The following is a 72,089-nucleotide window of genomic DNA, read 5'->3' as shown; positions in this document are numbered from 1 at the left end:
TGCCTTTGAATATGACTCCTGCTTCAACTGCGAGCTCATCTCTGAATGACCAGTACTCACGTAGTTGTCTTGGTAGAGCTTTGATGTTGTCTGGCCATCCCTGGTGGATCAGCTCTTTCAGTGCATTGAGTCTGGGGTCGCTGGTGGTTTCCGTGCGGAGTGCGTCCTGTTTCTCGGGAGAGAAGTTTATCATTGCAACAGTGAGCATCTCTGGATCCTCGACTTCTGCCTCTATTCCGTCAATGCGCTCGTCCAGCTCGATGTTGCTGGTGTTCTCAGGGTTGGGTAGTCGGCTGAGTGTGTCTGCCAGGACCATCTGGTTTCCTGGTCGATACGTGACCTCGTAGTTGTATCCTTGTGTTTTTATCAGCATTCGCTGAAGCCGTGGCGGGGCGGCATGCAGTGGCTTTGTGCATATGGTAACGAGGGGTTTGTGGTCTGTAACTACAATGAATGACTTCCCATACAGGTAGGTATGGTATCGCTGCATTCCATAGACTATGGCCAACATTTCTCGCTCTATGTTGCTGTACCTGGATTGGCAGTCGTCCAGTGTCTTTGAGCCAAAAGCTATGGGTCTTTTGTTCTGCACTAATGCCACGCCCAGTCCTTTCTGTGATGCATCGACCTCAAGTGTCAGAGGTGTGCTTGGATCATAGTACTTCAGGCAGTCATGTTCGTTGATAACTGATTTCAGGTCCTCAAAGCTCTTTTGGTGGTCAGTGTCCCATGTCCGAGGCACGTCACTTTTCAGCAGCACCCTCAGTGTGTGTGCTTTGTCTGCGAACTTTGGGATGTAGGGTGACAGGTAGGTCAGCATCCCCAAGAATCTGCTCAGTTCATCTTTGTTCTGGGGTGTCGGCATTTTCTGGATGTCCCTGATTTTGGTTGGGTCAGGTTTGATACCTTTGTCTGTGTACAGGTTGCCAAAGAATGAGATGCTTGTCTGTTTGATTGTGCACTTGTCACTGTTGAACACAATACCTGTCTTGGCTGCTCTCTCCATCAGGTTGGTCAGGTTCCTGTCATGCTCCTCTTCACTTGCTCCGTAGACTGCGATATCATCGGCTATGCTGACGACACCGTCGAGCCCCTCCAGGATTTGGTCCATCTTTGCCTGGAAGAGATCTTGAGAGACACTGAGACCAAATGGCAAACGTTTCCAGCAGTATCTACCAAATGGAGTTCGGAATGTGGTTAGCAGTTGTGACTCTTCCTCTAGGTGTATTGACCAATATCCAGCTTTTGCGTCAAGTTTGCTGAATATTTTTGCATTTGCAAACTTCGGGTTCAGTTCCTCCACAGTAGGAATCTTGTGTGGGCATCTCCTAAGGCTGGCATTAAGCTTTTGGGGGTCTAAGCATATGCGAAGGGAACCGTCTTTCTTTGTGCTGTATGCCAGACTCGAGCACCAGTCTGTGTGCTGTTCTACTTTTCTTAACACATCTTGTTCGACTAGGTTATTCAGTTCATCTTTCAGTTTGTCTTTGATGTGAATTGCTGCACTTACGTGGTGGGTCTATGAATGGTTCAGCATCCTTTTTCAGGAAGAGCTTGGCCTTTCCACTGAAGTTGCCAATTTTGTCAAACTGGTCTGGGTATGCTCTCTTTAGGTCTGCACTGTTAGATATGGTCATTTTGGGTTTTGTCTGTCTTGTGTTGACTTTTTTCTGGTTTGCATGTCCTTTCTCGGTCACTGCATCTACATTGACAGTCACTAGGTTTAACAGTTCACATGTTGGCAGCCCAACTATGGCTGGCCCTGGTACTTCTACAACATAGAACTTTGCATTGATCCATTTGGATTCTTTGTACTGGCATGGAATGTCAATGGTGCCTAGGCAGGGGATGGCGTGACCACTGTATGCAGATAGCCTCCTGTTGGTTTTTTTCAGTCGTTTCTGGGTGCATGCATTTTCACCGTACATCTGCTTGAAGGTACGCAATGGGAGTGTGTTGCCTGACGCACCTGTGTCTATCTTCAGACGTAGTGTGTATCCACGACCAGGTAGGTCAGGTGGTGTCACCTTCAGGACTGTGTACGCCTCCTCTCTGGCCGGCTTGCTGTCTATGCTATGCATGCACTTTTCACTGATAGTTATGGAGTGGAACTGTTTCTGGTAAGTACTTTCGTTCTCACTGTCTGTTTCACTGCTACTCTCTACAGCATGTATGTGAGTCCTGCTCTGTTGCTTTTTTGTCTATATAGGTTTTGCGCTTGTGCTGTTTGTCTTGTGGTGTGTGGGACTTACTTCCCCCGCTCCTGCTCTGGCTGGAGTGTTCCTGGCGCTCTCGTTTGGCCTTCCTGCAGCACCGCTCCCAGTGACCTTTTGCACCACACGCATTGCATTCATCATCATATGCAGGACATCGACGTAGTTTGTGGCTTCTCCCACAGTTACGGCATATGCGGTCCCTGTCCACAGCGTGGATTCTCTCATTGTGTGACAGGCTAAGTTTGTCTAACTGTTCATTGCCTGCTGTCAGGGCTTCATATTTTCGTCCCTCGGCCAGAACCTCTGCTAAGGAATATCCTTTTGGTTTGCTGTATAGATCATTCCTCAGGGCATCATGGGGAGTGCTCGCAATAATAAGCTCAATCATACGCTCGTTAAGCTCTTGGTCTGAAAACTGACATTTCTGTGCTAGTGTTCTGGCTCTGGTCACAAAATCATCAATATTCTCATCTGGTTTCTGTCTGTGTTGCATCAGTTGCAGTCTATGGATTCTGAAATTTACGTTCAACTTTAGCTGTTTTTCAAAGAAGTCCCATAGTTTGGCAGGCTTTTTCTTTTCATCATCGGTGAGACCACTGGCGTTCAGTCTTTTTAATCCTTCATCTCCGATTCCACGACATATTTTCCTAGCTTGTTTAGCTGCGCCATTTATTTCTTCATCTTCTAAATACAGAGTCATTTTCTTTTTATACAGTGAAATTGCCTCACCCAGGTCCGGGTCTGACCAATTCATCGTCGGTAGATGCGATGCCATGACGTCTCCTGTTACTAGCTAGCTAGTTAGCTTTGCAGCTAGCTCAGCTCCGGCGCACTCTTGCTTGAATGATGACAGAAATTATCCACGGACAATTTTATCAGTCTATCTTCATTCTTCATAGAGAGTACTTTATCGCTGCCACCATGAAGTAATACTTGGGGTAGTATTGGTCGAGGATAAATGACCACACCGGGTTATAGAACTCAGGTTTAATCGTGGCTCAGTAGGCAGACGTAATAACCATACATGGTAGTGGTGTAACCATAATAACAGTCCGGGTAGTACATAACACCTAGTGTTGTTCCAGTGGATATACATGGCATTATATCACTACAATACTTACCCATCATTATTTGAAACTGGAAGGAAGTTCTCTATTAATAGAGCTATAGTTTATTGTTACATAGGAAAAGTTTGTTATGTTGAAATTTGGATTGTACTTACCCTTGTGAATGTTGATCCTGGTGAGGGTACTTGTAAAAGAAACATGTTAATTGAGGTCACAATTGTTTAATATTCTTATTTTAATGTGTTCACATTGTGGTTTGTGTGTTTCAGTTTTACAAAATTGCAACGAGTGATTAAACTACTCCAGTGGAAAGCTTTGTCCCTCGTTCGTGTTAGCTATCTGTCTAGGCACTGCGCAGAACTCATGTGCCGAGGACAGAACAGTAAAATGATAACCACCCAGCGGGAGAAGACTGCAAAATAACTGCAATCAGCACTCTGCATTCCATCACGTAATGCTGTGAAGATGAGCCACCTTGAGCAGCAACAGTGAACGCCAGTCTCAACTGCAGACGGAGCCCCTGAACCCCAACAACGACGACGTCCTGTCTCACCCGCACACGGAATCTGGGGCCCTCAGCAACAAAAACGACGAACGCCAGGCTCACCTACAGATGGACTCCTGGGCCCGCAGCAACAACAAGGAACGCCTCTCTCAACCACAGCTGGCGTCTCAGGTTCCGGGCAACGCTAGTGAACTTCCACCAGACCTGCAGGCAGGGTTTCCTCCCTCAGAAGCAACTCGTAGGTCAACTCAAGCCTCAACTACTGATGAACGTCCATCTCAGATGAGCCTGCATACAAGGTCTCGAGCGTCGGTCTCGAGCGTCAGTCTCCAGCTCTCGCAAATCCTCTTCAACGTCACGGTCATACCACAGTGCTGCTGCCACAAAGGCTAAAGCCAAAGCAGAGGCAGCTAAGATAAAGGTATTCTATGCAGAGAAGGAGGCAGCAATGATGACGCAAAAGGCAAAGATCGAAGCAGATCTTCATGTTTTAAGGCAGCAGAAGGAAGCCACAGCAGCATTAAAAGAGGCAGCTGTTAATGAAGAGGCAGCCGCAGCTGAGTTTTGGGTAAAAGACTCTCATGGTGAGTTACAAGACTTAACACAAGATGACCCATTCCAACGCACCAGAGACTATATAAACACTCAGTCGTTTGAACAAAATGCTCAACAGGAGCTTTACAATGTTATGTCGTTGCAGCCAGTCGTGCAGGGTAAAATATTAAAAGCCCCGCCCCCACCACTTATTGACAGTGTTGTTAATACAATGCAAAACATTTGTGAAGGCATAATCGATCATAATCCCACAGAAGATGAGCGCAACCTAGCTCTTGCTGCCTCAAATGTACTTGTATCAAAGCAGGAATATATAGATTCAGCTCAGCCCACCTCTGTACAGGTTCGGTATAAAGAATACTTACCTGCAGCTCAGCCTCTTCCTGATAGAAGCCAGTACAATAAATATGTACCCTCAGCTCAGCCCGAGATTACCTCTGTACAGGCGCAGCATCAAAAATACTTACCTGCGGTTCAGTGCGCCCCTGTTCAGGTCCAATGTGGCGAGCACCTGCCTGCCTCTCAGCTTCCTCCTGATCAGGGCCAGCATAGCAAGTTCTTACTCACATCTCAGTACCCCCCTGTCCAGGCCCACTATGGTGAACACTCACCTGCAGCTCAGCATAGGTCTGTTCAGACCCTGGATAAATACTCACCTGTGCCCCAAACTCCTGACCTTGCCCAGTATTTTGTAAGGAAAGAGATGGTGAGCTCTGGGCTCCTCACCTTTGATGATCGTCCAGAGAATTTCTGGGCATGGAAATCATCTTTCCTGTCAGCCGCAAGGCACCTGAATCTGAATGACCAGGAAGAGCTCAATCTCCTCGTCAAGTGGCTCGGACCCGAGTCATCAGCTCAAGCCAAGAGAATAAGGTCAGTGCATGTAACAAACCCAAGAGCAGGAGTTTTAATGATATGGGAGCGATTAGAAGAGGCTTATGGGAGCCCAGAGGTAATAGAAGATGCTCTACTAAAGAGATTAGACAAAGACACTCTCCAGCTCAGAGAACTAGGAGACTTGTTAAGAGAGCTAGATGCAGCCAAAGCAGGGGGACTTCTACCAGGGCTCGCCTATCTCGACACATCAAGGGGTGTCATTCCAGTAGTCGAAAAGCTCCCTGTCTTTTTAAGGGAACGCTGGATCAGTCAAGGATCTAAGTATAAGGAAGACAATCATGTTCCCTTCCCACCATTTAGCTTTTTTGTGGACTTCGTATGCTCGCAGGCTAAAGCTAGAAACGACCCCAGTTTTGCATTAAGTCTTTCTACTACTGCAAACTATGCTCAGAGAGAAAGAGCATCGAAATGGGCCAGCAAAACAGCTGTATCAGTTGGGAAAACAGAGGTCACAGCCTCTGCTACAGGCTCACAAAATAGCAAGGTTTCAGTCAGGGATGAGCCAAACAAGCAATGCCCGTTACATAAAAAACCACATCCGCTGTCAAAATGCCGTGGTTTCCGATGGAAACACATCGATGAAAGGAAAACATACTTAAAAGAGAACTCTATCTGCTTTCGCTGTTGTGACAGCACCAAACACATAGCAAAAGATTGCCAGGCAACGCTTCAATGTAAAGAATGTGAAAGCGACAAACACATTTCAGCAATGCATCCTGGTCTGGCCCCTTGGTCAGTTAGTAAGCAGACCGAACAGACATCTGAGGATGAGCATAGTGGGGAGGGTGAAGAAGCTGCATCCTCTGTAGTCACTTCCATTTGCACTGAAATACTATGTGGTGGAGACACTAAACCCAGTTCTTGTTCTAAAATCTGCTTAGTCAAAGTATACCATGCCGATCATCCGAACAAATCCCGCAGAGTTTATGCACTGATTGATGACCAAAGCAACCGGTCCCTGGTGAAATCGGAATTCTTTGATCTCCTAGACATTAAAGGTAATGCATCCCCTTACACCCTGAAAACGTGCTCAGGTACAGTTGAGACAGCAGGGAGGAAGGCTAGCAATGTTGTTATACAATCACTCGACGGGGAAACCAAGGTTACCCTCCCTATGCTGTTAGAATGCAACAACTTACCTCATGACAGATCAGAGATACCAACACCTGAGTTTGCTCACTATTTCCCTCACCTCGGCCCTGTAGCTGATAAGATCCCTCCTCTTGACACCAGCGCTCCTATCGTCCTCCTGCTAGGTAGAGACATTTTGAGCTTGCATAAGGTACGTGAACAGCTAAATGGGCCGCACAACGCTCCCTTTGCCCAACGCCTTGACCTTGGCTGGGTCATAGTTGGGGAGCTGTGTTTAGACGGTGCACACAAGACTGAGAGAGTCAACGTCTACAAAACACATGTCCTTCAAAATGGACGCTCTTCCTTTCTTAAGCCATGCACCAACATTATCCACGTCAAGGAGAGACTTGATACTCCAGCCAAGCAAAGCCTTCTAACTCATCCTCACACTCAGGAGGTTTTTCCAGAGCCAAGACTGGATGATCTAGGTGAACATGTATTCCAGAAAACGCCTGATGATGACAAACCAGCCCTGTCAGTAGATGATAACAACTTTCTCAGAATCATGGAAAACGAAGTGTACCCGGACAATGAAAACCATTGGGTAGCACCGCTGCCTTTTCGTTCACCTCGCAAGCCTCTTCCGAATAAGACAACAGGCATCCCAGCAGCTTACCTCTCTCCAACGCTCGTTTAGAAGGAGACCTTAAATGAAAGGCCATTTCTTTGACTTTATGCAGAAGGTCATTGACAACCACCAGGCAGAGCCAGCTCCTTCCCTGCAGCCAGAGCAAGAGTGTTGGTACTTACCTACCTTTGGTGTTTACCACCCCCAGAAACCAGGTAAAATAAGAGTGGTTTTCGATTCCAGCGCTGAATATAAGCGAACGTCCTTGAACAACATGCTTCTCAGCGGACCCAACCTCAACAACACTCTTGCGGGAGTCCTACTGAGGTTCAGAAGAGAACAGATTGCCGTCACCGCCGATGTAGAACAGATGTTCTATGGCTTTAAAGTCAGGGAGGACCATCGCAATTTCCTCCGTTTCCTGTGGCACCGAGACAATGATCCAGAGAAAGAAATCATTGACTATTGGATGACCGTGCACGTCTTTGGGAATAGCCCATCACCAGCTGTAGCAACGTATGGCCTGGGGAGGTCTGCAGAACATGGCCAAGAGGAACATGGAACAGATGCAAAGGAGTTCGTCTTCAGGAATTTTTATGTTGATGATGGATTGATCTCTGTGTCAAGGGAAGATGAAGCTATCGATCTCTTGCAGCGCACGAAGGCGCTCCTGGCTGAATCCAACTTGAGACTTCATAAGATCGCTTCAAATAGCACAAAGGTCATGGAAGCCTTTCCTGAGGAAGAACGAGCAAATGACTTTAAGGATCTTGACTTGGGAGCAGACCCCTTGCCCCTCCAACGGAGTCTGGGTTTAAGCTGGGAACTCCAGAGAGACAGTTTCACCTTCAGAGTGTCACAAGATGTTAAACCATTCACTCGTAGAGGCACACTGTCCACCGTAAATAGTCTGTATGGTCCCCTTGGGTTTGCCTCACCCATAACAGTGCAAGGCAAGGCCTTAGTAAGAGACCTTTCCTCAGAGCAGTATGAGTGGGATGCTTCACTCCCACCAGAGAAAGAGTCCCAGTGGAAGGCATGGACTGCCTCTTTAACTGACTTGGAAGAGATCCACATGCAGAGAGCATACACACCAGTCTCTGTGTCAGGATGCAAATGGATAGAGCTGTGCGTTTTTTCTGATGCATCTACTGTGGCTATAGCTGCTGTAGCATACCTGCGTGTCTTGGACTCTGAAGAAAAATGGCACGTAGGTTTTGTCATGGCAAAATCAAAGCTGGCCCCTCAACCCATGCACACTGTGCCGCGTTTGGAACTGTGTGCAGCTGTTTTGGCAGTTGAATTGGCAGACCTGATTCAATCTGAAATAGACTTAGAGCTGCAAGCAGTCAGGTTCTTTACAGACAGTCGCATTGTTCTTGGCTACATCCACAACAGCTCCAGGAGGTTCTACACCTATGTAGCTAATAGAGTGGCTCACATACGGAGCTCCACCAAACCTAATCAGTGGCAGCATGTCGCAACTAGCGAGAACCCAGCAGACTATGGAACCAGGCCAATCCCTGCTTCTTGCCTCCCCTCATCCAGTTGGTTTTCTGGCCCCGCATTTCTCAGTCAGCCAAACAAGGTTCAATTTGAGGAGCCAGAGTCCTTTGACCTTGTGCAGCCGGATATGGATAAGGAGATCCTACCCCAAGTCTCTTCTCACGCAACCAAGGTCACAGAACAGCCTCTTAGTCCTCAAAGATTCGAACGGTTCTCTACTTGGAAGAGTCTAGTAAGAGGCATGGCAAGTCTCATTCATGTGGCCCGCTCATTCTCCAACAAGACTCAAACTGACATGTGTAAAGGATGGCATAAATGCAGTCAGCCACTCAACTCGGAGCGCTGTCAAGCCAAGTCAACCATCATCAAGGTAGCGCAGGAAGAGATGTATAAAGAAGAGCTCAAATGCATAAATGAGGGCATCAGCATTCGGTGTCAAAGTCCTCTCGTGCAACTGGATCCCTTCCTTGACAAGGATGGGTTGCTCAGAGTGGGAGGTCGGATGCACAAGGCCGATCTGGAAGACGAAGAGAAACATCCACTCATCTTACTTGCCGGTCATCATGTAAGCACTCTCCTAGTCCGGCACTATCACGAGAAAGTAGCTCACCAGGGACGCCACTTTACCGAAGGCGCCCTGCGCTCTACTGGTGTATGGATTGTAGGAGGGAAACGACTCGTCTCAAGCATCATCTTCAAATGTGTCGTCTGTAAGAAGTTAAGAGGGAAATCTGAAGTTCAAAAGATGTCAGGTCTGCCAGCTGACAGATTGGCTGTGGACCCTCCTTTCACTCATGTGGGGATCGATATTTTTGGTCCATGGAGTATCATGACCAGTCGGACGCGAGGCGGAGCAGCAGAGAGCAAAAGGTGGGCCGTCATATTTGCTTGTCTAAGTACGAGAGCCGTCCACTTGGAAGTTATCGAATCTATGTCAACTTCGAGTTTTATCAACGCGTTGAGGCGCTTCCTATCTATACGTGGACCTGTGAAACATCTCAGATCGGACCGAGGTACAAATTTCATCGGTGCATGCAGAGAGCTGCAGATCAACACAGATGATCCAGAGATCAAAAGCTACTTGCAAGACCAGGGGTGCACATGCACATTTAATGCTCCCCATTCCTCGCACATGGGAGGTGCGTGGGAAAGATTGATAGGTGTGGCCAGATGCATCCTGGATGCTCTGCTGGTGAAGGATGGAGCTATCAGACTCACCCATGAAGTCCTAACTACCTTAATGGCCGAAGTTATGGCCATCATGAACTCCAGACCTCTGGTTCCGATCTCATATGATGCAGAGATACCCGAAATGCTCTCTCCTGCCGCTCTTCTAACACAGAAGGTGAAAGGAACACCCACTCCTCCAGGTGACTTTGAATTGGATCACTTGTGCAAAGTACAGTGGCGCCAGGTCCAGAGTTTAGCAGACTCCTTCTGGAAAAGGTGGAAACAGGAGTACTTGGCAACTCTTCAGTTGCGCAGAAAGTGGACCAAGGAAATGCCTAACCTACAAGAGGGTGATGTTATTCTGATGAAGGACATTCACTCCAAACGTAACGAGTGGCCCCTTGGAGTTATAGTTAAGTCCTTTCCCAGCTCTGATAGTAAGGTCCGTAAGGTCTCAGTGAAGACTGTTAGTCAAGGGATAGTAAAGGAGTACCTTAGGCCGATCAGTGATGTGGTTTTACTCATACGAAAAGAAAAGGTGTAAAAGTGGTATTTAGATACCAAGTGGGGAGTGTGCTGACTCCTGTCATTTCTGTTATTAGTATTTTGAAACTATAGTGCCACCTACTGGCGGAAGGGTTATTGCTCCAGCAAGGAAGTGATGCGGTGCCAGCCAATGTTGTCATAACGGCATCTCCTTTCAGTATGAGTTCGCCTGAAAACAGAAAACTAACGTTAATGGATGTGCTCTACAGTTGTTTTTTGTGTCCCGTAGAGTAGATCTATCAGTAAGTATGGCGCTATTTCGTGTTTAAGTTAGAAATGAATGTGTGTTATGGGAAAAGTTAAGTCATGGGTTTCTATGAGTGTTTAACGTTACGTCGGTTGTGTGTGTGTGTGTGTGTGTGTGTGTGTGTGTGTGTGTGTGTGTGTGTGTGTGTGTGCGTGTTAGCTATATACCGTTAGCCTAGCCTCGTGCATGGTAGCCTGATGTTACTTGCTTATAGCTGTGCATCACATTCATTGATCTGTTTAGTGTGCTCTGTAGTTTACCTACCATATACTTACCCATCATTATTTGAAACTGGAAGGAAGTTCTCTATTAATAGAGCTATAGTATATTGTTACATAGGAAACGTTTGTTGTGTTGAAATTTGGATTGTACTTACCCTTGTGAATGTTGATCCTGGTGAGGGTACCTGTAAAAGAAACATGTTAATTGAGGTCACAATTGTTTAATATTCTTATTTTAATGTGTTCACATTGTGCTTTGTGTGTTTCAGTTTTACAAAATTGCAACGAGTGATTAAACTACTCCAGTGGAAAGCTTTGTCCCTCGTTCGTGTTAGCTATCTGTCTAGGCACTGCACAGAACTCATGTGCCGAGGACAGAATATTAGGGCATTTTGGTAACCAGTTGATAAGGTAAGAGCGCCATTTATTTAGATCATAACCCAGGGCCCGCCCATATTAGTAACACACTGCAGATTTTATTTAGATAAATATGGGACGGGTGTTACATGGAGAATCACTTCATGGATAAATCTCATGACTTTTGCAGACAAGGTAACACTTCTGACCACTGATTTCATGAAGGGTACATGTTAAACATATGAAAAACAAGGTTAAGTTTTGTTCTATCCCTGATAGAAGAGTAGGACCAGGATTACATGTGAATGATCATCAGAAAAATATACTTTTTGCTATTTCCGCCTATAATACGGCCTTGTATGAAAGGCTCCTGATACAAAATAGAACTTAATTTTGGCATCCTGTTTACTCTGGGATGTAGAGACATGTAGACCTTCTGAGCAAGTTCTATGTAAAAACAAGCATCAGGTAGAAAATGACAAAGGGTTAACTTGGACCTCCCTCTTTTAGGGTAGGCGTTTTTTTTGCACTTTTTTTCCTGTGTGGTGAATCACTTCATGGATCAATTTCAGGATGTTTGTAACACTGCTGACCATCCATTTCATGAAGGAGACACCTTAAAGTTATAAAAAAAACAAGGTCAGCATTTGCTGTACTCCGGGTAGGGGTATCTCAAAAACTAAGGCTCTTTTTGAGGGTTTGTTCCTCCACTGCCCAGCCTTCTCCACTTCCAGAGTGGAGACTACTGCTGAAGCTCCCTCCTCTGCTCCCAGGCCCGGGGCTTCCACCGGTGCAGTCCCAAATGCCGTGCCGACCAGGCCGGCGGCTCCATCTATCGTGCTCATGACAGTGGCCCCAACCACCGCCACCGACGTATCTGGACCATTGCCCCGTCAGGTCAACGGAGCGCTCCAGTGCACACACTCGGCGAACGATCTTCTCAGTGATAAACCGAAGATCTTTGCTCACAGTAGCACGTATCTGCATTGCATGCTTCATAGAGCTGACCTCCACGTATAGCTGCTCCATTCTCCCAAGCAGGCTCGAGACATCCATGTTGGAGAAAGTCACCGGCGGCCGAGCATCCAAGTAATGAGAGACAAATCTGGGACTCTTCTCTCCACACTCATTCAGTACATTAAGACAAGATTTGATGTTACTGGCATCTTTCTTAGGCCCTTTGTGGGAAATGAGCCGCTGCGCAGGATGGCAAAGCTTAATCAGCACCCTCCGTGAGGTCTCTATCCACTCGGAGTCAAAGTAGTTCTCAATCAACAACTCGATCTCCTCCTGGGTCAGTGTCTTCATTTTTACAGCCAGGGAACTGAGTAGCTCATCCTCCACAATAATTCTGCCATCTTTAGTGTTATGTATGGATGAGGCTATTCTACCAGCGACCACTAGGTGGCACCTGTATTCTATATTGCTGTTGTCTGGGTTGTAACCAACAGAAGAAGAGTTCCTAGTAAAGCATGGAAATGAACAGCCGTGTGTGCGTTGTGGTCCCTGCATCGTGTGTGTGAAATTGTTTACACCATAGTGTTATCAACCAGCTACATAATATAAATTGGCGACGAAATGTGGAGTAGAAACTTTTAGGCACCAAAGTAGCCGTGAAAAGGGAAGTTTTCTACTTGTTTGGACGAAGTCATCCACGCAGTTGTAGCGGAGAAGAAAGGGAAAAGGAACCAGAAGGACGCTCATGGCGGGAATTATTGGCGGTATGGAACCATTTGAGGAATCCGGTGAACAATGGGCAACGTATATTGAGCGTTTTGAGAATTATATCCTGGCTAATGAGATCAGGGATGCTAAGAAGGTGCCGGTTCTATTGAGTGTGATAGGGCCAAAGACCTACGGATTATTGCGCAGTCTGATTGCTCCAGATAAGCCTGGGGAGAAGACGTATGGTGACATTGTAAAGGTGTTCAAAGGACATTTCGCCCCCAAACCGATAGTGATAGCAGAGAGATTCCGTTTCCACAAGAGGAATCAGGAGGACGGTGAGTCGGTGGCTCAGTATGTTGCTGTGCTTAAAGGACTTTCCGAGCATTGTGAGTTTGGTGGCTACTTAGAGGATGCACTACGGAACAGGTTTGTTTGTGGACTGAAAAGTGAAACGGTTTAGAAGCGCTTGTTGACCGAGGACAATTTGAACTTTCAGAAAGCGGTCACTTATGCAGTTTCAGCAGAAACAGTGGCGCGTGACGCACAACAGTTGAGCGGCAAGGTAAATGCCGTTCTCTCTCAAACATCCCATGCCAAATGCAGGCAGTGTGGAAAGACAAATCATAGTGATAACTGTTGGTATAAAGATAGAGACTGCCATCAATGCGGCAGGAAAGGCCACATTGGTCGCATGTGTAAAAGTAAACCCAAGAATGACTATGGCAGAGAGAGGAAATACAGAGAAGGGAAACCGGAGTTTAAAGGCAAAAGCAACACATCCAAACACAGTGGGAGAGACAAGAAGAAGAAAGTGCATTGTGTGGAGGCCAGTGACAATGAAAGTACAAGTGAAGGGACTAAATCTGACAATGATAACAAATTGCCATTTTATGCACTGTTTCGTAAGGGTAAATATTCACGTATATCTGTGTTACCTGAAATAAATGGTAAGAAAACTGAAATGGAATTAGACACAGGGGCTGCTGTATCTTTAATTTCATGGGAACAGTATAAAAGTACAATGAAAAAGGTGCCATTGCAGCCTACTGATGTAGTCCTTAGGACGTATACAGGTGAACCTTTGTTACCAGAAGGGGTTATTGATGTGAAAGTAAACCTGAATAAGCAAACAGCTGAGTTACCATTGTATGTTGTAAAAGTGAATGCAGCTCCACTATTTGGTAGAGAGTGGCTGAGAGCTATTAAGCTTAACTGGAAAGACTTAAAAACTGTGTATGGTGTACAACTTGAAGAGAAAGACAGTTTAGATGCTGTACTAAAGCGGCATTCTGCTGTGTTCTCGGATGGGTTGGGTTCAATGAAAGACATTAAGGCGAGAGTGACTCTTAAACCTGATAGCATACCCAAATTCTGCCCACCACGTAATGTGCCCTATGCTCTGAGATCCAAAGTAGAGGCTGAACTGAACCGCCTCACTGACCTTGGCGTGATCTCACCAGTGGAGCATAGTGACTGGGCCACACCCATAGTTCCTGTCAATAAGAAGGATGGCACGGTGAGACTTTGTGGTGATTTCAAAGTCACCCTCAACCAAGCACTCTGTGTGGACAAGTATCCTATTCCACGCATTGAGGATCTCTTTGCATCGCTAGCTGGAGGTCAACGCTTCAGTAAACTGGACTTGTCAAATGCATACCTACAGATGGAAGTAATGGAGGAGTCGAGGAAGCTACTGACTATTTCCACACAAAAAGGACTTTTCTGCTACAACCGCTTGCCCTTCGGTATTGCGTCGGCACCAGCGTTGTTCCAGAAGGCTATGGATCAAGTGCTCGTTGGATTGCCATTCACACACTGTTATCTCGATGACATTCTGGTTAGTGGGCCAGATGAAGAGACCCACCTGAAAGCCCTGGACGACGTTCTCACGAGACTGGAGGAGTATGGTCTCCATGTCAAAAAGGATAAGTGCATGTTTTTCCAGGAGTCAGTAGAGTATCTAGGTCATGTCATCGATGCTGCCGGGCTCCACAAGTCGCCAGAGAAGGAACGCGCTGTTGTGGAGGCACCGGCACCCACCAACGTTAGCCAACTACGCTCGCTCCTTGGAATGATAAACTACTATGGACGTTTCATCCCGGACTTGGCAACCATCCTGCAACCACTGAACGCACTGCTGCACAAAGGGAAGAAATGACAGTGGACTACAGCTTGTGAGGCAGCGTTCCGAAAAGTGAAAGAGCTCATGGTATCTCAGAAGGTGCTAACCCACTACAACCCTGAGCTGCCCCTCCGTCTAGCCTGTGACGCTTCACCCTATGGGGTAGGGGCTGTACTCTCTCACGTCATGCCTGATGGTGTAGAGAAACCTATCGCTTATGCGTCAAGAACACTCAGCAAAGCAGAGCAGAACTACGCCCAGATTGAGCGAGAGGCGCTGGGGATAGTCTTTGGCATACGTAAGTTTCACCAGTATCTCTATGGTAACAAGTTCACTCTACTCACAGACCATCGCCCGCTGACCTCCATTCTCAGTCCAGTGAGGAGTACACCGTCGATGGCCGCAGCCCGCATGCAGCGCTGGGTGCTCCTCTTGTCAGCGCATGATTACACTATAGAGTATCGTAAGGCTTCAGCACATACTAATGCAGATGGACTGTCAAGGTTGCCACTTCCGGACACTCACGATGACAAGATAGACACCGTAGATGTGTTTTACATGTCACAGTTAGACACACTACCAATCAGTACCACTGATATCTGAAACAACACTAGATCTGACCCTACACTGTCTCACGTACTAGAGATGGTCACTACTGGACATTTTCCAAACACGAAAAACACAGATACTGAACTGTCTGTTTTCCTGACTCGTCAAAATTACCTCACAATCCAACAGGGATGCCTCATGTGGGGCACACGAGTGGTAGTGCCACCCAAGCTACGGCACTGGGTGCTCAACGAGCTACATACAGCACACCCAGGGGTAGTGAGGATGAAAAGCTTGGCACGGTCGTATGTCTGGTGGCCAGGTATTGACTCTCAGATCGAGCTCCAGGCCAAATCCTGCCACTCATGCCAGCGGAATCAGAGAGAACCGAGTCTTGCCCCTCTACATCCATGGATGTGGCCTTCCAGTCCTTGGGAAAGGATTCACGTGGACTTTGCTGGTCCATTTGAAGGACACATGTATCTTGTGGTAGTAGATGCTCATTCTAAATGGCCCGAGGTGCAAATCATGGATAGCACCACAGCAAGCAAGACCATCACAGTACTGAGGGGCCTTTTCAGTCACCACGGCCTTCCTCACATTCTCGTAAGCGACAATGGACCCCAGTTCTGTTCTGAGGAATTCACCACATTCCTGAAAGCCAATGGAGTCAAGCACATTCGCTCAGCGCCGTATCACCCTGCTATGAACGGCCTGGCCGAGCGCTTTGTACAGACTTTCAAACACGCCCTCAAATCCTCCAGGGGCGCCGCACCAGTGCAACAGCGGCTCGACACATTCCTTTTGATGTATCGCAACACCCCGCACGCCACGACAAAGGAACCGCCGTCTATGCCAGCGTTTCTCAAACCTCTCCTGGAGGACCACTTGTCCTGCATGTTTTAGATCTCTCCCTGCTCCAAACACAGCTGATTTAAATGATCAGTGTTGTTATGAGGCAGCTTCGGGAGCTCATAACGATTTGATCATTTGAATCAGCTGTGTTGGAGCAGGGAGAGATCTAAAACATGCAGGACAAGTGGTCCTCCAGGAGAGGTTTGAGAAACGTTGGTCTATGCTGTTCACAAGGCGCATGCTACGCACGCGACTGGACTTTCTCAAACCCAGTGTGGCTGGGGTTGTTCATCGCTCTCAAGACTCACAGCAGCAACGCCGTCAACAACACTCCAAGGCCAGACACTTTGCAGTCGGTGAGTCTGTCCTTGTTCGTGATTACCGGAAGGGGGAGGAAAAGTGGACACAAGGAGTTATAATGACTCAAACGGGACCAGTGTCATACGAGGTCAAGGTGGGAGCACAGGGAGTGTGGAAACGCCATGTGGATCAGATGTTGACTCGAACAGAGCAGGCACATGCGGACGCTGCCAGCTCTGCAGTCCACCTTCCTACCAGCTTCCCTATATCACCTCAACGTAGTGCTGGTGGTACTACACGTCACCTCGGTACCCCTGCATCTCACACTGATGAGAACACTAATCCAGTTCCAGTGGCTATCGAGCCCACGGAGACACCTCACTCCAGTGAACCAGCTGGTGCTGGACCTACTAAGATAGTGGAGACTGTTAGACACTCGCGCTATCCGGTGAGACATACTAAACCACCTGCACGTTACTCTGCTGAGTAAACACATCGATAATGTGGTAAAGAGACTGAGACTTTTGAGTATAAAAATATTGGGATACAAATACGGGGTCTGAATGTATACCGGAAAATAACATTGTTTTGAATGTACTTTTGGGAAGTAACATTACGCCTTTGTCACTTAATCTTTGTTCCGGGAAGTGATTTTTGCATTGTTGATGTACAACATATTTTAGTTGGGAGGAGATGTTATGTATCGATGAGGCTATTCTACCAGCGACCACTAGGTGGCACCTGTATTCTATATTGCTGTTGTCTGTGTAACCAGGTTAAATTAATGTTTTTATTTTGTTTGAGTATGAAATATCACCAAATCCTGTCTGTGTGCTGTTATTTGTGTTTACTACATTTTATTTTATGTCATTATTTACTTTTATGTATGTTTTATAACGACCGTCATATACTTGTACTGTCGCTTTAAGAGAGAGGTCTTGTGGGTACACGGAAGAGGGAACGCGGGAGAAGCCATTTTTGTTTTGTGGGGGGGAGTCTCAAGCAGCGATCGAGCCGAGCCACGCGTGTTTCTTACCGTAGCACAGTTTTGCTGGTTGAGGAGAACGTAACCTTGAGTATCCCTGTAAGAAGATACTGCAAGCTGTGGGATAAAATACTTGTTTATCCTTTCTTACATCGGAGTCCCGTGGACGGTTTCTCCTTCTAACGCACACGAGTGAAGTCTGGGCAGTGGTTGAGCTTCGACCCCCACGTCCGTAAGAAACACCGCTCCAGCTGGAGGACTGGACGTTTGTCGAAGGGTTTGAAACCAAAATAAATGGCAAGGTGGGCCAAATAGAGTCATGTGTGTCCCCCCTCCTTCCTTGATCATGATAGTGATGATGATGATGAGAGACTGAGGGCCCCCCACAACACCTGGGGCCCCATCCAAAATAGAACACAACGCAGAGCTAATGATGAGAGTGACGGGCGTGCAGCAGGCTGACCAGCATAGAACAGCATAGGACTGCCCCCGTTACATCTGGGTTGTAACCAACAGAAGAAGAGTTCCTAGTAAAGCATGGAAATGAACAGCCGTGTGTGCGTTGTGGTCCCTGCATCGTGTGTGAAATTGTTTACACCATAGTGTTATCAGCCAGCTACATAATATTTAGTCTCATAATTTTCAGGTTCTGTGCGAAACCGAATCTGAGATCGGCAATGGCATACAGCGTCCGCCATCTATGTGGTTATCAATTGATGTAATCGATGGTCGGGTAAAAAAAATAAAAAAATAAATGTAAACTACTAATAAGACACATTAGCCCCTAGCTAACGGGTCTGACCCTTTAGTCGAGCGGTTAGTGATGTCGCCTTGTGGTGCAGTACACCCCGTACTGCACGCAGGGGTACACCCCGTACTGCACCACAAGGCGACATCACTAACCGCTCGGCTAAAGGGTCGGACCCGTTAACTAGGGGCTAACGTGTCTTTATTAGTAGTTTACAGTCGTCACCCTCTCCCGGAAGCGCGCCCTCGCGCTTTGTTATTCCCGCGCTCCGAAGAGACTTCTGAGGATCTGCACGCTTCCGGATCCCACCGCTGCCACCAATGTAACCGGTTATTTTCTTGTCCGGTGCGGGATTCGGTACGGGGTGTACTGCACCACAAGGCGACATCACTAACCGCTCGACTAAAGGGTCAGACCCGTTAGAGGGGCTAACGTGTCTTATTAGTAGTTTACATACTCAAACAATAAAATAAATTAAAATGATCCAAGATCTCACGGAGTCGTTAAAAATGGTTAACATTTTTAAAAAATACGCAGAGCCTCAAAACAAACCGCCATTGGTAACCGGAACGGGAAGCTCCTCCTAATAATCAACATCAACAGTTTAATCAAATTCATTTAAAACCAAACTGAAGCAAACGCGGAAATGCCGCCTAAGAAAAACGCAGGACTGCCTGAGGAGGTCGAGGAGAACAGAAAGTCTTTTGACTACCTCTGGGCAGAGATATCAACAGCAGCCGCACAGCAGAAGAGGATCAGGGATCTCGTAACAGAAGGGCAAGCACTAAAAAACAAGAGCATGGAAAAGGACAAAAAGATATCTTTTCTGGAAGAACGAGTAGACGACCTGGCGCAGTACTGCAGGGTAAATGATCTGATCATCAGCGGTCTAAAAACCAGGCCCCAGTCCTACGCAGGGGTGGTGGCCGCCGCCGACGACACCACCGCCGGGCGTGGAGCCGACGCGACCGAGGCCGAGAGGGAATCACTCGAGAAACAAGTTGTGAAGTTTTTGGACAGTAAGGGTGTAAACGTTTGAACTAGCTCAGTCTGGTGATTATACAAGAATCTACCGAGCTCATTTAGCTTTGTACAAACATTCAAACTCGATCTAACATTTGTATATAATACTCGGAATTCACATACAAATACAAAAGTGTATTTACGACGTTTCCACTCTATCGCATTTAAATTAACTGTTTCCACTTTATCGCATTTAATTAACTCTTGTATTTTTCGGGAGCTCAACTCTATGCAATCATGCGCTTCGTTTCTTTGCACCGTTCTGACATGCCTGCGCTGCATGATGACGTCATCTATGCGCCTCATATTACTGAGATTGGTGCCTCCATGGCTCCACCTGCTGGCATACAATTATCCAAACTAACGTACATAACTTACACTCCCCCCTAAAGGGCCGTAAAGGGACCTTTACACAACAATTAAGTAACATACAGCACATTAATATAAAGCAATCAATGCATCATTACCTTATGATTTTCAAGACATATCAAAACGTCACATATTCACAAAAACAAAAAACAAAACAAAAAACCTTTTAACAGCAAAATAGCATTGACATCATTTTTTTTGTAATAAAGACCCTTTCTTTTTCTTTTTAAACAAAATTTAAACTACTTGAAAATATCAATGGTAGTTAAGTACAGTTTTCTGATGAAAAAGATCAATACAGGAAGATCCTAATTTGCCACTTTCAAAAAGCACAACCTTGTAATAGGCCGGATAAGTTCTGTGGAATTTGTCCTAACCTTGACTTTGCGCACATGCCCATCTGCCCCTGGGTAAATCTCTGTTACTCTCGCTAAAGGCCATTCTCCCCTTGGAGTCTCTTCAACTAGTAAAACAACATCTCCAACTGCGGTATCCCTTTGCAATTTGTGCCACTTTGCCCTAGCTTGCAACATTGGGAGATACTCTCTGGTCCATCTTCGCCAGAAAATGTCTGCGTGATACTGAACTTGATGCCATCTGCGTCTGACATAGAGATCCTTGTGATCAAACTCCTTCTCTGGGTAAGCAAATGAACAAGTACCTGGGCGAAGTAAATGATTCGGGGTAAGCGGCTCCGAATCAGACACATCATCTGAAAGAGTAGTGAGTGGTCTACTGTTTATGACAGACTCAACAATGCACATTAGGGTAGTAAGGGCCTCATCATCCATTACCTGTTCTGAAAGCATGGGGCGCAACACCTTTTTTACCGACCGAACTAAACGCTCCCAGGTACCTCCCATATGAGGGGCATGAGGCGAGTTAAAATGCCAGTCCACCCCCTTGGTGAGCAACATTCCCTGAATCCTATTCTGATCCAAACCCTCAAGTAATCCCTTCAGCTGTCTTTCAGCCCCTAAAAAATTGGTCCCATTATCACCGTAAATGTCCTTTGGACAACCTCTACGAGCCATGAATCGGTGCAAATAGTGAATAAAGGAATCTGTGTCAAGTGAGTGACTAATTTCGAGGTGGATGGCCCTGACCGTCATGCAGGTAAACAAACACCCGTATCTTTTCAAAACACTTCTGCCACGTTTCACCGTCAGTGGACCAAAGGAATCTATCCCCACGCCATTAAATGGCGGATAGGTGGCCTCCAATCTGCACTTGGGTAGATCTGCCATGTGCTGTGTAACTACCTTGGAACTCCACCTTCTACACGTAACACATTGTCTGAGGACCCTTTTAACTGCTTGCCTACCACTAATTACCCAAAATTTCTGTCTGACCATTGCTAATACATGTTCCTGGCCAACATGACCATGAGTCTGGTGAACTTCACGCACTATTAAATCCACAATGTGATGTCGTTTCGGCAGGATAAGAGGATGCTTCATTGTCTCTTCAAACTCCCCCCATGATATCCTTCCACTGACCACCAGTAGGTCATCATCAGAGACACAAGGACTGAGAGAAGCTAGCATGCCTCTCTGTGGCAACTCTTTCCCAAAGTACAATGGAAATTCTTTCTTCTGAACAAGGCGAATTATGGCAAGCTCTGCCTTTTCCATCTCCTGAGAATTAACTGGCAGGGAGCTATCAGGCACATCGCCACCTGAGACCTTGAATCTTAGCCAAGCATTGACTCTTAAAAGCAAAGCAACTCTCCTCTTAAAATGAAACCATGACGAGTGATACAAAATGAAGTCCTGAACAATGTCACTAGCAACACTCAGACTGATTTTTGGTGACTGTTTGACCTCAGGATCATTTGAATTCACCGTAGCCTTAACACCTGACATAGGCCAGTACTATACAGGCTTAGCCAGAAACTATGGTCCCTTCTTCCACATACTGCTGTCAATGAGGGACTGCGCTGTTACACCACGAGAAACTATATCTGCTGGGTTATCGTTAGAAGCCACATGGCGCCACTGATCAGGCCAGGAACCTGCCTGAATGGCCGAAACCCTGTTCGCAACAAAGGTGTGATACCGCTTCTGGGGTTTTTTGATGTAGCCTAAAACTATCATACTGTCAGTCCCAAAAATATGAGTTCTCAATTTCAATACACAGTTCCCTTAGTAGCATACTGTCTACCTTTACTGCCAAAGATGCAGCAGATAACTCCAACCTAGGAATACTTAACTGCTTCAACGGAGCAAGTCTGGACCTTGACATCAGCAAATGACTATCAACGCTATTGCCCTCCGACATGATGCGTAAATAAGCGACAGAACCATATGCTTTGGTCGATGCATCGGCAAAGTGATGCCACTGAAATTTAATTGCACTAGTAGGTTTCACACATCTGTCAATTCAAAACCTTGCAACACTGGTAACTCAGCTGACCAATTCTTCCAATCTGTGACAATAGCATCTGGAGGCTGATCATCTCAACCTATTCCCAATCTCGCTAGTTCCTGTATTATGAGTCATCCCTTGACCACAAATGGCGTCACAAATCCAAGAGGGTCAAACACAGCACTAACCCCACTAAGCATGCCTCTTCTAGTGTGAGGTTTGTCTCCAGTACGTACATTAAATGACAAAGTGTCTGAGCCCAGTTTCCAAATTAGTCCTAGGGCCTTCTCATAAACTACTTCATCTGAATCAAGGTCAAGATGCTGAACACCCTTAGCCCTGTCCTCTACAGGGATTAAATCCACAACTTCCCGGGAGTTGCTAGCAAACTTAGCTATTCTAAAGCCGACCTTCTGAAAGCATACCTTTCAAATCTTGAACTAGACGTACAGCACCCTCAGCTGTGTCAACAGCCACAAGGCAGTCGTCAACGTAGAAATTCCTTTTGACTGTCTCTACAGTCAAACTACCATATTTGGCACTACCCTGGTCGGCAACATGACGCAGCACAAACCCACAACAAGCAGGTGACCAAGTACCACCAAATAGATGTGCCGTCATGCGATAGACTACCACATCATCATTCAGGTCCCCATCCCTCCACCAAAGAAACCAGAGAACATCTCTGTCGCTGGGACAAACTGACCTGGTAAAACATAGCTTCTATGTCCCCCTGTACTGCTATTGGTCCAAGTCTGAATCTGAGGAGAACACTAACACATCTGGGCCTTGCCTGACATGCTTATTCAGCGAAACATCATTAACCTGTGCTGCACAGTCAAATACTACTCTCACTTTCTTTGGAGAAACGACTGGATGGTGTGGCAAGTACCACACTGGGCCATCAACAGCATCATGCTCTGATACCTCCTCTGCATGACCGTTCCTGATCAATGCGGCCATACTCTTCACATACTAATCGCTAAGTTCCTGATCCTTTACTAACCTCTTACAGAGCGACTGAAGTATTCTCTCAGCAAGAGAACGGCTATCTGAAAAACTGGGCTGACCCTTGAATAGAACTGGCAGCACATAATGGCTATCCATATCCTGAGTAATGGTACCCTTCCACAAACTCAATGTACGTTCATCCTCTAATGATAACAACTTCTCTGGACCATTCAGCTGTTCCCAACCCTCAACTTTCCAGAACTTTTCCAACTGGTCCTCTTAGTGACAGTCTACAAAATTGGCTGACAATGACATACCTGTACCTGGCGAAAGTGGCCCATTCAAAGCCCAACCTAATCTGGTTTTAACAGCGTACGGCATGCCAGGACCCGTTCCTTGCCTGACCTCCAAGGGTATCCTCTATTCGGCGTTGTCTTGGCCAATAAGAATCATGACCTGATCGCTTCTCACATCTGGTAGATGTATCCCTTTCAGGTGGGGGAATCTCTCCACATCAGCCTCCGTGGCGATGTGAGTCTTGTCACAAGGGATAGCAGACCTGGTGTACACAGGATTCAGCACATAAACCCCATCATGGTTAACAGCAGATATTTCATAGTAACCACCCTTGTATCAGTTGTATTAGGCCTATCAATAGTGTTTAGGATCAAAGTTTCAACTTCTGCTCTCACCCCCAGTCTCTCTACTAGACCGTCTGTGCAAAACGTTGAGGAAGACTGTTGTGGATTTTCCTTTATCCTTTAATGGGCTCTTTCCCCAGCAACCTCTGGGGAGAATAATCATGGGACAAATATTAAAGCAAACAGAGAATCTTTAATGCATCTGCAGATGGAGCGACATAAGGCTACACAGAGGTTCGTCTGTGAGGATATGCTCTGCTCTGAACTGGAGATAGTGGTTTTTTAAAGAACAGTCCGTCGCGTCATACAGTATGTTTCCTGCATCAACTAAGGTGTAGTCTTACAAAGGAAAGAAGGAAACATCTACGTTAATCACGTTCTGTGCCTCGTGAGTGTCTGTAAGTCTGTTGCACTTATCTTTTGCTGTACCAGGTCGTTCCTGGGATGCGGCAACGGGGAGGCAAGCATGATAACAGTTGCTATGTGGCCCCATGGAAGGTACGCATGAGAACAATGGGTATGTGTGTCTGCAGTGAGTGAGAAGTTTCATACACACAGAGAAGTGGAAAACTACGGAGTACATACGGAGTGCATATGGAGTATATTTTGTACTCCACAATTCCCATTGTCTAAAAGAGCGTAAGTGCAAAATGTTCGGCTGCTACCAGGCGCTCTGACTCTTATGGGTACAATAGGCAAAGCTAGTCTGGATTTGCCTCCACCGACTGCATTACACCCCGCCTTAATGGTAACAGCTGTACTCTCAGACTCTGAGTCTGGCTTCCTTTGTGACTCAGGCATATGCAAGAACTTTGTGTGTTTTTGGGAAAAACCATCTACGGTACAACGCCTATCCAGCTTACAGCTGGATGACACATGACCTGTCCTGAGACAATTAAAACATAAGCGTTTGTTAAGTACATATTTCTTCCTACTTTGTGGAGTCATATCCTTGAACTTGCCACAACCAAGAATCTACCGAGCTCATTTAGCTTTGGTTTCCGTTAGATTGTTTTTTCCTTATAGCTGATTCTGTGGATGTGATGAGGTCAACTATAGGTAATTGTTTGGGTGTCATGGTGAAGTTCAGTCCTTTGGCTAAGACCTCCTTCTCTGATTGGGTAAGTACCTTGTCCGACAGATTTTTGATCCATCTGTTCTGCGTTTCGTTTTGTGTGGGATGTTCTCTCTTCTGTCTCCAAAGGAATTGTCTCTGTCTTTTGTCGAGACAATTCCTTTGGAGACAGAAGACAGAGGCACAAATACAGGGCTAGAGAGCCGGCATGCAGAATCAAGGGCTACATGTACTTATACCTGTGCATATAATCATAAGTTAATTGCATTCAATATATATTTTTTTATTTTAAATGAAAATAAATGTTATGATATGGTCACTTATAGCAAGCGGATTTCAAGTCTGAATCCCAGGTCAGTTTAAAGTCTGAAATGTGCATAACATGGAATTAGAACACTTTTAAAAGTGTGTTTGTTAGATGTTCTCTGAGTTAACTAGCATTTGGTGAATTATTTACTTTTCATTTAAAATTAAAATTTTGAATGCAATTCACTTGATGATTATATCCACATGTATAAGTTCATGTATCATATAATTAAATACTAACTGCTTATTGACCCGTTTATGCAATTTCAAGCATAGATAATCATGGTTTGGTAATCAAACTTTTGACTGGTACTGTATATCCTTTGTTGGATCCTGTATTGAAGTCTGTGTAACCGGTTATTTTTTTGCACGGTGCGGGATTCGATACGGGGTGTACTGCACCACAAGGCGACATCACTAACCGCTCGGCTGAAGGATCAGACCCGTTAACTAGGGACTAACGTCTGATATTAGTGGTTTACATCTGTAAGCCACAAAGGGATGTAGACTATAGGCAGAACTAAAAGAGAATTTGAATTATAAGCTTTCTGGCAGCCTCATTTTGCGTTTGAACTGGTGTGTATGTGTGTGTGTGTGTGTGCGCGCTCGTGTGTGCGCGCGCGTGTGTATATATATATATATATATATATATATATATATATATATATATATATATATATATATGTATACAGTGCATCCGGAAAGTATTCACACCCCTTCACTTTCCCCACATTTTATGTTACAGCCTTATTCCAAAATGGATTAAATTCCTTTTTTTTCTCATCAATCTAAACACAATACCCCATAATGACAAAGTGAGAAAGGTTTTGCAGAAATTTTTGCAAATGTATTAAAAATAAAAAAAACTGAAATATTGCATGTACATAAGTATTCACACCCTTTGCTATGACACTCAAAATTGAGCTCAGGTTCATCATGTTTCGACTGATCATCCTTGAGATGTTTCTACATCTTGATTGGAGTCCACCTGTAGTAAATTCAATGGATTGGACATGATTTGGAAAGGCCAAATCCTGTCTATATAAGGTTCCACTGTTGACAGTGCATGTCAGAGCAGAAACCAAGCCATGAAGTCGAAGGAATTGTCTGTGGACCCCCGAGACAGGATTGTATCGAGGCACAGATCTGGGGAAAGGTACAAAAAAATTTCTACAGCTTTGAAGGTCCCGAAGAGCACAGTGGTCTCCATCATTCGTAAATGGAAGACGTTTGGATCCACCAGGACTCTTCCTAGAGCTGACTGCCCAGCCAAACTGAGCAATCGGTGGAGAAGGGCCTTGGTCAGGGAGGTGATCAAGAAACCGATGGTCACTCTGACAGAGCTCCAGCGTTCCTCTGTGGAGATGGGAGAACCTTCCAGAAGGACAACCATCTCTGCAGCACTCCACCAATCAGGCCTTTATGGTAGAGTGGCCAGACAGAAGCCTCTGCTAAGTAAAAGGCACATGACAGCCCGCTTGGAGTTTGCCAGAAAGCACCTAAAGGACTCTCAGACCATGAGAAACAAGATTCTCTGGTCTGATGAAACCAAGATTGAACTCTTTGGCCTGAATGCCAAATGTCACGTCTGGAGGAAACCAGGCACCTCTCATCACCTTGCTAATACCATCCCTAGAGTGAAGCATGGTGGTGGCAGCATCATGCTGTGGGGATGTTTTTCAGCGGCAGGAACTGGGAGACTAGTCAGGATCGAGGGCAAGATGAATGGAGCAAAGTACAGAGAGATCCTTGATGAAAACCTGCTCCAGAGGGCTCAGGACCTCAGGCTGGGGCGAAGGTTTACCGTTCAACACGACAACGACCCTAAGCACACAGCCAAGACAACGAAGAAGTGGCTTCGGGACAAGTCTGTGAATGTCCTTGAGTGGCCCAGCCAGAGCCCGGACTTGAACCCCATTGAACATCTCTGGAAAGACCTGAAAATAGCTGTGCTGAAATGCTCCCCATCTAACCTTATAGAGCTCGGGAGGATCTACAGAGAAGAATGGGAGAAATACCCCAAATATAGGTGTGCCAAGCTTGTAGCTTCATACCCAAGAAGACTTGGGTCTGTAATCGCTGCCAAGGGTGCCTCAACCAAGTACTGAGTAACGGATGTGAATACTTATGTACATGCAATATTTCAGTTTTTTATTTTTAATAAATTTGCAAAAATTTCTACAAAACCTTTTTCGCTTTGTCATTGTGGGGTATTGTATGTAGATTGATGAGAGGAAAAAAAAGGAATTTAATCCATTTTGGAATAAGGCTGTAACGTAACAAAATGTGGGGAAAGTGAAAGGGTGTGAATACTTTCCGGATGCACTGTACATGTATCAGCAGCGGACCGTGCATTTCAGACCTAGGCCTTCGTTGAGACGTCACCTCCTCATAATTACCCAAAGACAGCCGTCATATCGCCATGCTACAATGTTTTAGTCGCAGAAGTGGTTATCATCACAATCATCACCATCATCAAGTTATTTGACACTTTTCACTTTCACAACAGCTGTGGCGACATGGTGTAACGTAAAGCCTTACTTGAAGTAATCCCGCTGGGCATAATAATATGATATTGTAACGTGTGGCTAATGGGTCGAACCCTTTAGTCGACTGGTTAACGTCGTCGCCCGCGCTGCGGGAAATACGGGTTCGCGTCCCGGCTGTGGCGACGGTTCCCGGACTGCCCCCTTAATTCGCTGCATTGGTTTTCAGAAGCGGGATCTCGCTGAAAAATGGAGAGAGAGATGCACGGATTGGAGCGGGACATTGAGCAGACCCGTTGGCGCTTGGAAAACTTGGCATTGAAAAGACGGAGCCCGCCAGAGATGGAAGTTTTCCAGCCCTCCTTGATGGCTGCAGTGCACCGCGGCTCCACCGCCCTCTAGAGGCCAGGAGGGCCAATACAGGGGAACGCCCGCTGCCATCCGCCACCGATCGCCCCCTCGCGAATGGGAGGGATGCTGCGCATAGAACACCGCCCAAGCTGCCCAAGTACAACAGGATGACACAGCTAGACCTGTACCCCTCGCAAGTCCAATTAGTGGCATGGCACAGTGGATGGAGCAATGAAGAAGCTGCCTGGCTCTGGCGTTGGAGGGAAATGTTTTGCAGGTGCTCCTCGACCTAGCCCCAGCAGAGCAGCGGGACCTCCAGGCCCTGACCATGGTGCTGGAGAGAGGATACCGGCAACTCCCCTGTCACTGTCATCAGCTGAGTGTTGGTTGTGGACCATGCCACTGAGATTGGGCCGGTGGTGCCCGGGAGGACTCCAGGTCGCACCAGGGAAATGGTAGTCCCTGTGTCTACCAGGACCCGGCAGGATCGACTGTTGAGTTGGCAGTCCAGATACAGTCCTTTGGTGTGACCTAGGTGGCCAACCAGCGTGCATCAGCCTTGAAAAGGAGCTGGAAACTGGAGCGGCGGTCTCCTCACTAGGCCACTCCCTGTCATTTTCTGCCGGCAGGATAACTCTGGCCTTTGGTGCTGGTGCTGGGCAGTTGCAGTGGTCAGAGAGCAGGGGCCTTCTGCTGGGTAAGCTGTGTGAAGAGTACCACCTTGGCCCGTTCAGCTTTACAGAGAGTCTTGCTAAGGGATTGGGGCATGGCGAGGCAGACATGCTGGTGCAACTGCTCCAGCATGAGCTCCTGCAGGAAAGCGTGGAGGGCCAGCTTCTCTTAGGCGGCTGTGTTGAACTGCTGGTAACCATGTCGGGCGTGTAGCTACACATCTGTGGCAAAGGTACCCAGGCTCTCTCCCTCTTGGCGGCAGCAGCTGGCTAGCTGCTCCCTTCTCTGATCAGTGAAGGGTCATTGCCGGAATCGTCTCTCCAGCACCATGGTCAGGGCCTGGAGGTCCTGCGGCTCTGCTGGGGCTAGGTCGAGAGTACCAGCTCGGCCCGTTCAGCTTCACAGATAGCCTCACTAAGGGATTGGGGCATGGCGAGCAGCCCACCGCCCAGTTCCATGGGTCCACAGTCTTCTCTAAACTGGACCGCCACCAGGGCTACCTCCAGGTGCCACTACACCCTGAGAGCCGCAACCTCACTGCATTTATCACCCACAAAGGGGTCTTCTGCTACAAACGCATGGCTTTTGGCCTAAGCTCTGCCCCCAGCTGCTTCCAAAAGATCATGGCCTCCGTCTTTGCTGGAATCCCACGTGTGGCCATCTACCTTGATGACATCGTGGTGCACGGGGCCACCATTGAGAGCCACGACGAGCGCCTCCACCGCGTGTTTAGTGCGATGGTCAAGCACCACCTCACACTCAATGGCTAGAAGTATGTCTTTGCTGCCCCAGCCATCGAGTTTGTGGGGTTCCGCCTCTCAGCCGACGGCATGTGCCCACTGCACTCGAACACAGAGGCCATCCACCGGGTCCCGGAGCCCACCTCAAACGTACAGTTGGTCGCCTTCCTGGGCATGACAGCTTTCTACCTCCGCTTCCTGCCACAGTACTTGGCCACAACTGCGCCACTGTGACAGCTACTGAAACATGGCAAGCCCTGGCTCTGGACACCTGCCTGCTCGGATGCCATGTGCCTCCTGAAGTCCCACCTCACCTCACCACCAGTTCTGGTGTACTTCGACCTGGCCAGCCCCACCCTTTTCACATGCAATGCCGCCACCACAGTCATTGGTGCTGTGATGTCCCAGCTGCAAGACGAGATCGAGAGGCCGATCGCCTTCACCTCACAATCTCTCAGCCCCACGGAACAGAGGTACTCGGTGGGGAAGCAGGAGGCCCTAGCGTGCCTCTGGGCATGTGAGCGCTGGCACATGTATCTCTACGGACACTTATTCACGCTGAGGACGGACCACCAGGCCCTCACCACCCTGCTGGCCACATCAGGCACCGGCCACAAACCACTCCGTCTCCACTGTTGGGCCGACCACCTGCAACAGTAGGACTTCCGCCTGCAATTCACACCAGGCCAGGACAACATGGTGGCTGACCTGCTATCACGCTCAGTCCCCAGCCTACCCTCAGCCCCACCTCTGGGCCCTGAATGGGACCAGGCCAAGCAGCTCCTCCACACTCCCCTTCAAGAGACGGTGTCCCTGCAGGAGCTCCAGGATGCCTCAGCTGATGACCCCACCCTCTCTACACTCTCGACCTGCCTCAGGTAGGGCTGGCCGGCGAGGGTACCAGATCAGCTGCTCCCCTACTTCAGGGTCAAGGACGAGTTGTAATGGTGGAATGACACCTGCATCGCTCGTGGGCTCTTCACTGTGGCTCCAGGTGCCCTTCGGGTGCGTATCCTTGCTATGGCGCACGAGTGCCACTTGGGCATAGTCAGACTCAAACAGCGGTGTCGCGATGTCGTGTGGTGGCCAGGCATCGACAGGGAAATCGAGACCCTGGTCAAGGACTGCACTGCCTATCTCCTCAGTGGTAAGACCAGGCCCCTAGCCCCACCGCCACCCATGCATCCGTTGGACTGGCCGTCCCAACCATGGGAGCACCTGCAACTTGATGTCTGCGGCGAGCTGCATGGGGTACCGCATCACCTGCGCTTCATCATCGTGGTCTACGACCTTCACTCTATGTGGCCCGAGGTGATACCCGTGGGCTCAGTCACAGCCAAGGCGTTGATCAACATTCTTGACACCCTGTTCGCACATTGGGGCCTGCCCAAGATGATCACGGCTGACAACGGTCTCCAAATGGTCCCCCATGAGCTGTCCTCCTATATGGCGGGGAAGGGGATCTGCCACATCCGCACAGCCTTTTACAACCCTGCTGCAAATGGGGGGTGGGGTGGGGGGTGGAGTGGAACGGCTGACTCAATCACTGAAAAACTGAATAAGGGCCCACCTGGCACAAGGGTGCACGCTCATCACCAGCCTCCTCCAGATGCTGCTGCATTACCGGGCCACTCAACACGCCACCACAGGAGTCTCCCCAGCTTCCCTCATGCTGGGGCAGGAGCTCCAACTACCTCTGGACAGGCTCCGCCCTACACCGGCTCAGGCCCCAGTCCACCCAGTTCAAGACACAGTTGCCACATGCTGACGCCTAATGAAGAATAGCTTTGATAGGGCCCAACATGCCAGACCATCTGCCATCGCTGTCTCGGACTGGGTCAGGATCTGGTGACCCCACCGTGACAACAACCTCCAGTCGTTCTGGCCGGACCCTGTTCAGGTCAGCCAACATTTTGGCCCAGCTTTATTCAGGCTCGCCGACGTTACTCGCTGGCATGCTAGCCACATGCGTAAGGTGCAGGCCCCCCCTGGGCCAAGACTGAGTGTGCCGGCTGCACGGTTCGATGCCGCAGCAACACCAGCCCCTCCAGCTCAACCTGATGCAGTGGGGCCACCGCCAGTAGTGGCTGCACCTGTTTGCTTGATGGTCAGCTTGGTATGTTGATTAAATGGAGTAGGTTCAGCGCCAAAGACAGCTCCAGTTTTGTCTGTTATTTCAACATAACAGATATGGTGCTAAGGGTTAGAACCAGATAGAAGGCATAGACCACCATGAGACGTTTGCCCCAACAGCAAACCTTACTTCAGCATTGATGTATGGGCATTGATGCAGGCAGCAGTGTAAAACGACTTCATTGTTCATCAGATGGATGTATGTCAAAACGGCATACCTACATGCTCCAGTAGATACAGAAATATCCTTAGAACAACCAGCGGGTTTTGAAAAGACATCAGGGACAGGGGAGAAATTAGTATGTAAGTTAAAGAAATCCCTTTACTGCCTGGAATTGGTACAAACGTCTTCATGATCGTCTAGAACAGAACAATTTTGTGAGAAATCTATCTGACCACTGTGTGTATAGAAAGTGGATAGGCAATGAGACAATTGTTGTAGTCATCTGGGTTGATGATTTAATCATTGCAGCCAGCAATAATGATTTGTTCAGCAGGTTCAAAAACACCATGAACTCCCAATTTAACTTGAAGGATCTGGGAAAAATATACTGCATTTATGGTGCAACTGCTCCAGCATGAGCTCCTGCAGGAAAGCGTGGAGGGCCAGCTTCTCTTAGGTGGCTGTGTTGAACTGCTGGTAACCATGTCGGGCGTGACCCCTCCAGAAAATGTCGCCATTCCTCCAGTGCCAATTTCACCGCCCGGAGCTCACGATTCCCCACATCATAGTTCCTTTCAGCTGGGGAGAGACGGCGAGACAGGAAGGCACAGGGGTGTGTCTTGCCATCCTCACTGGAGCGCTGAGAAAGGACCGCCCCCACCCCAATCTCAGAGGCGTCCACTTCTACAACGAACTGCTTGGTTGGGTCTGGCTGGATGAGGATAGGAGCTGTGGTGAAGCGGTGCTTGAGGGCTTGGAAAGCTGCCTCTGCTACAGGGGTCCACAGGAACGGTCTGGAGGTGGAGGTAAGAGCGGTTAGTGGGGCCGCAACGCGGCTGTAGTTGCGGATGAACCGTCTGTAGAAGTTGGCAAACCCGAGGAACCTCTGAAGTTGCTTACGGCTGGTCGGGCTTGGCCACTCAAGAACCGCTCTGACCTTGGCGGGGTCCATTCTCACCTGCCCATCGGCCACGATGTAGCCCAGGAAGGTGACTGAAGGGGCATGGAATTCGCACTTCTCTGCTTTTACGAAAAGGCGGTTCTCCAGAAGCCGTTGAAGGACTTGGCGGACGTGCATGACATGCTCTGACAGAAAAAAATCAGGATATCATCCAGGTAAACAAAAACGAAACGATCCAACATGTCACGTAGGACGTCATTGACCAGACTCTGGAAGACAGCTGGGGCATTAGTGAGACCAAACGGCATCACCAGATATTCAAAATGCCCCAGGGGGGTGTTGAAGGCAGTCTTCCATTCATCTCCGTCTCGAACCCGGACCAAGTGGTAAGCATTGCGGAGGTCTAGTTTAGTGAACACTGTGGCTCCCTGGAGAGAATCAAAAGCGGAACTCATGAGGGGCAGAGGGTACTTATTCTTGACTGTGATGTTATTGAGGCATCTATAGTCAATACACGGCCGGAGGGTCTTGTCCTTCTTGGCCACAAAAAAGAACCCCGCACCAAGGGGTGATGATGACGGGCGAATAAGACCAGCAGCCAAGGAGTCCTTGGAGAGGCTATATAGGCGGCTGCTGGGGAGGGGAGCGCCCGGCAGCAGGTCAATAGCGCAATCATAGGGGCGATGAGGAGGCAGGGAGAGAGCTTGCTGCTTGTTGAACACGGCTTGGAGGTCATGGTACTCTGGAGGCACCAGTGACGGGTCAGAGGTCTCAGAGCTTGGCCCCCGGAGTTTGGAGGTGTGGCCCGTGGTAAGTTGTTGTGACCAGGAAAGCGGCGCGTCCTCTCTCGCCTCCGCTCCCGGAGACGGTTGTCCACACGAATGGCCAGGGTAACCAATTCCTCCAACCCTCCAGGCTCGGGTTAGAAAACCAATTCGTCCTTTATGGATTCGCTTAGCCCGTTGGAAAAGCCGGCCTGGAGGGACTCGTTGTTCCATCCGCTCTCCGCTGATAGCGTATACGGAACTCAACTGAGTAGTCAGCGACGCTCCGGGAACCCTGGCGGAGAGAGATCAGTCTTTTTGACGCATCCTTTCCCCGCACGGGATGATCAAAAACCTGGCGAAAGGCAGTGGTGAACTCAGCGTAGGATGAGGAAGTGGAGGCCCGCATCTCCCACACCGCTGTAGCCCAATCCAGGGCACTTCCCCGGAGAAGACCCATGATGTAAGCGAATTGGCTCCATCCATGGAATATGACTGGGGCTGCTGGTTAAACACAATCTCACACTGCATCAAAAAAGGGCAACAAAGTCCAAAATCTCCATCATACTTATCGGGCGGGGCAACTCATGGTTCCTTTGCCGAAGTTGATGGCGCTGGGGGTGGCGGAGCTGGCGGGGCGGATCCCGGGCTAGCGGAGGCACTAAGTTGGGTCTGGATTCCAGAGATCTTTGAGCTGAGCCCACGGAGGGCGTCAGCCATCCCCTGTAGCACCTGGCTGTGCTGGCCGAGGACCGAGTCCTGGTTGGCTACAGCCTGGCAGACCGTGGCCAGGTCTGTGGTGGAATGGTCTGCTGGGTCCATAGTGGCTGGAACGTACTGTCACGTATCGGGAAGGAACCCAAAAGCAGACGGGACAACCAGGTAAGGGAAGAATCAAGTCTTTATTGAAGTGACCGATCTCGGGGGTAGAGCAGGAGGTGGCTCTGTGGCAGGTAGGCAGGCAGGCAGAAGTCCATGAATGGCGACGTTCCAGCGAAGACTGGTCCATAGTGGAGGCCTTTTAAGGGTGAGGGCGATTGCCGGGGTGAAGGGGGGGGTCAGCAGGTGTCAGCTGGTGTAGCAGGTGTCAGCTGGCGTAGCAGGTGTCAGCTGGCGTAGCAGGTGTCAGCTGGTGTAGCAGGTGTCAAGGGCGATTGCTTTGATGTCAAGGGCGAGAGGCTGTGACAAAAATAAATACAGATATACATATATATTTTAAAGAGAGATAAATATATAAACAATGTAGCATAAAAATGTAGGGGAAAAAATAAAAGTTGCTAATTAAAGTTTGCCATGAAGTCTACTTGAAAGATCTGAAATTTTATGAGCAGAAATTAATAAGTCCCCTTCAGATAATAACAAGGAGTTTAATAAAGAGTGTAAGAATAACATGTACATGAATTTCAAAGCGCTAACTTCATCTTACCTGAGTAGAATTCAAGCCTCTCGTTGAGCTCTTCATTAATGAGGTTCTTTTCTCTCAAATCCCCCAAAAGACTTTTCACTGTGGTCTTTGCCCTCTTTTCTCTGGCCATGGCATTCTTCTTCTCTCGCTCCAGACTTTCCACTCTTGCCAAGGCTTCATTAAGTCTGGTCTTCAGAGCAGTAGAAGAAGCAGGAAAGGCATAGGCATGATACTAGTAGAAAGAGGGATGAACAAAGTTTGAGTTATGTTTCACTTCACACACATCACTTTGACACCACTAGTGTATGGCCCACATTCTTTCTTATAGTCATCACCTATCAAAGCCAATGCCAGCACCGTGTGTGTGTGTGTGTTTCTTTGTGTGTGTGTGTGTGTGTGTGTGTGTGTGTGTGTGTGTGTGTGTGTGTGTGTGTGTGTGTGTGTGTGTGTCAGGAATGCATATTCAACATGTCTTTAATTGTGTGTATGGGTTAATTTGTGAGTGTGTTTAATATGAGTGGCAGCAAACAAGTGAGATTTGAATATGTCCAGGACCATTATGATATGATGTTTAAAGTAGAAACTCACATCATTAGGCTGAGGTTGTGGGTGTGAGGCTGCAGGTTCTGGGGCATCCTGAGAGGCCACGGACAGGCTCTCTTCAGCTCTTCTGCAGGTAGACGTAGTCCTTTCCCTTTCCGGCTAAAATGAAGAAGTACAATACTTGAAAAGAATATATATATATACAGGGATGAATATCTCACCCAGCCCTGTAATTGATAACAGAATATTTACATTTATTAATGCTAATAGTCTTATGATGATTTACCTACTCTTTGGAGGTGAACCGGGAAGCTGAAGATGGATGGAATAACTACATGTCTGAGTAGGACAATCTGACCTGTCCTATCAAAATCGCTCTGCTTAAAATGCTCACAGCAGATCACGGAGGAATCCCTTGCAGTGAATCCTTCCCTCCTCAAAGACACTTCCCACTTCTTCCTCAAAACATTGTCTTTGGGAAACCTTCAAAATGAAAACGGGAGATTTGAGAGAGTCTACACAAAAACATTTTACAAAGGAGGTCACGCTTATTTTTTTCCTTCAAATTTCATAGAACCTTTCTTCAACAAAACTCCTATTTTGATGCATATTTGTTGACAATGAACCAAAGCTGGTGAAATTGTGAATACGGTAGGTTTGTTTGCAAACTATTCTACAGTCAGATGTTCTGTATTTTTAAATAAGTGAGGTGGGTATGAGACATGAGAGGTAGGAGAACCGAGCCGAAAGTACCACTTTTTACTGTTTCCGAGTTTACTCCGGTATGGTGACAGTAATAGATGCCATATCTTATCAGAAACCACATACATGTGTCCCCTTTCAGAAGCAACTTTCCATATGTTTCTCAGTTAAATGATCTGGACATAAACAGACGGAGAACACAACTTGCGCGATGGTACTTTCGCACCTCCCTTGCGGGACCAAAGTAGCACTGCTGCGGTGCGAAAGTAGCGGCTGTCATAAAGCGTAAGATGCATCGTATAATTATGGTTTTGTATTCTGATCACGTTTACCTTTATCAACCAATCTTGCAGACCCAATTTAACATTTGTGCCAATTCATCAAGGCAATATTTTGAGTTTCATAGACTAATAAATATTCTTAGCGTCAATTTATCAATGTTGTGTAACGCAATTTTGATACAAGCCTCGTATCAAAAAACGTCAGTGATAGAGGTTGGTTATTATATTTGAATCAGCCATTCGCGCTTTTGTTCATTTCTTTTAATTCACCAATTGCTTTTGCGCTAACCTTCATGCGCACACCGCCATCACGTGGAACTAATTGGTCTTTGTCGTCATTTGGAGAATTGCAGTTTGTGTGAAGGCGTAAGCAAGGTAAGTCCTCAAATAATTAAAAACAATTGGCTATGTAGGCTGAAAAGAATTACCTTAACTGTACTATTCTGTAAGTATAATACAATAAAATACATTAACTTGCAGCTTGCTAGGGAAACCATTTACGTTACTTTCGTCCCTCCCCTCGCTGGTACGTTCGACCCTCTCAGGTCGCCTCTCCATTTAGCCAGGCTAGCATATGAACTGTGCTAGCCTGGCTAGCATATGAACTGTGCTAGCCTGGCTAGCATATGAACTGTGCTAGCCTGGCTAGCATATGAACTGTGCTAGCCTGGCTAGCATATGAACTGTGCTAGCCTGGCTAGCATATGAACTGTGCTAGCCTGTCGATTTAAAACTATTCTGTCATCGAGACAGTAAATGTGCTAACAAAGCAACATAAAGTCATTTACCGGAACTTCTAAGAATGAAACGTAATTCGAAAAAAACCTCAGATCACGTAATTTTACTTACCGCATGAAAAAACAGCTTTCGCTCTATAATTTTTTTAAATAACTGCGTATCGCGCCCATTTTTTGGGAGAAGGGAGAGGTCTTACAAACACACACACTGACTTCATTGCGTCACGTCCTGTTTTGTTTCCTTGGAAAAAAGCTCTGTGCTAATTTCGCGGCGTGTTACTTTGGGCCCGGTTCTCCCCTATCTTCCTGTTGTTAGGATGGATGACATGTGAATAATACAGTCTGTGCTGGGCCACCTGTGTAACATTCGCTGCTCAATATAATACCAGTAACGTTAATATTGTTTTATTTGTACAATAGCATTCTTTTGTCAGTTGTAAAGTCAGTGTTATGGAATATGACTTATAAAGTCTCAGTTCACAGCCGGGTGAACACCGGCACTGAGCATAGCCTAGCTAGCTGGCTACGATTTCGCAGTTGGACATAAATACAGTACAGTAATATTATATTGTAGCAAATTGGGGGGGGGGGCAGACTGGGAGACCGTCGCCACAGCCGGGACGCGAAACCGTATCTCCCGCTCCGCAAGCGACAACGTTAGCCAGTCGACTAAAGGGTCTGAGCCTGGTGTCAAGGACCAACGTGTCTACTTATCCATGCACGCTACAATATTCACAAAATACAACCAATAGTGATGTTCAATCTTACTTGTGAAAAGTAATCCCCCGAGCCCTGTTTTCGACGGTCCGTCGATTGGAGCAGGAATATGCTGAACAGTGTTCTGGCATCTTTCTCAGTCGTGTATTCTGCTGCTAGGCAACTCGTAGGATGACCGGTCCAAGATGGCGGCCGTATTTCTCGCGCCCCAACAGCCAATGCGGCGTCTACTCTTTATATGTCTATGGATGTAGCCGTACAGGGTAATGTTTTAGCCTGACCAAACAAGGCCCTGCTATTTCCTCGAAGTCAAGGAAGCATTGTCTACTTGTGAGGTGAATAGATCGGTTTAGCAACCGCTACTCAGGAAAGCATGTCGCTAAGTCAGCTGTTAAATGGCATGGATAATAAAGTTTACAGCTGCACCGAGATCCATGGAGACAATCAGGGGGCCATCGCACTAAGAACCCGGTGAACAGACAGAGGCCCAATCACACTGATGTGAAATATTACCTCATTCGTAATGCACTAAATGAGGGCAAACTACATTGTTTACTGCCCATCAGAAGACATGGTTTCAGACATACTGACAAAACCTGTAGCAAGGATTAAAATGGTTAAATTCAAAAGGCTTTTTGGAAATGAAAATGTACATTCATGGTAAATTTGGCTTGAGATGATGAGAACAAGTGGGGTGTTGAGTTATGTGCTCTCATCTGTTGAGTTGTGGGATGTAGGTTGCAGAATTATATGTTCCCATTAAGACTAGGCTTTTTGTTTTTTAATTTGTGCATATGTATTGTATGCAATACGTTGTGGTTTTCGGTGGCCGGACCTTCCAGTGCACTGCCGGGCTAGTCTCTGATCTTCTGCGTGATCCTTTCTCAAGACGGAGAACAGAACTGAAAACTCAACATTGCCAAATGTTCAAAACAAAAAAAAGCCTTTAAGACTTTGAAAATATATGATGCCTTGAATATATGTATTTAATTCTTTTTTTTCTGTTTGTCTTTTTCACTGTCCCCTGCTGTATTGTTTGACATTGTTTTATGTTGTTGTCGTTTTATATGTTTATGTTCTCTTTGTAACGTTCTCCTGAACCGGGTGTAAATAAAGTTTACCGGATGTAAAGAAAGGGTAGATGGATTTGCCCGACTTGGACTGCCGTCCGGTGTGGTCAGAAACCCTCACCTTCCGAGCTGTGTGGGTGGAACAAAGGCTCGACGGTCGTGACGTAACTAACTACGGTAGCCTGTTTCAGTCAGCGTAGTGGTCCTTTACTAATGAATACAGTTACAAAATCTCTCGAAACTGACAACTTAAATACCACGGACGCCCAGCGGTGTGTGACCACACTGTTAAATGTTTTATGTCAAACTGGCTGTTTTAATTAATATGCACCGCAGTTACACGCAAGGGACACCATATCCCACAATGCAACTGGAAACGCGGACGTGTGTGACAGTTGTTCTGACATGGGGAGGTGAAAGGCAGGTGACGTTGAGCTAAACGCCGTCCGTAATTTACTCGAATCACACTTATTCTCGTTTTCATCGATGTCCATTTTCCAACTAAATCCAGAAAAGGTTACGGTGGATTAACGTGCGCGTGGCACAAGCGGTCAGCGCACCAGCTGCAGACCGCGCTGCAGATGTGAGCTGCCGCAGCGGGACCGGGGGTTCGGTATGATGCCACAGGACAGCATGACTTCCATCGTTCAGAGACTAGCCCGCCAGGCCCGCGTCACGTTCAGAAACCCTCCTCTGACTGTAGAAGCCAGCAAAACTTTCTTGGAAAACCAGAACAAGTTGAAGAGCATGATGACGGAAGTGAGAGCGACGGACCTGAAACTCGTTCCGAGGAAAATGGAAACTTCGCCCGTTGCCCCGCACCCGTACCGCGGCGTACCTCCAGTAACGTACATGCAAATATGCGAGACGGACGAGTTCAGCATGGGGGTGTTTCTGCTAAGAAACGGGGCCTCAATCCCACTGCACGATCACCCGGGGATGCACGGCATGCTCAAAGTTCTGTACGGCAAGCTCAGAATCACCTGCTTCGACAGGCTGGACAAAATGTACCCCGATGCTACACCCGGCGACCCTCATTCACTCCCCCCGTTTCAGACCGGAGCTCTGAGACGGTCTGTGGTCCGGTCCACCGGGGACTACACGGACGAGAGCATGCCGTGTATTCTCTCGCCAGACCGAGACAACCTCCACCAAATTGACGCTGTAGACGGGCCGACGGCTTTCCTGGACGTGCTGGCCCCACCGTACGACCCGGATGACGGGAGGGATTGTCATTACTACGAAGTTTTACCGCCGCCGCCGGTGAGGGAAACTGGGGCCAAGAAGACTCCTCGGGAGGCGCACGACCAACCCATGGAGGTTTGGCTCATGGAAATTCCGCAACCTCCTGACTTTTGGTGTGGCGGTGAGCCTTACCCAGGTCCGGAGGTCTCTCTCTGAGTCTGTGACTACAGCGTCTTCTTGTCTGCTTGTCGCTCTCGGTAGCTCTTGAGCAGTTTATGGCAAAGACCGTTCCTGAATAGAATAAAAGACTGTAGGCATTTTTCGGCTGGCATTAGATAGTCGGCCTTGATGAATCAGCTAAATATGGAGTTCAGGTTGTGGGAAAAAAAACACCTGCATTTAATCATCTGTTCTTACATTGTTTGCACTAAAATAAATTGAATGGTTATCCATTAAAAGGTAACTTATTCCTGGGTTGAGCTGCATGGTAATTCTGCTGACTGGATCACCTGAATGGTGGTGTTATTATTAAAAACATGGACTTGAAGTGATGGTTTCGTTTCTCTTATGTGGACACACTGATTGCAAATCAAGTGGTCATGTTTGAAAAATGTGCTTGATACGTTTAGTGTACTGTAATCCCCACCATGTCATCGGCAGTAGTCAAACTCCATTCTTTATAGAGTTTCTGACGGTTAGAACATGGCTAAAACATCGTCCACCCATCCATCATCCAAACCGCTTATCCTGCTGTCAGGGTGGCGGGGATGCTGGAGCCTATCCCAGCAGCCACTGGGCGGCAGGCGGGGAGACGCCCTGGACAGACCGCCAGGTCACCACAGGGTAGTGTTGATACGATTTCTCTTCACAAGGTACAAAGGTCCGCATGTAGCTCAATGATTGGAGCATGATGTTAATATTGCCAGGGTAACGGGTTCCATTTATATATATATATATATATATATATATATATATATATATATATATATATATATATATATAATTTGGTAGACCAAGGCACAAGCAAGCAAAATTTTATTTATGTAGCACTTAAAAACCTACAGTTGCCATGGACTCCCAGGGTTGCTCGTGTTGCCTACACCTTTAGGCTACAATGGAAACAGGAAAATTATAACAACGTAACAGTTGAATACATTAATTTTCAAAGATTAGCATTTTTGGTGAAGCCCTAAAATGAAAAATAAGAATAAATGTGAGTACTGAGTGATAGTAAACATGTTATGGTTACAGTGAGGCTGCAGCTCTTGGGTGTGGCCAGGGAGTAAATATCTGAACAGACGGAGATATCACTGCTTTTTCTGTAATGAACCTGAAACAAACTCACTTCTACTAAGCAACATGCTCCACCACAAAGCCATGCATGGCTGTATCACATGACGTTGTTTCTTTCCAGATTAGATGTCAGGCCTTCCAATAAGCTGATGTGTGCATTCATGTAGACCTCTTACAGAAAGATTGAACTCTAGGTTATGAAGTGTTATTTATGTCAGAAGTGTTCATAAGAAAATAATTTTGTTGCACGTTGTGTGTCTTGGGAGCGAGATCCTGCTCTGGTGCTCTCCCTGAGCTTTCTTCCTAGTCTTTCTCCCTGTTAAAGGTTTTTAGAGAGTTGCTCCTTATCCGATGCGAGGGTGGAAGGGCAGGATGTTGTGTTGCTGTAAAGCCCCCTGAGGCAGAGTTGTAATTTGTGATACTGGGCTATACAAATAAAACTGACTTGACTTAATGGATTGAATGATCTTTTGAAGTGTTGGTTGGTTTCAGGTTTTACATTTCATATATATATGCACAGGATCTTGTAACAGAACTGCCACTACAGAACATTACATTTAAACAGGTACTATGTTTGTCACTACAGGGACCCTTGTGTAAATGTGAATGAGGTCTTGCTCATGTTCATTCTAGAAATAAATATGTTGACAGGGGCCTGTCCACAATTCTCTCCTAAATCAGAGGTTTCATAAGTATGCCTTTTGTCTAGTTGTATTTATTTGTTTTTTTTTGGATTGTGCATGATGAATATTGTAGTTGTGTTGACAGTTCTTGCCATAAGTTTTGCCAAGCAGGCTTCTGACCAGCACATCGCTGGTTCAGATCCTCGGTTCAAATCCCCTGGTCAGTGAGCTTTTCTCTGACCGGCTGTGGTAGACCGGCTGAACTGGGCCTCCCAGCATGTCTGTGGGGGCACGAGGCAGCTCCCAGTTGTTTGAGCTAGATGAGGAAATGGAAGATGGCTCTTTGCAAAACCTTCCTCATCTAAATAAGCGATCCTACATCATGGTGTTTTATTTACAATAGTCATATACAAACCAGCTGATGAAGAGGAAGTTATGGGGTTCTCTCATGGTGTTTTATTTACAATAGTCATATACAAACCAGCCGATGAAGAGGAAGTTATGGGGTTCTCTCATGGTGTTTTATTTGCAATAGTCATAGACAAACCAGCTGATGAAGAGGAAGTTATGGGGTTCTCCACAAGCACAAGAAAGTTTGTTTTGGGTTTCATTATTTTTGATCATGTTTTAATGGTTGTTTACGTTTTTGATTTGTTGAAAGAGAAGTTAGAGAGGCACAGGATGAAGCTCTGGTTTCTGATGGTGACACCACACCATGTCTGACAAAAACGTTTGTGACTTGTCTTGTGATTTAACCAGCTCATTTACTACTTTTAACTTGCTACAAATGATGAGTTAGAACGTTTGTTTTTACTACAACACAAGCCTAGAAAGGACCTGAAGGTGTAGCATCTTACTGCAAAATGTACCAGTGGCTGAAAAACACACCCTCACTGGTCGACGTGTTCGAGGCATGTAAGAAATAACCCTTTGAATATGTCTCCTGGCAATATGCTGAGAGGTAGAAATATGCAATGCTTAAAGTTAGGGGAGCACCGGTCTTCTTTTTCACCGCTGATGCCGATTCAGAGTATGAACGGTTAATTATCCAGCGATACCGAGTACTGATCCTGATCCATTACTTCTACTGAACAGTGTAGGTCATATGTTTGGGGTCAGTGGATAGACTGAGATAGAATTATTTCCCCCCATTAAAGAAATATAGCATTCCATGTGCCAAAAAGCAGTAAATAAAGCCATGTTGGTTTTAGTTTTAACATTTCAAATCTTCATTTTAGCCTGGTATTGGCTGATATCTGATCCCAGTATCAGGGCATCCCTATTCAAAGTTGTGAGGCCGATGTCGGAAATACATTTAAACCATCTAAGTTTTGAGGTATAAAATACAGTTGGCATCACAAGAATACAACATTTTATTGGAAAACGGCTGCTCTCAGAACATTTTACTTCAGTGCATTCTTCTACATTAGGTCAAAATCTATCATTTCAGTAATACACATGGCTTTGAGGTTGGGGGGGGGGTTGCTCATATTTTGGAGCCTCGGTACACATGGTGAAATAGTCTATGTAGTTCTTCACATACTTTCATTTTCACTGTGTTATTAGTGATATATCACAAATGGTAGTGAACAGTTGTGCCTGCACACAGGGGCAAGTGAGGCAAACCCCCACCTAAAATAGCCCTCCATCACAAAACTAAACAATCTCATCCCATGTTGCCACATTCTTTTTCACAAATGACTCTGCAGGAAATGTTGCAGTAGGTTCTTCTGTTCCATCAGTCAAAGTAATGTGTCAACAACTCTTGATATTTGAAATGAAATTTTGGGGATTTAATCTCTAGGAAAGTCTTTTTATGCATGCTGAAAAATCCAGGTAAGGAAATCACAGAAGGGTGAATCAGTTTGTCACTTGGATGAGTGATGGAACGTTTCTCCCACTAAACGTTTCCTGATGAACTGATTCACCAGAAGAGTGTGCAATTTCAAATGCAGGAGAGCTCAGCAACCTGCATCAGCAAGGAAATATTATTGAACCCTTTTGTCGAAGACAGCAACTACAACAAAACCTCATATCGATGCATCAGTGTAGAAGATTTGTCCCAAGTGAAGGATTTTCTTACCCGTGTCCCTGGCTCCTGCCATATCATATCATCATACGCCCGCTTTAATGGTTATCTATTCTACTCTGTCCAGCATCAATGCATTTCTGGAAAGAAGAAAAAAACCCTGAAAGACTAAATACACAAAACGTTGGCAATTAAACAGCTTGACCCACACAGATCAGACATTAAGATAACTCAAAAATGAATCAGCGAGTATCACAATGAAACATTGCACTGCGAATGTTCCTCAATAAAAAAAACAAAACAACTTTACGCTTTTTCCCCTGTTATGATCATTTTCAGGTTGCATAACCCCACCTATAGCCCTATAAAATCTACCCCCCTGCACTATAGGGGAGTAATGTTTAGGTATGGGTTTCCTCCTGGATTGCCACCTTGCCGTGGCGGAGAAGCTTGCATGTACCGATGATCCCTTGAGCTATGCCGTCCGGAGCTTGGATGGTCAAGGGGGAGGTTCCAGACGAAGCGCGATCCAGCAAAGACCTTAATGGCGGAACTGGTGGAAGATGTCTCCAGGTCACAACAGCAGTGAATGCGGATGAAGGCTGCAACAGGGTGGTCTCCAATCGTCTTGGTTCTCCATGCCATTGGACTTTGGCCACCCCCTGCCAAGGACCGTGTGGTGGCTGCAGGCGCATCAGCCTCTCCACCTAAAAAGCTGTTATGCACAGGCGTCCTCCCATCATGAGGCTCTGGGATCGGCCTCTAAGCCCACCAGAGGGACCCAGAAGGAGAACGGTCATACTCGACCCCGAGTGACCGCCGATGATGATGAGCTATGGGTCAATGTGAATGGGTCTACTTGTGTTGATAGGATACACAAGTAACGATCAAAATCCTGAATCCAGCTTGGCAGCAGAGGTTTGTGAACATGCAACTGTGAATAATCAAAGGGTGTAGGGCGGCTCTACATTTGGCGACTGAAACTGTTTTTGCCGACGCAGGCTGTTCAAGCATGAAGACTGGTTTTATCTCTGGTTTCGTTGTTATCTCGCGGAATCTTAAAGAAACACGTCGGCTCAAAAAGGAAGCAGAGAGTGCCGAAGAAGAGAACGAGCCTCGAGCCCTTTCACATTAGGATAATATTATGTGTACATTGCTTAGTGCTTGCTGTAACATATTTAGGCAAACAATATTGTTCAAATAATTAAAAACCAGGGGAACAATCTGCCCCCGATTATAGCCCCCCTGTGGCTTCAATCGGCGAGGACAGCCAGACGTCCAAGGGTAGCTGGAACTAGGTGCGAACGGTCGGCCAGCATGTTTTGCTGATACAGGCAAACATTTCCAGACCATGAAGGCCATGTGATAAAACATTTTAACAAATATATTTCTAGTAAATACATGTTTTAACAAATATATTGCTACACAGTAAAAAACGGAGTGTTAATTTAACTCCGAGAGTTTACAAATGGATCCTTTCGGGTCCATTTGTAAACTCTCGGAGTTAAATTAACACCCAGTAAGTTAAATTAACACTCAGGAAGTTAAATTAACACTTGGGAAGTTAAATTAACACCCGGGAAGTTAGATTAACCCTCAGGAAGTTACATTAACACTTGGGAAGTTAAATTAACACCCGGGAAGTTAAATTAACACTTGGGAAGTTAAATTAACACCCAGTAAGTTAAATTAACACTCGGGAAGTTAAATTAACACTCGGGAAGTTAAATTAACACCCGGGAAGTTCAATTAACCCTCAGGAAGTTAAATTAACACTTGGGAAGTTAAATTAACACCCGGGAAGTTAAATTAACCCTCAGGAAGTTAAATTAACACTTGGGAAGTTAAATTAACACCCGGGAAGTTAAATTAACCCTCAGGAAGTTAAATTAACACTTGGGAAGTTAAATTAACACCCGGGAAGTTAAATTAACACTCGGGAAGTTAAATTAACACCCAGTAAGTTAAATTAACACTCGGGAAGTTAAATTAACACTCGGGAAGTTAAATTAACCCTCAGGAAGTTAAATTAACACCCGGGAAGTTAAATTAACCCTCAAGAAGTTAAATTAACACTTGGGAAGTTAAATTAACACCCGGGAAGTTAAATTAACCCTCAGGAAGTTAAATTAACACTTGGGAAGTTAAATTAACACCCGGGAAGTTACATTAACACCCGGGAAGTTAAATTAACACTCGGGAAGTTAAATTAACACCCGGGAAGTTAAATTAACACTCGGGAAGTTAAATTAACACCCAGTAAGTTAAATTAACACTCGGGAAGTTAAATTAACACTCGGGAAGTTAAATTAACACTCAGGATGTTACTGTGTACTACAAATCTCGCACTAAGACATTTTTCTTTCAGTACAGCAATTGAGAGAAGTCATACAAATGCCAATGGCATAAACTGATTGTAGAACACCTGGGCTACCTACTGAACACCTGGGCTACCAACTGAACGCCTCGGCTACCTACTGAACACCTGGGCTACCAACTGAACGCCTGGGCTACCTACCTAACCCCTGGGCTGCCTACTGAACATCTGGGCTACCTAGTGAGTTTCAACCCCCTGTAACAAAATTAACGTGGCTCGGTTTCCTCAAACCTCATCCCCTCTGCTAACGCCGTCTTTCTGCAGTCTCCCTCCCGTTCACCTCCACCTCCAACCCACAATGACGTAGCTTAAATGCGTGAACATAATAAGGAATCGGAATCAGCACGTTCACCTGCTTCTATTTCATTTTTCAGTTAGAACAAGTCTGCAAAAGTTGTGCAAACTGAATATGTTATTTGTCTTGAAATCAAACTCGTTTCCTCTTCATATGACGTTTATACAGCAAGTGGGTTCCAGATGTGCGGCTGTAAAACCTTCTTGTGAGCACTACAGCCCATATCACGTGGCAGTGTTAACGGCCATCTAGCTCAGAGCCCAGTTACCTGTAGCCCACATTAGGACCCAAATGTTTCATCAGCTAATAATAATTACGTATTGTCCAAACCTCTTTAGTGGTCTAACATACACAATGCAGACCCATATAGTTTACGTGAATACTTTTGTTTTAGTTTTAGTCGTGGATATTTAAATTGAGATGTAATAATAATAATAGTAATAATAATAATAATAATAATACTAAATTGTCCCTAGGTATTAATGTGTGTGTGTGTGTGTGTGTGTGTGTGTGTGTGTGTGGGTATGGTCCTGTGATGGCCTGGCGGCCTGTCCAGGATGTCTCCCCGCCAGCCGCCCAATGACTGCTGGGATAGGCTCCAGCATCCAGATAATGGATGGATGGATAATATTATTATTATTATTATTATTATTAATGATATTAATAATAACAATATCAATAACATTAATAATATTGATCATAATAATAATAATAATCGTCATCATCATCATCGTCATCGTCATGTAGAAGTCAACTAAACATCCACTTTTCAACTCTAGGCTGTAGCCTAGATGTGTTGTGCAGGCTAAGACTTGGCTAAATGTTGTTGAAAAGTTCAGGTTTAGTGGACGTCTACAGTTCACTGTAAATGGTACCTTTAAAACAATGAAAAGGTTTCTCGCACCATATATGGACTTGCATTGTGTATCTGGAGTGTACTGCTCAGAGGAATCTTTCACAAACTCTGGTTTTTGAACAACATGGGGGTTTGGGTGGCGTCTTCATTCTCACATGTGGTTTCAGTCATGATCCAGGATCCAAGAGCAGATACATCAGTTCACTTGCATCCAAAACGAAGACAGCTCCGATGACAGGGAACCATCATGGCGCAGTGAGAGGCTTTTCTCGCCTTTCACATGCGGACATGAATGTGTGTTTGAAATCGATTTTGTAGAATTTGGCAGTGGTTTTGTGGGTTTTGTAGAATATGTGTTTATTTCACTACTGAGACCAAGCTCCCAGAAAAAGAAAACCTTCAGTGTTCACACTATGCACATTTTGAGCAAGCCCATGACAGCTTGACAGGCTTGTTTGAGCTACTGTTTGCTTGATCTAAGATCTTTAAATGTCCAGCATCCCAGTCTCCAACGGTTGTATTCAGTCCGCGAGGACATCCAACATCATACAGCCATGTAAGACTTGGCGCCCGAACAGTGTTGACACACATTCTAAATTGTGGTTCTGGAGGCAGCAGCATTGCACTGGCTGACTGACATCGTGGGTTTGTAGCTGCACATTAAAGCGTATGATCCTGCATCACAGAACGTTCCCGCACTGAACTGTAATGGGAAGTGGTTGTATGGCCTGCTGTGGCTCAGTGGCTGTGATAATAACTTACAGCTTTTTGTCCGCCTGTCTGAGGTGAATTCTCATGTGTCGCTGTCTCTCGTCACTCCTTGCAAACTTCCTCCCACACTGGTCGCATGAAAAGGGCTTCTCCCCGGTGTGCGTGCGGATGTGCGTGGTGAGATGGTCGCTGCGGCTGAAGCTCCGCATGCAGATCCGACACTGGAACGGTCTGAGGCCGGTGTGGATGCGAAGATGTCTGTTCAACTCGTCTGACCGTGAGAATCTTCGGTCACAGCTCTCAGCAGGACACGGGTATGGCCTTTCATGGACTGGGGTCTTGCTCGGTCGGTTGGGGTACTTTCTCGGTTTCAGAATTGGTCTAAGAGGGAGGTTCTGGTGGCCACTGAAAGCGGCGGCCATGGGGTTCTCGATGGCCGGCGCTGGTGCCCTGAGCGTTAAGTTCTTTATTGTGTTGAGTGGGGTGAGAGGTGGGGGAAACCTCAGAGAGTCCATCTGATACTTCAGCTCCGGGATGCCTGCCAGGCTTTCTCTTTGACAGCTCTGCTGGTAGAAGCCTCCGTACTCAGGCATGATGGAGAGAAGAGCAGAGCCATCAACAGTCGCTTTAGCAGTCGAGCTGTATGAGGGCGGGGGATGATAGGACACAGTGCAAGTGGTTGTTGCTAGATAGCCCGCCGATTGGTCCTGGAACATATTTCCGCTGCAGGAGTAAGGTTGGGTCGGATGGGTAGGCGCATACATAAGACTGATATCTGGCTGGCCAAGCGCCATTGTACTGCCCCCCTCATCCACTTCTTCCCCTCCTGCGTAAATGTTGGGAGTGCAAGCAATGGTGACGATGAGACAGACCTTGATAGGTCTTGTAATTATTACGTCGGCACTGAGCCCCTAAAGGACGTCTCAGGACTTCACGGTCGTCCCGCGATATTACACCCTAGCAGAAGTCGCCAGTGAAAGTCAGAGACACTGCGTTTACACGGATCTTGTGAGTTCTCCCAAGTTGCTCAGGAAAGGCAGTGTAGGTGCACTCTTTTCTTCCAACACACGGTCACCTGTTAAAAGTAGATAATGACATTAGGTTCAAACTTTTAACTACATGCATGCATCACTTTGCAGTTGCCTATGTGTTGATGGTGAGTCTCACTAACAGAATTAATATGGTTGTACACTTGTTAAGTGGCATACCGTGGCAAATGGAGGCCGTATAAAGTTTTTGTCATGGGGTCCTCCTTTGCTGTCTTGCCTACAGACCTATAGACCACCCAGGCTTCAACACCATCTGAACACTAAGACGCACTGAGCTACACTTACAAAGGAAACACTTGGTGTTTATTTTAACATGCGTTTCAAAAAAACATTTTTGGTGTTCGTTCTATAATTAAAAAAAACTACTAAAAAAGCTAATAACGTCTGAAAACATCTTAAACTAAAAACATGTTTCAAAAAACAAGCTTTGAGTTATATATTTTAACATTTATATCTGAAATAAAAAAGGTTTAAAAACCCAAACGGCACCCTGAGCACGGAAGTCAGAGCAGCGATGGCCCACATCACTTCCGGGAGCTCGAGGGGACAGAAACACTCTGCCATTCAAGTTGGGAAAATGTCATTTAGGATGGAAGTCTATATAGAAAAGGTACGCAGTGAGTTTATTTGAAATGTAAAATAGTAATTCTCAGACATAGCGCTTGTTAAAAGTCTGACAACATCTGTGTGTTGTTCTGTAAATGTGGTAGGACGAACTGAACTGTTAGTTGACATGAAAAGAGTAGTACATTTGCTAGTGACATTTTATTCATATAACATGCAAATCCTAATTCATGCCTAACATTCAAATTCCTAACATGCAAAATTCCTCATCCCAAATAATTCCTAACATAGCCATAACTATAATTCATAACATTTCTCATCCCTAACAATTCATAACATATTCATAACTATAATTCTTCATCCCTAACAATTCATAACATATTTATAAATATAATTCATAACATTCCTCATCCCGAACAATTAATAACATATTCATAACTATAATTCATAACACTCCTAATCCCTAACAATTCCTAACATTATTCATAACTATAATTCATAACATTTCTCATCCCTAATAATTCATAACATATTCATAACTATAATTCATAACATTTCTCATCCCTAATAATTCATAACATATTCATAACTATAATTCATAACATTCCTTATCCCTAACAATTCATAACATATTCATAACTATAATTCATAACATTCCTCATCCCTAACAATTCATAACATATTCATAAATATAATTCATAACATTCCTCATCCCGAACAATTAATAACATATTCATAACTATAATTCATAACACTCCTAATCCCTAACAATTCCTAACATTATTCATAACTATAATTCATAACATTTCTCATCCCTAATAATTCATAAAATATTCATAACTATAATTCATAACATTCCTTATCCCTAACAATTCCTATCACATTCATAACTGTAATTCATAACATTCCTCATCACTAACAATTCCTAATATATTCATAACTATAATTCATGACATCCCTAACATGCAGATCCTACATTCATACAACAGCCAGTCACCAGCAAAAGCATCTGAACATAGGAATCGTAGTTATTACAAGTTAGCTTACAAAGACATACTGCATTTCTGTTTTCATCCTATGTTGGAACTGCTTGTGTCTTGTGCACTATAACCTGCAGAGTACCAACAAGTCTTCATAGCTAAACTCATTTGTCAATGTGACTCAAAATGATGAAGGTTTGGCTGGTCCGGCACCTCTGCTGGCAACATGCAGAGACCTACAGCTTGTTGTGTTTAGGGGCTCAGTCCATGTAACATGCAATTAGCTGCATGTTCCACTTAGCTTCATGTATCAGCTGCAAAAACTGTGCACATTTAGGTTATTATTTAAGAAGTAATTCTTACTATTAAAATTTTTCAGATGTTTTCCTGGGCATTTGGGGGGCCCTCTGCTTGCTAGAGGCCCTTTTTTCATTTGAAACTATTGAAACTGCCAGCCCACGCCCATGCATCTGTTAGCTTACTGCCCCATTGTCTGGCCTGCCATTCACAGCATGGCTTTGTTTCTGCTACTTCTATTTCCTCTTCTTTAGGATTCTGATTTGAAAGTTTTTCTGACTAATAGAAAAGGTTTGAATTTTGTAGATCAACAAACCTGAGACTGTACTGCTGAATAATTGTGAAAATTCCTCCCCGTTTCAGCTTCATTTGATTTCCTGTCTCTTTTACCCCGTTATATTTCTCTTTAAACACAGTTGACGTGGCTGACAACGAGTTTCCCTCTACCCTGTGTCATACTCTATACTACATCCACCCTGTGTATCATGCTATCCATACTACATCCACCCTGTGTATCATGCTATCCATACTACATCCACACTGTCTATCATGCTATACGTACTACATCCACCCTGTGTGTCATACTATCCGTACTACATCCACCCTGTGTATCATGCTATACGTACTACATCCACCCTGTGTGTCATACTATCCGTACTACATCCACCCTGTGTATCATGCTATCCATACTACATCCACCCTGTGTATCATGCTATCCATAAGACATCCACCCTGTGTATAATGCTATCCATACTACATCCACCCTGTGTATAATGCTATCCATACTACAGCCACCCTGTGTATCATGCTATCCATACTACATCCACCCTGTGTATCATGCTATCCGTACTACATCCACCCTGTGTATCATGCTATCCGTACTACATCCACACTGTGTATCATGCTATCCGTACTACATACACCCTGTGTGTCATACTATCCATACTACATCCACCCTGTGTATCATGCTATCCATACTACATCCACCCTGTGTATCATGCTATCCGTACTACATCCACACTGTCTATCATGCTATACGTACTACATCCACCCTGTGTGTCATACTATCCGTACTACATCCACCCTGTGTATCATGCTATCCATACTACATCCACCCTGTGTATCATGCTATCCATAAGACATCCACCCTGTGTATAATGCTATCCATACTACATCCACCCTGTGTATAATGCTATCCATACTACAGCCACCCTGTGTATCATGCTATCCATACTACAGCCACCCTGTGTATAATGCTATCCATACTACAGCCACCCTGTGTATCATGCTATCCATACTACATCCACCCTGTGTATCATGCTATCCGTACTACATCCACCCTGTGTATCATGCTATCCGTACTACATCCACACTGTGTATCATCCTATCCGTACTACATACACCCTGTGTGTCATACTATCCATACTACATCCACCCTGTGTATCATGCTATCCATACTACATCCACCCTGTGTATCATGCTATCCGTACTACATCCACACTGTCTATCATGCTATACGTACTACATCCACCCTGTGTGTCATACTATCCGTACTACATCCACCCTGTGTATCATGCTATCCATACTACATCCACCCTGTGTATCATGCTATCCATAAGACATCCACCCTGTGTATAATGCTATCCATACTACATCCACCCTGTGTATAATGCTATCCATACTACAGCCACCCTGTGTATCATGCTATCCATACTACATCCACCCTGTGTATCATGCTATCCGTACTACATCCACCCTGTGTATCATGCTATCCATACTACATCCACCCTGTGTATCATGCTATCCATAAGACATCCACCCTGTGTATCATGCTATCCATACTACATCCACCCTGTGTATAATGCTATCCATACTACATCCACCCTGTGTATCATGCTATCCATACTACATCCACCGTGTCATGCTATCAATACTATCTCCACCCTGTGTATCATGCTATCTGCACTAGAGCCATCCTGTGTATCATGCCATCCACACTACATCCACCCTGTGTTTCATGCTATCCATACTACATCCATCCTGTGTATCAAGCAATCCATACTACATCCACTCTGTGTGTCCTGCTATCCATACTACATCCACCCTGTTTCATGCTATCCATACTACATCCACCCTGTATCATGCTACCCATACTACATCCACCTTGTGTATCTTCCTCCACCCTGAGTGTCATGCTATCCATACTACACCACCCTGTGTATCATGCTATCCATACTACATCCATCCTGTGTATCATGCTATCTATACTACATCCACCCCGTGTGTCATACTATCCATGCCACATCCACCCTGTTTATTTTCCTCCACCCTGTGTGTCATACTATCCATACTACATCCACCCTGTGTATCATGCAATCCATACTACATCCACCCTGTGTACCATGCTATCCATACTACATCTACCTTGTGTGTCATGCTATCCATACTAAATCCAACCTGTGTATCTTTTTCTACCTTGTGTATCATGCTTTCCATACTTCATCCACCCCGTGTATCTTTAGGAATACTACATGCAAAACATGTAGAAACTTTATCAACTACTGCAACAGTATTTTATTTCTATTTTTTTTCCTTTAGGGATGGGACTTGGCAAGTTAGAACTGTGAACTGAACCAGTGTTGCTGCTATATTTCGTCTATTTGGAGTCAGTTTCAAATTTATAATATTTCAAAATATTTCTTGTTACTCTTTTGTCCCTTCTATATCAGTGCTGGACAGCCACGTGCGTTTTCCCTTGTCTGATATACATCTAAGCTCGTGTAGCAGACCGAGGACACTGCAGTTTAGTTACAATAATAATAATAATAATAATAATTTTATTTATATAGTCCTTTTCTAAATGAATGTTACAATGTGCTTCACAAAAAACAAAACAACATATAACCAGACAAGGCAAAAATAAGAGTAAGATCAAATAAGAGTAAAAATAAAAACAGTAAAGATAAAACCAAATATCAAACATTTGTAAAAGCTTTCATAAAAAGAAACATTTTAAGACGAGATTTAAAAGAAGCTAGAGACTTGGTTCGTCTTAGTTCAGCAGGAAGAGGGTTCATAGTGTGGGGTCTTAACAGCAAAAGCATTTGTGACAAACATAGTCCTGGGAATAACCTGCAGGGATAACAAGCAGGAATAACCAGTAGGGATAACCTGCAGGAATAACCCCGGCAGGAATAACCAGCCGGAATAACCTGAAGGAATAACCCCAGCAGGAATAACCAGCAGGGATAACCTGCAGGAATAACCAGCAGGAATAACCCCAGCAGGAATAACCAGCAGGGATAACCCCAGCAGGAATTACCAGCAGGGATAACCTGCAGGAATAACCAGCAGGAATAATCCCGGCAGGAATAAACAGCAGGGAAACCAGCAGGAATAACCTACAGGAATAACCAGCAGGAATAACCAGCAGGAATAATGAGCAGGGATAACCAGCAGGAATAACCCCAGCGGGAATAACCAGCAGGGATAACCAGCAGGGATGACGCTGTTTAAATCGGAGAGTACTGCTGGCGTCGTGTGTGGCTACCGCTTCTCCCACCGTCTTGTCTTTCCCCTCACCGTCCCGTTTTTTTTTCGGCCCACCGTGCTAGCCTCCTAACTAGCTAACTGGCTAACCACCACCCGGCTAACGTTAGCTTTAGTGCATAGATTATTGACTGTTAAATGACCTCACGGTTAAAAATAAATATCCACTCCCCCTTATGAGTTCCACGTTCGAGCCACTCGCTCACGCCATGGTGTTCACCAAGCTGGACCTGCACAGCACGTACCACCTGGTGCGCATCCGGGAAGGGAATGAATGGAAGACGACCTTCAACACCAACCCAGGGCATTTCGAGTACCTCGTTATGCCCTTCGGCCTCACCAACGCCCCGGCCGTCTTCCAGGCGTTGGTCAACGACGTGCTCCGGGACATGCTGAACACGTTCGCGGTGGTGTACCTGGATGACATCCTCGTGTTCTCCAGGACTGAGGAGGAACACCACCAGCATGTCCTCCTGGTCCTCCAATGGCTGGTGGAGAACAGGCTCTTTGTGAAGGCCGAAAAGTGTGTGTTCCACTCCGCCTCCGTAGAGTTCCTTGGCCACATCGTGGAGAAGGGGCTCGTCCGCACCGACCACAGGAAGACCCGAGCGGTGGAGGAGTGGGCACGGCCCACCAACAGGACACAACTCCAACGCTTCCTGGGGTTTGCAAATTTCTACCGGCGCTTCATCAGGGGTTTCAGCTGTGTGGCCGCCCCCCTCACTGCACTCACCTCCACCCTCCGCCCCTTCTCCTGGACCTTGGAGGCGGAGGCCACCTTCTCGGCCCTGAAGAGGCTGTTCACAACGGCTCCAGTGCTCGCTCAACCGGACCAGTCCAGGCAGTTCATCGTGGAGGTGGACGCATCGGACGCGGGCATCGGAGCCGTCCTCTCCCAGCGGTCGGAGGAGAACCAGAAGATCCACCCATGCGCTGCCTTCTCCTGGCGTTTCAGTCCTGCGTAGAAGAACTACGACATCGGCAACAGGGAGTTGCTGGCTGTGCACACCGCCCTAGAGGAGTGGAGACACTGGCTGGAGGGAGCAGGGCAGCCGTCCATCGTATGGTCCGATCACAGTGGACGGCTAAGAGGCTCAACCCCAGGCAGGCGCACTGGGCTCTCTTCTTCAGCCGGTTCGACTTCACCCTCACCTACCGCCCGGGCACCAAGAACGTCAGGGCAGACGCCCTCTCCCGTCTGTTTCCCGAGGGGTCCCCTGACGCTCCAGACACCATCCTTCCCCCGGCCCGGGTGGTGGGTGTCGTCACCTGGGCCATCGAATCAGTGGTGAGAAGGGCCCAGCCCGACCCAGGCAATGGACCCCGGAACCGGCTATTTATGCCTCCCTCTGTCCGGCCCCAGGTGCTGGAGTGGGGCCACTCCAGCCGTTTTGCCTGCCACCCCGGTGTCCACCGAATGGCGGCCTTCATCCGCAGGGGTTTCTGGTGGCCCACCATGGAGGCAAACACCAGGGAGTTCGGGGCTGCCTGCATCACCTGCGCCCGCAGCAAGGCTCTCCATCGCCCTCCAGCAGGTCTCCTGCGCCCCCTTCCTGCGCCCGGCCGACCTTGGTCCCACATTGCCTTGGACTTTGTAACTGGCCTCCCCGTGTCCCAAGGCAATGACACCATTCTGACCATTGTCGACCGGTTTTCCAAGGCCGTCCACTTTGTTGCCCTCACCAAACTCCCCTCTGCAGCGGAGACGGCGGACCTTCTCATCTCACATGTCGTCCGACCCCATGGGATTCCCCTGGACATTGTCTCTGCCCGTGGTCCGCAGTTCACTTCTTAGGTGTGGCAGGCCTTCTGTAAGGGGATTGGGGCCACGGTCAGCCTCTCCTCCGGGTATCACCCCCAGACCAATGGGCAGGCAGAGCGGGCCAATCAAGCCCTGAAGGCGGCTTTGCGTTGCGTTACCACCAGCAACCCCGCGTCCTGGAGCAAGTAACTGCCCTGGGTAGAGTACTTGCTCAACTCCATGGAGAGATCGGCTACCGGTTTGTCCCCCTTCGAGTGTTCTCCGCTCTGTCTGCTGGCATCCTCTGCTGCCACCGTAATCTTCATCGCGGCCCCAGACACTCCCATCATCTACATCCTTCCACTAACCCCGATACGACATCCCACATCCAAATCCTATGTTCCCACCGCCCCCCTCCACTGCACCCCCCCACACTGCTAACCTGGACAACCTCAGACCTCTCCAGCATGCCCCCACTACGTTGCCCTCTCATTCGATCAACCTTGCCCTCCTTAACACCCGATCACTAAATAACAAAGCCCTTATCCTACATGAAACAATCACTGATAATTCATTTCACTTTCTCCTGCTCACTGAAACCTGGTGAACTTTTCTCCCTCAACGAAGCACCCCCCCCCCCCAGGTTTTGGCTACATCCCGTCGTGGAGGTGGTCTTGCTTGCTTATTCAATCAGAATTTCAGGACCACTGAGCTCTCACTCCCCACCGTCTCATCATTTGAATTCCTCGCTTTTAAAACCTGCTCAATGGCTGTCATTCTCATCTACCGGCCACCCAACCCAAATCCAATCTTTCCTCTCTGACCTCCCTGAACTCCTCACAATAGCCTCATCTCTCTCATCACACCCACTACTGCTTGGTGATTTTAACATCCACATTGATTTACCCACCTGTAAGTTTGCATCAGAATTCATCACTCTATTGGACAATTTCAACCTCACCCAGCACGTCACTTTCCCCACCGATGTGAAAGGCCATATCCTTGACCTGGTCTGCTCTGTCAATCTACCGGTACACAACATCCATCCATCCCCATTTCCTCTGTCAGACCATAATCTCCCCCAGTTCACTATTCCATCCCCAACTCCTCGTTCACACCTCCTCAGAGACATGACATTACACAATACTAAATCTATTGATCCCCTCCAACTCTCTGATCCGCTCTCCACTTGGAACCAGCCTCTACCTCACCAGATGATCTCACCAATCACCTCAACGCCACTCTGTCTGCCTCCCTCAACACACTGGCCCTTCTCAAAACAAAAAGTCTCCTTCAACACCTTTGCACCCTGGTTCACATCTGAGCTGAAACAGACTGCCCGCCAACTGGAACTACTTGTCAAGAAAAAATCTCACTGTACATCAAGAAGCCCACAACCTCAACCTCTCTGCCTACAAAGATGCCCTCACCGCCGCCAAGTCTGTCTGTTTTTACACCATCATTAGTGATTCCAACCATAACCCCCGCACCCTCTTCGCCACTGTGAACAACCTCCAAGTCCCGTGCCGATGTCCTCTCCAACTCTACTCCTGAACAATGCAACTCATTTCTCAAATTTTTTGCAGACAGAATCACCGCTATCAACAAATCCCGGTCCCCTGCATTTGACTCGGCAGCACCTACTCCGGCCCCTCTTCTCCCCATTCCTCTTGACCTCCCTAACCCTCCACCTGATCGCCGACTCTCCCGGTTTGTTCCAGTTGCCCCTACCACTATCTCTGAACTCATCAGCTCATCAAAATCCACAGCCTGCTCCCTTGATCAAGTCACGGATGATGGACGATGCCATGGAAGTCCATAGTCCAAAAAGTAATGAATTTCATAGTTCACCATACCATGAACATAGTAGTCCAACATGTCTGAACTTCATAGTCCAACCTGCCTGAATTTCGTACTCGAAAATGCCTGAACTTTATAGTCCAATATGTCTGAAATACATATTGCAACATGCCTGAACTTCATAGGCCAACAAGTCATGAACTTCATAGTCCAACATGCCTGAACTTCACAGTCAAACAAGTCATGAACTTCATACTCCATCATAACATGAATTTCATTGTCCAACATACATGAACTTCATAGTCCATCATGTCTGAACTTCATAGTCCAAGAAGTCATGAACTTCAGAGTCCATGATACCATGAACCTCATAGTCCAACATGTCTGAACGTCGTAGTCCAACATGCCTGAACTTCATAGTCCAACATAACTGAACTTTATAGTCCAACATGCCTGAACTTCATAGTCCAACAAGTCATGAACTTCATAGTCCATCATAACATGAATTTCATTGTCCAACATACATGAACTTCATAGTCCGACATGTCTGAACTTCATAGTCCAACATGCCTGAACTTCATGGTCCAACAAGTCATGAACTTCATAGTCGATCATGCCTGAACGTCATAGCCCAACATTCATGAACTTCATAGTCCATCATGTCTGACCTTCGTAGTCCAACATGTCTGAACTTCATAGTCCAACAAGTCATGGATCATGGACGATGCCATGGAAGTTCATAGTCCAAAAAGTAATGAATTTCATAGTTCGCCATACCATGAACATAGTAGTCCAACATGCCTGAACTTTATAGTCCAATATGTCTGAAATACATATTGAAACATGCCTGAACTTCATAGTCTAACAAGTCATGAACTTCATTGTCCAACGTGTCTGAATTTCACAGTCCAACATACTTGAAATTCATATTCCAACATTCCTGAACTTCATAGTCCAACATGTCTGAAATTCATAGTCCAAGAAATTAGGAACTTCAGAGTCCATGATACCATGAACCTCATAGACCAACATGTCTGAACTTCATAGTCCAACATGCTTGAAATTCATAGTCCAACATTCCTGAACGTCATAGTCCTACATGTCTGAAATTCATAGTCCAAGAAGTCATGAACTTCAGAGTCCATGATACCATGAACCTCATAGTCCAACATGTCTGAACTTCGTAGTCCAACATGCCATGAACTTCATAGTCCAACATGTCTGAAATTTGTACTCCAACATGTCTGAACTTCATATTCCAACATGCCTGAACTTCATAGTCCAACATGCCTGAACTTCATAGTCCAACATGCTTGAAATTCATAGTCCAACATTCCTGAACTTCATAGTCCAACATGTCTGAAATTCATAGTCCAAAAAAATATGAACTTCAGAGTCCATGATACAATGAACCTCATAGTCCAACATGTCTGAACTACGTAGTCCAACATGTCTAAAATTTGTACTCCAACATGTCTGAACTTCATATTCCAACATGTCTGAACTTCATAGTCCAACATTCCTGAACTTCATAGTCCAACATGTCTGAAATTCATAGTCCAATAAATTATGAACTTCAGAGTCCATGATACCATGAACCTCATAGTCCAACATGTCTGAACTTCATAGTCCAACATGCTTTAACTTCATAGTCAAACATGCTTGAACTTCATAGTCCAACATGTCTGAACTTCATTGTCCAACATGCCATGAACTTCATAGTCCAACATGCGTGAACACTATAGTCCATCATGTCTGAACTTCATATTCCAACATGCTTGAACTTCATATTCCACCAAGTCAAGAATTTCAGATTCCAACATGCCATGAACTTCATAGTCCAACATTCCTGAACTTCATGGTCCAACATGTCTGCAATTCATAGTCCAACATGTCTGACGGTCAAAGTTCAACATGCCTAAATTTCATAATCCAACAAGTCATGGACGATGGACGATGCCATGGAACTTCTTAGTCCAAAAAGTTATGAATTTCATAGTCCATCATACCATGAACTTCATCGTCCAACATGCCTGAACTTTTTAGTCCAACAAGTCATGAACTTCATAGTCCAATAAGTTCATAGTCAACATGTCTGAACTTCATTTTCCAACATGCCATGAACTTCATAGTCCAACATAACTGAACTTTATAGTCCAACATGCCTGAACTTCATAGTCCAACAAGTCATGGATGATGGACGATGCCATGGAAGTTCATAGTCCAAAAAGTAATGAATTTCATAGTTCGCCATACCATGAACATAGTAGTCCAACATGTCTGAACTTCATAGTCCAACCTGCCTGAATTTCGTACTCCAAAATGCCTGAAATTTATAGTCCAGTATGTCTGAAATACATATTGCAACATGCCTGAACTTCATAGTCCAACAAGTCATGAACTTCATAGTCCATCATAACATGAATTTCATTGTCCAACATACATGAGCTTCATAGTCCGACATGTCTGAACTTCATAGTCCAACATGCCTGAACTTCATAGTCCAACAAGTCATGAACTTCATAGTCGATCATGCCTGAACGTCATAGCCCAACATTCATGAACTTCATAGTCCATCATGTCTGACCTTCGTAGTCCAACATGTCTGAACTTCATAGTCCAACAAGTCATGGATCATGGACGATGCCATGGAAGTTCATAGTCCAAAAAGTAATGAATTTCATAGTTCGCCATACCATGAACATAGTAGTCCAACATGTCAGAACTTCATAGTCCAACCTGCCTGAATTTCGTACTCCAACATGCCTGAACTTTATAGTCCAATATGTCTGAAATACATATTGAAACATGCCTGAACTTCATAGTCCAACAAGTCATGAACTTCATTGTCCAACGTGTCTGAATTTCACAGTCCAACATACTTGAAATTCATATTCCAACATTCCTGAACTTCATAGTCCAACATGTCTGAAATTCATAGTCCAAGAAATTAGGAACTTCAGAGTCCATGATACCATGAACCTCATAGACCAACATGTCTGAACTTCATAGTCCAACATGCTTGAAATTCATAGTCCAACATTCCTGAACGTCATAGTCCAACATGTCTGAAATTCATAGTCCAAGAAGTCATGAACTTCAGAGTCCATGATACCATGAACCTCATAGTCCAACATGTCTGAACTTCGTAGTCCAACATGCCATGAACTTCATAGTCCAACATGTCTGAAATTTGTACTCCAACATGTCTGAACTTCATATTCCAACATGCCTGAACTTCATAGTCCAACATGCCTGAACTTCATAGTCCAACATGCTTGAAATTCATAGTCCAACATTCCTGAACTTCATAGTCCAACATGTCTGAAATTCATAGTCCAAAAAATTATGAACTTCAGATTCCATGATACAATGAACCTCATAGTCCAACATGTCTGAACTACGTAGTCCAACATGTCTAAAATTTGTACTCCAACATGTCTGAACTTCATATTCCAACATGTCTGAACTTCATAGTCCAACATTCCTGAACTTCATAGTCCAACATGTCTGAAATTCATAGTCCAATAAATTATGAACTTCAGAGTCCATGATACCATGAACCTCATAGTCCAACATGTCTGAACTTCATAGTCCAACATGCTTTAACTTCATAGTCAAACATGCTTGAACTTCATAGTCCAACATGTCTGAACTTCATTGTCCAACATGCCATGAACTTCATAGTCCAACATGCGTGAACACTATAGTCCATCATGTCTGAACTTCATATTCCAACATGCTTGAACTTCATATTCCACCAAGTCAAGAATTTCAGATTCCAACATGCCATGAACTTCATAGTCCAACATTCCTGAACTTCATGGTCCAACATGTCTGCAATTCATAGTCCAACATGTCTGACGGTCAAAGTTCAACATGCCTAAATTTCATAATCCAACAAGTCATGGACGATGGACGATGCCATGGAACTTCTTAGTCCAAAAAGTTATGAATTTCATAGTCCATCATACCATGAACTTCATCGTCCAACATGCCTGAACTTTTTAGTCCAACAAGTCATGAACTTCATAGTCCAATAAGTTCATAGTCCAACATGTCTGAACTTCATTTTCCAACATGCCATGAACTTCATAGTCCAACATAACTGAACTTTATAGTCCAACATGCCTGAACTTCATAGTCCAACAAGTCATGGATGATGGACGATGCCATGGAAGTTCATAGTCCATAAAGTAATGAATTTCATAGTTCGCCATACCATGAACATAGTAGTCCAACATGTCTGAACTTCATAGTCCAACCTGCCTGAATTTCGTACTCCAAAATGCCTGAACTTTATAGTCCAGTATGTCTGAAATACATATTGCAACATGCCTGAACTTCATAGTCCAACAAGTCATGAACTTCATAGTCCATCATAACATGAATTTCATTGTCCAACATACATGAACTTCATAGTCCGACATGTCTGAACTTCATAGTCGATAATGCCTGAACGTCATAGTCCAACAAGTCATGAACTTCATAGTCGATCATGCCTGAACGTCATAGCCCAACATTCATGAACTTCATAGTCCATCATGTCTGACCTTCGTAGTCCAACATGTCTGAACTTCATAGTCCAACAAGTCATGGATGATGGACGATGCCATGGAAGTTCATAGTCCAAAAAGTAATGAATTTCATAGTTCGCCATACCATGAACATAGTAGTCCAACATGTCAGAACTTCATAGTCCAACCTGCCTGAATTTCGTACTCCAACATGCCTGAACTTTACAGTCCAATATGTCTGAAATACATATTGAAACATGCCTGAACTTCATGGTCCAACAAGTCATGAACTTCATTGTCCAACGTGTCTGAATTTCACAGTCCAACATACTTGAAATTCATATTCCAACATTCCTGAACTTCATAGTCCAACATGTCTGAAATTCATAGTCCAAGAAATTAGGAACTTCAGAGTCCATGATACCATGAACCTCATAGACCAACATGTCTGAACTTCATAGTCCAACATGCTTGAAATTCATAGTCCAACATTCCTGAACGTCATAGTCCAACATGTCTGAAATTCATAGTCCAAGAAGTCATGAACTTCAGATTCCATGATACCATGAACCTCATAGTCCAACATTCATGAACGTCGTAGTCCAACAAGTCATGAACTTCATAGTCCAACATAACTGAACTTTATAGTCCAACATGCCTGAACTTCATAGTCCAACAAGTCATGGATGATGGACGATGCCATGAAAGTTCATAGTCCAAAAAGTAATGAATTTCAGAGTCCATGATACCACGAACCTCATAGTCCAACATGTCTGAACTTCGTAGTCCAACATGCCATGAACTTCATAGTCCAACTAGTCTGAAATTTGTACTCCAACATGTCTGAACTTCATATTCCAACATGCCTGAACTTCATAGTCCAACATGCCTGAACTTCATAGTCCAACATGCTTGAAATTCATAGTCCAACATTCCTGAACTTCATAGTCCAACATGTCTGAAATTCATAGTCCAAAAAATTATGAACTTCAGAGTCCATGATACAATGAACCTCATAGTCCAACATGTCTGAACTACGCAGTCCAACATGCTTGAAATTCATAGTCCAACATGTCTGAAATTCATGGTCCAAGAAGTCATGAACTTCAGATTCCATGATACCCTGAACCTCATAGTCCAACATGCCTGAACTTCGTAGTCCAACATGCCATGAACTTCATAGTCCAACATGTCTAAAATTTGAACTCCAACATGTCTGAACTTCATATTCCAACATGTCTGAACTTCATAGTCCAACATGCTTGAAATTCATAGTCCAACATTCCTGAACTTCATAGTCCAACATTACTGAACTTCATAGTACAAGAAATTATGAACTTCAGAGTCCATGATACCATGAACCTCATAATCCAACATGTCTGAACTACATAGTCCAACATTCCTGAACTTCATGGTCCAACATGTCTGTAATTCATAGTCCAACATGTCTGACGGTCAAAGTTCAACATGCCTAAATTTCATAATCCAACAAGTCATGGACGATGGACGATGCCATGGAACTTCTTAGTCCAAAAAGTTATGAATTTCATGGTCCATCATACCATGAATTTCATCGTCCAACATGCCTGAACTTTTTAGTCCAACAAGTCATGAACTTCATAGTCCATGAAGTTCATAGTCCAACATGTCTGAACTTCATTTTCCAACATGCCATGAACTTCATAGTCCAACATGCCTGAACTTCATAGTCCAACATTCCTGAACTTTATAGTCTGACATGTCTGAACTTCATAGTACAGCATGCTTGAACTTCATAGTCAAACATGCCTGAACTTCATAGTACAGCATGCTTTAACTTCATAGTCAAACATGCCTGAACTTCATAGTCCAACATGTTTGACCTTCATAGTTCAACATGCCTGAACTTCATAGTACAGCATGCTTTAACTTCATAGTCAAACATGCCTGAACTTCATAGTCCAACATGTTTGAACTTCATAGTCCAACATGTCTGAAATTCATAGTCCAACATGTTTGAACTTCATAGTCCAACATGTCTGAACTTCATAGTCCAACATGCCTGAACTTCATAGTCCAACAAGTCATGGATGATGGACGATGCCATGGAAGTTCATAGTCCAAAAAGTAATGAATTTCAGAGTCCATGATACCATGAACCTCATAGTCCAACATGTCTGAACTTCGTAGTCCAACATGCCATGAACTTCATAGTCCAACTAGTCTGAAATTTGTACTCCAACATGTCTGAACTTCATATTCCAACATGCCTGAACGTCATAGTCCAACATGCCTGAACTTCATAGTCCAACATGCTTGAAAGTCATAGTCCAACATTCCTGAACTTCATAGTCCAACATGTCTGAAATTCATAGTCCAAAAAATTATGAACTTCAGAGTCCATGATACAATGAACCTCATAGTCCAACATGTCTGAACTACGTAGTCCAACATGCTTGAACTTCATAGTCCAACAAGTCATGAACTTCATAGTCCATCATAACATGAATTTCATTGTCCAACATACATGAACTTCATAGTCCGACATGTCTGAACTTCATAGTCGATAATGCCTGAACGTCATAGTCCAACAAGTCATGAACTTCATAGTCGATCATGCCTGAACGTCATAGCCCAACATTCATGAACTTCATAGTCCATCATGTCTGACCTTCGTAGTCCAACATGTCTGAACTTCATAGTCCAACAAGTCATGGATGATGGACGATGCCATGGAAGTTCATAGTCCAAAAAGTAATGAATTTCATAGTTCGCCATACCATGAACATAGTAGTCCAACATGTCAGAACTTCATAGTCCAACCTGCCTGAATTTCGTACTCCAACATAACTGAACTTTATAGTCCAATATGTCTGAAATACATATTGCCACATGCCTGAACTTCATAGTCCAACAAGTCATGAACTTCATTGTCCAACGTGTCTGAATTTCACAGTCCAACATACTTGAAATACATATTCCAACATTCCTGAACTTCATAGTCCAACATGTCTGAAATTCATAGTCCAAGAAATTAGGAACTTCAGAGTCCATGATACCATGAACTTCATAGTCCATCATGTCTGAACTTCCTTCCAACATGCTTGAAATTCATAGTCCAACATTCCTGAACTTCATAGTCCAACATGTCTGAAATTCATAGTCCAAGAAGTCATGAACTTCAGATTCCATGATACCATGAACCTCACAGTCCAACATTCATGAACGTCGTAGTCCAACATGCCTGAACTTCATAGTCCAACATAACTGAACTTTATAGTCCAACATGCCTGAACTTCATAGTCCAACAAGTCATGGATGATGGACGATGCCATGGAAGTTCATAGTCCAAAAAGTAATGAATTTCAGAGTCCATGATACCATGAACCTCATACTCCAACATGTCTGAACTTCGTAGTCCAACATGCCATGAACTTCATAGTCCAACTAGTCTGAAATTTGTACTCCAACATGTCTGAACTTCATATTCCAACATGCCTGAACGTCATAGTCCAACATGCCTGAACTTCATAGTCCAACATGCTTGAAATTCATAGTCCAACATTCCTGAACTTCATAGTCCAACATGTCTGAAATTCATAGTCCAAAAAATTATGAACTTCAGAGTCCATGATACAATGAACCTCATAGTCCAACATGTCTGAACTACGTAGTCCAACATGCTTGAAATTCATAGTCCAACATGTCTGAAATTCATAGTCCAAGAAGTCATGAACTTCAGATTCCATGATACCCTGAACCTCATAGTCCAACATGCCTGAACTTCGTAGTCCAACATGCCATGAACTTCATAGTCCAACATGTCTAAAATTTGAACTCCAACATGTCTGAACTTCATATTCCAACATGCCTGAACTTCATAGTCCAACATGCTTGAAATTCATAGTCCAACATTCCTGAACTTCATAGTCCAACATTACTGAACTTCATAGTACAAGAAATTATGAACTTCAGAGTCCATGATACCATGAACCTCATAATCCAACATGTCTGAACTACATAGTCCAACATTCCTGAACTTCATGGTCCAACATGTCTGTAATTCATAGTCCAACATGTCTGACGGTCAAAGTTCAACATGCCTAAATTTCATAATCCAACAAGTCATGGACGATGGACGATGCCGTGGAACTTCTTAGTCCAAAAAGTCATGAATTTCATGGTCCATCATACCATGAATTTCATCGTCCAACATGCCTGAACTTTTTAGTCCAACAAGTCATGAACTTCATAGTCCATGAAGTTCATAGTCCAACATGTCTGAACTTCATTTTCCAACATGCCATGAACTTCATAGTCCAACATGCCTGAACTTCATAGTCCAACATTCCTGAACTTTATAGTCTGACATGTCTGAACTTCATAGTACAGCATGCTTGAACTTCATAGTCAAACATGCCTGAACTTCATAGTACAGCATGCTTTAACTTCATAGTCAAACATGCCTGAACTTCATAGTCCAACATGTTTGACCTTCATAGTCCAACATGCCTGAACTTCATAGTACAGCATGCTTTAACTTCATAGTCAAACATGCCTGAACTTCATAGTCCAACAAGTCATGGATGATGGACGATGCCATGGAAGTTCATAGTCCAAAAAGTAATGAATTTCAGAGTCCATGATACCATGAACCTCATAGTCCAACATGTCTGAACTTCGTAGTCCAACATGCCATGAACTTCATAGTCCAACTAGTCTGAAATTTGTACTCCAACATGTCTGAACTTCATATTCCAACATGCCTGAACTTCATAGTCCAACATGCCTGAACTTCATAGTCCAACATGCTTGAAATTCATAGTCCAACATTCCTGAACTTCATAGTCCAACATGTCTGAAATTCATAGTCCAAAAAATTATGAACTTCAGAGTCCATTATACAATGAACCTCATAGTCCAACATGTCTGAACTACGTAGTCCAACATGCTTGAAATTCATAGTCCAACATGTCTGAAATTCATAGTCCAAGAAGTCATGAACTTCAGATTCCATGATACCCTGAACCTCATAGTCCAACATGCCTGAACTTCGTAGTCCAACATGCCATGAACTTCATAGTCCAACATGTCTAAAATTTGAACTCCAACATGTCTGAACTTCATATTCCAACATGTCTGAACTTCATAGTCCAACATGCTTGAAATTCATAGTCCAACATTCCTGAACTTCATAGTCCAACATTACTGAACTTCATAGTACAAGAAATTATGAACTTCAGAGTCCATGATACCATGAACCTCATAATCCAACATGTCTGAACTACATAGTCCAACATTCCTGAACTTCATGGTCCAACATGTCTGTAATTCATAGTCCAACATGTCTGACGGTCAAAGTTCAACATGCCTAAATTTCATAATCCAACAAGTCATGGACGATGGACGATGCCATGGAACTTCTTAGTCCAAAAAGTTATGAATTTCATGGTCCATCATACCATGAATTTCATCGTCCAACATGCCTGAACTTTTTAGTCCAACAAGTCATGAACTTCATAGTCCATGAAGTTCATAGTCCAACATGTCTGAACTTCATTTTCCAACATGCCATGAACTTCATAGTCCAACATGCCTGAACTTCATAGTCCAACATTCCTGAACTTTATAGTCTGACATGTCTGAACTTCATAGTACAGCATGCTTGAACTTCATTGTCAAACATGCCTGAACTTCATAGTACAGCATGCTTTAACTTCATAGTCAAACATGCCTGAACTTCATAGTCCGACATGTTTGACCTTCATAGTCCAACATGCCTGAACTTCATAGTACAGCATGCTTTAACTTCATAGTCAAACATGCCTGAACTTCATAGTCCAACATGTTTGAACTTCATAGTCCAACATGTCTGAAATTCATAGTCCAACATGTTTGAACTTCATAGTCCAACATGTCTGAACTTCATAGTCCAACATGTTTGACCTTCATAGTCCAACATGCCTGAACTTCATAGTCCAACAAGTCATGGATGATGGACGATGCCATGGAAGTTCATAGTCCAAAAAGTATTGAATTTCATAGTTCGCCATACCATGAACATAGTAGTCCAACATGTCAGAACTTCATAGTCCAACCTGCCTGAATTTCGTACTCCAACATAACTGAACTTTATAGTCCAATATGTCTGAAATACATATTGCCACATGCCTGAACTTCATAGTCCAACAAGTCATGAACTTCATTGTCCAACGTGTCTGAATTTCACAGTCCAACATACTTGAAATACATATTCCAACATTCCTGAACTTCATAGTCCAACATGTCTGAAATTCATAGTCCAAGAAATTAGGAACTTCAGAGTCCATGATACCATGAACTTCATAGTCCATCATGTCTGAACTTCATAGTCCAACATGCTTGAAATTCATAGTCCAACATTCCTGAACTTCATAGTCCAACATGTCTGAAATTCATAGTCCAAGAAGTCATGAACTTCAGATTCCATGATACCATGAACCTCATAGTCCAACATTCATGAACGTCGTAGTCCAACATGCCTGAACTTCATAGTCCAACATAACTGAACTTTATAGTCCAACATGCCTGAACTTCATAGTCCAACAAGTCATGGATGATGGACGATGCCATGGAAGTTCATAGTCCAAAAAGTAATGAATTTCAGAGTTCATGATACCATGAACCTCATAGTCCAACATGTCTGAACTTCGTAGTCCAACATGCCATGAACTTCATAGTCCAACTAGTCTGAAATTTGTACTCCAACATGTCTGAACTTCATATTCCAACATGCCTGAACTTCATAGTCCAACATGCCTGAACTTCATAGTCCAACATGCTTGAAATTCATAGTCCAACATTCCTGAACTTCATAGTCCAACATGTCTGAAATTCATAGTCCAAAAAATTATGAACTTCAGAGTCCATTATACAATGAACCTCATAGTCCAACATGTCTGAACTACGTAGTCCAACATGCTTGAAATTCATAGTCCAACATGTCTGAAATTCATAGTCCAAGAAGTCATGAACTTCAGATTCCATGATACCCTGAACCTCAGAGTCCAACATGCCTGAACTTCGTAGTCCAACATGCCATGAACTTCATAGTCCAACATGTCTAAAATTTGAACTCCAACATGTCTGAACTTCATATTCCAACATGTCTGAACTTCATAGTCCAACATGCTTGAAATTCATAGTCCAACATTCCTGAACTTCATAGTCCAACATCACTGAACTTCATAGTACAAGAAATTATGAACTTCAGAGTCCATGATACCATGAACCTCATAATCCAACATGTCTGAACTACATAGTCCAACATTCCTGAACTTCATGGTCCAACATGTCTGTAATTCATAGTCCAACATGTCTGACGGTCAAAGTTCAACATGCCTAAATTTCATAATCCAACAAGTCATGGACGATGGACGATGCCATGGAACTTCTTAGTCCAAAAAGTTATGAATTTCATGGTCCATCATACCATGAATTTCATCGTCCAACATGCCTGAACTTTTTAGTCCAACAAGTCATGAACTTCATAGTCCATGAAGTTCATAGTCCAACATGTCTGAACTTCATTTTCCAACATGCCATGAACTTCATAGTCCAACATGCCTGAACTTCATAGTCCAACATTCCTGAACTTTATAGTCTGACATGTCTGAACTTCATAGTACAGCATGCTTTAATTTCATAGTCAAACATGCCTGAACTTCATAGTACAGCATGCTTTAACTTCATAGTCAAACATGCCTGAACTTCATAGTCCAACATGTTTGACCTTCATAGTCCAACATGCCTGAACTTCATAGTACAGCATGCTTTAACTTCATAGTCAAACATGCCTGAACTTCATAGTCCAACATGTTTGAACTTCATAGTCCAACATGTCTGAAATTCATAGTCCAACATGTTTGAACTTCATAGTCGAACATGTCTGAACTTCATAGTCCAACATGTTTGAACTTCATAGTCCAACATGCCTGAACTTCATAGTCCAACATGTTTGACCTTCATAGTCCAACATGTTTGAACTTCATAGTCCAACATGCCTGAACTTCATAGTCCAACAAGTCATGGATGATGGACGATGCCATGGAAGTTCATAGTCCAAAAAGTCATGAATTTCATAGTCCAACATTTCTGAACTTCATGGTCCAACATGGATGAACTTCATAGTCCAACAAGCCTGAACTTTTAGTCCAACATGTCTGAATTCCAAAATGCCTGAACTTCATAGTCCAACATTCTTGGACTTCATAGTCCAACATTACTGAACTTCATGGTCCAACATGTCTGCAATTCATAGTCCAACATGTCTGACGGTCAAACTTCAACATGCCTGAATTTCATAATCGAACAAATCATGGACGATGGACGATGCCATGGAACTTCTTAGTCCAAAAAGTTATGAATTTCATGGTCCATCATACCATGAACTTCATAGTCCAACAATTCGGAACTTCCTGGTCAAACAAGCCGTGAACTTCATAGTCCGACATGCTTGAACTTCATAGTCCAACATGCTTGAAATTTATATTCCAACGAGTCACTAATTTCATAGTCCAACATGTCATAAAAGTCATAGTCCATCATGCCTGAACTTCATAGTCCAACATGCCTGAACTTCACAGTCAAACAAGTCATGAACTTCATAGTCCATCATAACATGAATTTCATTGTCCAACATACATGAACTTCATAGTCCATCATAACATGAATTTCATTGTCCAACATACGTGAACTTCATAGTCCGACATGTCTGAACTTCATAGTCCAACATGCCTGAACTTCATAGTCCAACAAGTCATGAACTTTATAGGCCAACATGCGATGAACTTCATAGTTGATCATGCCTGAACGTCATAGCCCAACATTCCAGAACTTCATGGTCCATCATGTCTGAACTTCATAGTCCAACATGCTTGAAATTCATAGTCCAACATTCCTGAACTTCATAGTCCAACATGTCTGAAATTCATAGCCCAGGAAGTCATGAACTTCAGATTCCATGACACCATGAACCTCATAGTCCAACATGTCTGAACGTCGTAGTCCAACATGCCTGAACTTCATAGTCCAACATAACTGAACTTTATAGTCCAACATGCCTGAACTTCATGGTCCAACAAGTCATGGATGATGGACGATGCCATGGAAGTTCATAGTCCAAAAAGTAATGAATTTCATAGTTCGCCATACCATGAACATAGTAGTCCAACATGTCTGAACTTCATAGTCCAACCTGCCTGAATTTCGTACTCCAAAATGCCTGAACTTTATAGACCAGTATGTCTGAAATACATATTGCAACATGCCTGAACTTCAAAGTCCAACACGTCATGAACTTCATAGTCCAACATGCCTGAACTTCACAGTCAAACAAGTCATGAACTTCATAGTGTTAGGGCTCGGTCTGTTGACCAACCTGGCAACCAGCAATGAGAGCGGGGGAAGGGCGCGTCTGAAACACCTGCAGCCTATCTACTCGTTAACCACTCTAGTATAAGTTTGTTTGCTTTCCAGAACTCGACGCGAGTTCGTCCTGAACAGTCCCGTGAGTAAATTCTTCGTCTCGAGTTTTGTGACATTTCTGTGTCTCCCGGTGGAGTACAGATTGTAGTATTCTCCGTGTTTTTGC

The 72,089-nt window shown here is 45.0% G+C and overlaps 3 protein-coding genes and 1 pseudogene across 3 annotated transcripts; 2 read left to right on the top strand and 2 right to left on the bottom strand.

Annotated features, from left to right (window-relative positions):
* The first annotated feature begins 13,975 nt into the window (after positions 1 to 13,975).
* Positions 13,976 to 16,261, top strand: LOC130122589 (uncharacterized protein K02A2.6-like; annotated as a pseudogene).
* A 14,988-nt stretch (positions 16,262 to 31,249) lies between these two features.
* LOC130122588 (THAP domain-containing protein 6-like) lies at positions 31,250 to 37,674 on the bottom strand. The gene is made up of 5 exons (XM_056291518.1): positions 37,595 to 37,674; positions 35,397 to 35,589; positions 35,152 to 35,265; positions 34,585 to 34,795; positions 31,250 to 31,365 (listed from the first exon to the last, which is right to left on the bottom strand). Exons 1-5 carry the CDS (start codon positions 37,672 to 37,674, stop codon positions 31,250 to 31,252), a joined length of 714 nt encoding a protein of 237 aa, XP_056147493.1.
* Positions 37,675 to 39,017: 1,343 nt separating this feature from the next.
* Positions 39,018 to 40,720, top strand: adob (2-aminoethanethiol (cysteamine) dioxygenase b). Its single transcript, XM_056292086.1, has one exon. The coding sequence runs from the start codon at positions 39,229 to 39,231 to the stop codon at positions 40,012 to 40,014; it is 786 nt and encodes a 261-aa protein (XP_056148061.1). The 5' UTR covers positions 39,018 to 39,228; the 3' UTR covers positions 40,015 to 40,720.
* Positions 40,721 to 47,918: 7,198 nt separating this feature from the next.
* Positions 47,919 to 53,359, bottom strand: LOC130122587 (early growth response protein 2b-like). Its single transcript, XM_056291517.1, has 2 exons — positions 53,348 to 53,359; positions 47,919 to 48,893 (listed from the first exon to the last, which is right to left on the bottom strand). The coding sequence occupies exons 1-2, from the start codon at positions 53,357 to 53,359 to the stop codon at positions 48,030 to 48,032; spliced, it is 876 nt and encodes a 291-aa protein (XP_056147492.1). The 3' UTR covers positions 47,919 to 48,029.
* Between the last annotated feature and the right edge of the window lie 18,730 nt (positions 53,360 to 72,089).

The sequence above is a fragment of the Lampris incognitus genome, chromosome 13 (genome assembly GCF_029633865.1).
Source record: "Lampris incognitus isolate fLamInc1 chromosome 13, fLamInc1.hap2, whole genome shotgun sequence".
In the NCBI taxonomy this organism is placed as follows: domain Eukaryota; kingdom Metazoa; phylum Chordata; class Actinopteri; order Lampriformes; family Lampridae; genus Lampris; species Lampris incognitus.
The sequence above is the reverse complement of the archived record's forward strand: the minus strand, read 5'-3'. Positions and strand labels throughout refer to the sequence as shown.

What these genes read in the sequence shown, in the direction of transcription:
- adob (XM_056292086.1), top strand. Translation starts at nt 39,229, where the DNA reads ATGATGCCACAGGACAGCATGACTTCCATCGTTCAGAGACTAGCCCGC.
- LOC130122588 (XM_056291518.1), bottom strand. Translation starts at nt 37,674, where the DNA reads ATGCCAGAACACTGTTCAGCATATTCCTGCTCCAATCGACGGACCGTC. An exon ending in CGGGGGATTACTTTTCACAA is followed by an intron (nt 35,590 to 37,594) that starts GTAAGATTGAAC and finishes TTCATTTTGAAG; the next exon opens with GTTTCCCAAAGACAATGTTT. An exon ending in GAGGCTTGAATTCTACTCAG is followed by an intron (nt 31,366 to 34,584) that starts GTAAGATGAAGT and finishes TTGAAATAACAG; the next exon opens with ACAAAACTGGAGCTGTCTTT.